The 68,848-nt window shown below is 48.3% G+C and overlaps 8 protein-coding genes across 9 annotated transcripts; 6 read left to right on the top strand and 2 right to left on the bottom strand.

The window, feature by feature from the left end:
- The first annotated feature begins 3,806 nt into the window (after nt 1–3,806).
- LOC128268129 (ETS homologous factor) lies at nt 3,807–4,709 on the top strand. Its single transcript, XM_053005150.1, has one exon. The coding sequence runs from the start codon at nt 3,807–3,809 to the stop codon at nt 4,206–4,208; it is 402 nt and encodes a 133-aa protein (XP_052861110.1). The 3' UTR covers nt 4,209–4,709.
- Nucleotides 4,710–5,065: 356 nt separating this feature from the next.
- LOC128268074 (uncharacterized) lies at nt 5,066–6,036 on the top strand. The gene is made up of 3 exons (XM_053005084.1): nt 5,066–5,204; nt 5,282–5,606; nt 5,669–6,036. The coding sequence occupies exons 1-3, from the start codon at nt 5,183–5,185 to the stop codon at nt 5,940–5,942; spliced, it is 621 nt and encodes a 206-aa protein (XP_052861044.1). The 5' UTR covers nt 5,066–5,182; the 3' UTR covers nt 5,943–6,036.
- Nucleotides 6,037–6,152: 116 nt separating this feature from the next.
- LOC128268281 (augmin complex subunit dgt5) lies at nt 6,153–8,235 on the bottom strand. Its single transcript, XM_053005333.1, has 4 exons — nt 8,150–8,235; nt 7,946–8,081; nt 7,735–7,879; nt 6,153–7,675 (listed from the first exon to the last, which is right to left on the bottom strand). Exons 1-4 carry the CDS (start codon nt 8,233–8,235, stop codon nt 6,153–6,155), a joined length of 1,890 nt encoding a protein of 629 aa, XP_052861293.1.
- A 1,162-nt stretch (nt 8,236–9,397) lies between these two features.
- On the top strand, nt 9,398–14,349 carry LOC128278350 (one cut domain family member 3). Of its 2 annotated transcripts, none has more exons than XM_053017063.1 (7): nt 9,398–9,605; nt 12,444–12,618; nt 13,061–13,248; nt 13,307–13,483; nt 13,583–13,795; nt 13,966–14,073; nt 14,134–14,349. In XM_053017063.1, the coding sequence occupies exons 1-7, from the start codon at nt 9,531–9,533 to the stop codon at nt 14,227–14,229; spliced, it is 1,032 nt and encodes a 343-aa protein (XP_052873023.1). In that variant the 5' UTR covers nt 9,398–9,530; the 3' UTR covers nt 14,230–14,349. The 2 variants fall into 2 exon arrangements, with proteins under 2 accessions (XP_052873023.1, XP_052873022.1); XM_053017062.1 differs by having other exon boundaries at nt 12,444–12,624.
- Nucleotides 14,350–15,022: 673 nt separating this feature from the next.
- LOC128277701 (zinc finger CCCH domain-containing protein 3) lies at nt 15,023–17,487 on the top strand. Its single transcript, XM_053016202.1, has 3 exons — nt 15,023–15,893; nt 15,966–16,734; nt 16,807–17,487. The coding sequence occupies exons 1-3, from the start codon at nt 15,205–15,207 to the stop codon at nt 17,332–17,334; spliced, it is 1,986 nt and encodes a 661-aa protein (XP_052872162.1). The 5' UTR covers nt 15,023–15,204; the 3' UTR covers nt 17,335–17,487.
- A 304-nt stretch (nt 17,488–17,791) lies between these two features.
- On the top strand, nt 17,792–19,574 carry LOC128278113 (LETM1 domain-containing protein 1). The gene is given in 5 exon segments (XM_053016776.1): nt 17,792–18,056; nt 18,134–18,508; nt 18,576–18,741; nt 18,743–18,871; nt 18,939–19,574. Coding segments are annotated over 5 exon segments (1,146 nt in total). The 5' UTR covers nt 17,792–17,904; the 3' UTR covers nt 19,263–19,574.
- A 5,489-nt stretch (nt 19,575–25,063) lies between these two features.
- On the top strand, nt 25,064–59,730 carry LOC128268167 (uncharacterized). Its single transcript, XM_053005193.1, has 5 exons — nt 25,064–25,255; nt 41,242–41,403; nt 46,315–46,522; nt 58,177–58,372; nt 59,520–59,730. The coding sequence occupies exons 1-5, from the start codon at nt 25,064–25,066 to the stop codon at nt 59,728–59,730; spliced, it is 969 nt and encodes a 322-aa protein (XP_052861153.1).
- Nucleotides 59,731–63,625: 3,895 nt separating this feature from the next.
- On the bottom strand, nt 63,626–65,500 carry LOC128267438 (TBC1 domain family member 13). The gene is made up of 6 exons (XM_053004270.1): nt 65,353–65,500; nt 65,195–65,268; nt 64,993–65,118; nt 64,634–64,920; nt 63,921–64,444; nt 63,626–63,849 (listed from the first exon to the last, which is right to left on the bottom strand). Exons 1-6 carry the CDS (start codon nt 65,370–65,372, stop codon nt 63,735–63,737), a joined length of 1,146 nt encoding a protein of 381 aa, XP_052860230.1. The 5' UTR covers nt 65,373–65,500; the 3' UTR covers nt 63,626–63,734.
- Nucleotides 65,501–68,848: the final 3,348 nt, after the last annotated feature.

Genomic DNA, 68,848 nt, shown 5'->3' with positions numbered 1-68,848 from the left:
ACATAACTATCGAGGGAAGCACATCGGAGCACGCCAAGGGGGACTTCCAGCTCGCATTCTCTCCTTCACCGCGGAAGCGGATCAGATTGTCCGGTGATTGTCGTCGCTGTTCGGGTTTTCAACAAGAACGTTATTTATTACTTCGGTTGCCTCCTGGTGATTCTTCAAGAGTTTTTGATCCGAATCCCAAAATTTGCTTGATCGTGAGGTGCGTATGCGGTGCAAATTATGGCACGGCGCGTGAGAAAGCACGACACAGCCGCTTGCACTCACTTCCGCCCGGAGCCACGATCCCATCCGCGATCGAAGGCGGAGCGACAAAAAATGCGACACGAAACAAGTGGGCTCGTATAAAACGGGAAGAAACAGAAGGAAAAAAATGAAGGGCCGAAGACGAAAAGGACAGCACGAGACCGGCGAAAGAGGAAGTCCGGTGTGCCTGGCGTAACGAAAGGAACAATGGGCACAGGAAGCATCCGAAGGGAAAGAAACGCGTGGATGAAACGCAAGGCCACACGGCTCTAGAACCAGAAGAACCAACCCGAAGGAGCCGCGTAAAGTGCGAGACTAAAGACAAAGCAGAACACGAAGACGCAGAATGAAGAGAGCAAAGAAGACCCGCCAGAGTCCGTCGCCAAGGTACGCAACGAAGGAGACGACGCGCGTTAATAAGGAAATCCCGCGTTTTTAATGGTCCGTCGGTCGGGACGTTGCGTGTGGCGGACGCATTGTTTCTTTATCTTTTCTTTTCCCCGGTTCCACCAACGGTTCCACCACCGGTAGGACTTCCTTTCCGGCCTGAAACGGCTTGAGCTTGTCTGTCGGCCACGCACACGGGTTGCGGTCGTCTAATGTTTATGTTAAACGATCCTCGCTTATCAGTCGCGCGGGCTCTCCCTGAAGGGCTGATCGATGGGCGACCCTTTTTCGGGCCCCCTTTTTTCGGCCCACACTTAATGGTGACAAGCAAGCAAGCGCACTGAACCGGCCCACTGGACCGGGTCTTCGTCCGCATTGCAGCCCACGTAAAAATCGAAACCGATCGAGAGCCGACCGGCGGTTGATCTCCCATTTATGATCGTCCGTGGCCGGCGGCATCGGATTTGTTTACATTGTCACACCCCATATCGTGCGCTTATCGCCCCGCGCGGTTCGGTGGTGTATTTGAATTAGATTTCCTGGCCCCCGGGGTCGGCTCGACTCTCTAATTGCTTTATTTTATTAACTCTCCGACGGGCAACATACGTACGCATGCCGCCGGTGTCTGTTAGAACGGGACCCACGGGCCTGTCTGGACTCTCTCTCGCTCGGCCGGCGTCCTCTGTCTCGGTCTGTCTGGCTCATCCGTCTAGCCGTCTGATCACACCGCGCCCGCGATCGTGTCTCGTCGCATATTTCCGGCTGCTGCTGCTGCTGCCGGCGACGACCTGCGGGGCTTTGCGTGCATCGCGCAGCGCTCCGGTTTTGCGTAGGTGATGACCGCGCTGTCACCGTCACCGCACCAAATTCAATTACCACGCAACTAACACGCGTCTGGTGTCGTCGGCAGACGACAAGAGATTTATGGAATATGTGCTAGAGAAAGTTAACCTAAGAATGGCAATGAAAAAGACCAAATCGCTGTGATCCTGTTCCTTCATCTATTCTCCGACAGACGGCTGGAGATGCTCTCTATTATGCGCACTGATCTGTTCGGAATACGAACATAATTGGACCCCTGTCCATTAACAATGCGTTTCCCTCATCAGACCCTCAGAACGAATTACAAATAATAGTTAAAAAATCAGATTGTACATCTGAGGTTATTCAGTAAGTTTTTATCTGTGGCTTTCGTTGTGTTAAAATTTCAAATAGTTTCTCAAATGACAACCTGAACACTGTTTGCCGGTTTTAGTTGAACCATTTTTAGAATGGACCATAGTACAGTGGGGTGAACGCTCACCTAAACGCCCATCGAAAGTTATTGGCTGGTTATTGTTTTTCTTTAGTCTAATCTTTATTTTGGAGCAAAAAGTTATGCTGCAAACGCTCCTCGCGATGCCGTGGTCGAAAAAGGTCCCTCACATTCTTAGCTCGTCCGCGCGGAACGGCGACGACAAACGACTTTTCACACCCTTTACCCTTTTTGCACCCGTCAATGTGTTCCGAGCGATGAAAAACATTCCCGTGCCCTTTGGAAAACATTCGAACCCTCAGAGGGAGAGGGAGAGCAGGGCACGCCAGACCACGAAATCGACGACGACGACGATAGATTAGCTGCCGAGCGCGGCCGAGACTTCCGCTCGCTCGGCCCCGAGAGTCTGTTTACTTTTTTGGCTCACACGACGGCGAACGGGCCACTTAGAACGGGAATCCACTCCAGGGCTGCTGGTGCTCTCTTCGGGGGGTGTGATGAAATGTGGTCGTCATGGCGACGACGATGACGTCTGCGATAAACATCACTTTCGTCAGCCGCCGAGGCTCGAAGATGATCGATTGGATGGGAAAAGGCGTTGAACGACCGTTGTGTATCCGTTCCGGATGATGGCAAACAAGACCAACACCCTCGCGACTCCCTCATATCGGGTTAATTTCCGCCGAAACGAAATTCTAAACAGTCCTGTCTTGGCGGCAAGACATGTTCATAACGACTTCTGATAAAACAATTGCTCTTCCAAAGATCCTCTAGCAGACGGAGATCTTTAGGTTAAGAAATGGTTTACGCCATCTAGAAACTATACCGGAAAAAGCGGCAGAACGTTTTGGCCACACAGCGAAGCGCACCGAAGGAAGTGTACCGCATCCGTTGGAACCGGAGGAAGTGGCAGCCGCGCCATTCCCAGCGGTTCGTGACATCCGCCACTCAGCACACCTCGGCCCGGTTCTCGGCTGACGTTGCCAGCGAGGGAAGTGCGCCGCTTCCCGGCGCTTCCCTGGACGGAGAAACACATGTGAAAATACATCACATCCGCCGGGCCACCCTCCCGAACGGCGTGCCGACAGCGGACGCCGGATCCTCCTGAATTTGTATCACCGTTTTGGCATCGCTTCTGTTGGCCTCGTGGCAGAAGGTTGATGAAAGGTTTCCTTTCACGCGGGAAAGCGTTGACGGAATGTGGCCACCCGTGGCCGTCGATCGGTGTGTGTGTGTGTGAGAGGGAGAAGTGTCTTGTGGTCCCGGGCATTTACCGCGGATCAACGGACTAAACCAAATCCAAAGCGAGACCCAAAAAGAAGAGCCAACCTCAGCCGCGCAGTCCGATGCCGAATCGATCAGAGTGCGCGCAGTGGCGGAAATGCATTCATCTTTGCAGCTTCCGTCCACCATCCGGCGCTCCCGGAAGGTCATCCCCGAGGGCCGGGGGGAAGCCATGTAAAGGGCCTCTTCGTTTTGTTTTACTTCCGTCCCAGGCCGGCCCGGCCGGTGACGAAATGGAGTTTGTGTTGCCGCGGAGCACAAAAGGTCGCCGGTCGACGGCGGCGGGCCCGCTCTATTCGGCCACTTCCGCCCCCACACAACATGCGTGCGTTTCGAATGGCCCCGAGAGCGCATTGTTGGGCCGGGGGCAATTGTTATGCGATGTTTCTGCGATGCTGCCGGTACTGCTGGTGACGCTTGGCAAGGTATTGTGGTTGCGCGCCACTCGTACCAACCCGTGGCACTTACTTCCGGTTTTTCCTCACGCGTTACCCACTCACTCGATCCACTCCGGACGATGGCTGTCCAATGTTTGTTTCAGTGTACGATTGTCTGATAAAAAAAACGTATTTCTAATCAGTTCACTGTTTGGCGTTTACTTTCAGAGACTCGCAAGCGACTCGTAGCGATGCAGGTTGAAGCGGTGACAACGAAGTGGCGCGTCCCACCGCTGGACCTGTCGGCGGTCAGTGTCCTTACGAACGAGGCCGAGCGTCGCTGGGCTCACGGTGGAGAGCCGACACGACGCGGTGACACGGTGGTGTCATCCACGAAGAAGATCTCGTACGGGGCCGACGGATTGCCGGTCGATCCGCGTGACTGGACGCGGGCCAACGTGTGGACGTGGCTGATCAATCTGGCTCAATCGGAGGGCCTGGACATCAGCCCCGAGCTGGCGCAGAAGTTCCCGATGAACGGCAAGGCGCTCTGCCTGATGAGCCTGGATATGTACCTGAGCCGGGTACCGGTCGGTGGCAAGATGCTGTACCGTGACTTCCGTGTCCGGCTGGCCAGGGCCATGAGCTTATGAGCGAATCGGGACCTGTCAGGGGAACATAGACTAAAGCCTTATAAGTGGGGGAACTCTAACGGCACTCGACGCTAGGATCGCATGTTGAAATCCGCGCTCCTATCGTCCATCGTCTGTCGCACCAATTGTAAGCTAAGGTATTTAATGAATGGATTAGGTGTTAGCATTTAGTTACCATAAGCTAGCTTTCCAAAGTTTTTTTTTTTTTGTACATCTCCTATCCATTTTCCATTGGAAACGGAACAACACTCGAAGGTACACACCAGTAACAACAGTAATCTGGGCAGTAATTTCAGCGCTGCAGCGGAGAAGAAACCAAAACTAAGTATATGAAAGCGCTTGCGATACAAAAAACGGGGAAAACAGATGTGCAGCTAACGCGGGAGGAAATGATGTTAAAATATATTCAAATTATCAATCCTCTGTTTCACACTTCTTGGTCAAACACTGGTAAACTCCAGAGCGAGCGAAGGAGCTAGATCTGTCCATTATTTTTAAGCCAGACGGTAACTGAACATAGTGAGCCTTCTCTCGTCGCCAGCACGATCGTTACTAGCGACAGCGACTTTGTATTGTATATTTTAGCGTTAAGTTACTCTAGTCAGTAAAGGCACCAACAATATGCTCTACGCGTTCGCTTACTTTATTACGCACAGCGTAACACAGAAAGAAACTACTAATGATTCGTTTGCATTCATCATTCGAATTCGCTGTTCGAAAAAGTGCAATATTTCAACGTCGATAACCCGTTAATATCGGTTAACGAAGCTGATCGATAGATACTGATCCTTCGTTGGCAGAGGTTGGTAGTGTTTCCGGGTTCACTTTACGGTCGGCAACAGCATCGAGCGGCACGACGCGAAGAAGCTTCTGTATCCCTCCTCTGTGTAACCTTTATGTTTGTGTTTTAATTTGTGTTCTTTTGTAAATTTTACTTCCCGCTATCACTCTTTCTCACTATCTCTCTGTGTGTAATGTCTGCTGCAAAATCTAAAGGTTCGTATCGGTCAGTGGGTGAGTTTTAACGTGGTCTGAGGACAAACAAAAACACCTCCCTTCGGCTCTCCGACCAGCATTCTCGATGGCGGCGATCAACTCGGTTGCCATTGACACGGTGCGGCCGTCACCGAGAATTAAAAAAATCTCCCCCAATGGCATAACCAGCGATGACGTGTCGTTCGAAGCGTACAAACAGCCGAAGCACAAGTCCAAGCGCCGCAGCTTCTCGCCGATGGTGCACCAGAACCAGATACCGTCACCGGACCTGTCGCCGATCGAGTTACTGCAAACGTTTTGCATCTCGCCACGCCAGAACACACCGAAGGCGGCAGTGCATGCGGCCAAATCCGGCGACGTGCCGCTCAAAACGTTCCTGTTGGCCAAACCACCAAAGACAAGGTACGTAATCGATCGTACGATCGGCTTTTCGGTGAATGATTTTGGTTTTCATCCTCCGCCAGACCACATAAGAAACGATCGCCGCAGAGCGACGACTCGGGCGCCGTAACGCCCGTGATCAAGCACGAACTGGAGCACCGCATATGTGTGTCGAACATCCTGCGGGACATGGGACTATCAAAGTACATCCGTATCTTCACCAACGAAGAGATTAACTTCGAGGTGTTCCTTACGCTGTGCGAAAAGGATCTCCACGACATTGGCATCCACTGCAAGGAGGACATCGAGAAGATCCTGGCCAAAATTGCCGACTACAGCATGAACGTGGACGGCTGAGGCCCCGGGGGGTTGAATGGACTCAATTTGTTTTATCATTAACATCATGTTAAGAATCTCTCTGGCGCTTTGAATAATTTTAATAAAGTGATACTCGATACTTGCGATTTATTTTAATTTCATTTCTTATATACGATAACGTTTGAAGATGTCAGCGAATGTGTCCGGAGCTGTGCGTTGTGCTACAATAATGCTTGTATTCCCGGGGGATCAATTAGTCCCAACACCGTTGATCATTCGATAGTACATCAGATACTCATTTTCATACTCCCGGTAGCTGCGTCCGTTGAACAGTCTCATGGCCGGCACATACTTTCGGAGACTGTTTGCGACGTTAAAGTTGTATTGTACGCGCGTTTTATCCAACACCTGACGGGTGCCGTTAGTGATCAGTTCCATTTCGTCCAACAGTTTACAGATACGGCCATGGTTGCCCTGCCAGCGCTGTTCGAATTGCGCGTGATCGATGTTGATCGCGCTGACCACGCACGGTTCAGTAGCGGACGCACGGACCTGTTTTTGCAACTCCACCATGGCTCCAAACTGTTTGAGGGATGCATCCGCACTCGTTGCAATGCTCGGTAGCAGAGCAAGGACGCTGAAGGACGATGGTTCACAGAACACGGCCGGATTGGGGGCCAGGTAGAAGTGAGCAAATTTCGAGCGGCCTGTGAACTTCGCAAAGGCAAGCGTTCCGAATATGTTCAGCTCGCGTACCAGCGGTGGCAACACTGCGGGACTGTACGCTGGTACTCCATGGGAAGTGGCCACCGTACTGTCCAGTCGGCTGACCGATTGATCGCTGCTATTAAGTGTGGTCTTGTTGGGGTTGTGCTTTTGGCGCATGCCGCGCACCGTAACATGGCTCAAATATTTCGAATAGGCCACCTTTTGCTTGATCTGTCGTACGAGACTGAGCTCGTTCTCCATGTGCTTCGAGATGTCTTCGATTTTTGCGTATATCCCGCGCAATTGTGCCAGCACCTGATCGTGGTTTTGTATCTTCTGATCGACCGATGCAATTTCTTGCTTTTTACGATCGATTTCCGTCGTCAGGAATTGAATCTGGCCCTGGTTGTACTCCCGCGAGTTCCAGTGCACCAGATAGTCCTCGAGCGCTTCCTCGGCCTCGTCGTCCATCGAGTTGAGCAGGGCCAGTTTCGCTTCCAGCTCGCTCGCACACGGTGTGTACTTGTCCAGATAGTCCTCCCTGGTGTCGTGCACCAGCCGGCGATGGGCCACGGCGTCCAGGTAAACGGTGATGTGATTCGTGCACAGCTTCCCTATGCCGACCTGCAGCAAATCGTGATCGGAAAGCGTATCACTCTGCTTCAGGTTCGTCTGGCGGTTATCTTCCTCCGAAATTTCTCGCAAATGATCATCCTTTCGCTTCAGTAACACACCCCACAGCAGATGGTTTGGAATGCCACGCAGCACTCCGCGCAGGTTCGACCACAGTTTATCCTGCAACGCGCGGTCACCGTGCTGGTTCGAATCCTGAAACTGCTCGTAGAAACGTTCCAGCAGTTCGATGCACCGTTCGATGACTCTCTCCGGCGACTCTGCATGCGCCGGAAGTTCGGTTCCCTTCGCAGGAATAATGCGTTCGATGCGACGCGCCTGTTGGGTCTCTTTTTCTATGCCGCCTTTTAGTGCCGTTTCGTAAACGGCGTACAGCGAGGTTTTGCTCTGCAACTCCTCGAGATTGCGTTGCAATTGAAGCTTCTGGGCGTCTGTTGGTGGAGAAGGAAGTGATGAATGCATTCGGGTTCTTTGGGACGAATGTGCTTACTTTTTGCTTTGGTTTGAAGTCCGATCGTTTCAAAGCTGCTTTGCGAGTGGCTTACACGGGACCGTGTCTCAGCGATCTTTCTCTTCAACTTTTCAATCTTCTCGAAACGCTGCAGTTCCGGTGGCAGCGTGTGAAGCATAGAATTCTAAAACAGTATTACGGTCTCATTAGATACTTTTAGTTCGGGATAGTTTGGTTCCACAGCCTTTACCATCACAATCTTATCTTTCTGCTGGTGCATTTGCAGCTTTTTGACGAGCACATTCTTACGCATCAGCGCTATTTCCTGCCTCGAGCGTACTTTTTCTATGATATGGCTAAGCACGGAACTTTGGTCACGGAACGATCTGAAATGGGCCGCATTACGTCGGTAGCAAAAGTATCGTTTCTTTATGTTTCAGAAAACAAAACTCACCTTTTCAATGTCTCATCCGACGGAATGCTCTCGGGCGGGCAGCCCAGCTTCGTGGCCCATTGTTTAAATTGCACAATATCGTCCATTTTGAGGAAAATAACACAATTCGACACGAATAACAAACAACCAGCCGTTTTTTCGCGTTCTTTGTTTGTTATGTTTTGTTTCTGTTTCGAATCTGACACTACTGTCAAAAAAGCCTGTTGCGTTAAAAAAGCCTCTTACGTGAGATGTGAGTAGTAAGCGCCATCTGGCGACAGATTCCAATGAAATCTTTTTTTAATTTTCCACATTTTAACATTTTCTCAATAGATGGCTCTATTCGCAATAAAAAAAATCAGATTAGATTGTCACAAAAGTTTGTCTGATTATAAACAATGATTTCGAGGATCAATAATATTAAAACAATCCAATAGAAAGAACCCAAGATTAGATTCTTCCCTTTCTTCTTCCATGCCCGCCTGCTTCTTATTTGGCAACAATCGCTGAGCGGTCGTAACCCTTACCAGAGACAATGTTAATCTCTGCTGCTCTCTGCAACGGTTCGCTTTTACGGGCGGGGTTGTTGGCCCCGCGCCAACTCCCCTGTCACGCCGGTATCGGGAATCAAAACCTGTGTGACTAGTGACATCCGGTCCAGGGATTCGAATAAAGGGCTGAATAAAGATAAAGGGCGATCGTCTTCCTGTCGCTCCGGCCTTACCACAGAACCCAGTGCCGTTGATACACTAGAAAGTAAGGAGGGGGCAATATTAAAAAAAAACGGCTCCCGTGACGTCAGTAAGCGAATCATTTTGATCGGGAACTGGCCAAATTGCGTATACTTACTGCACAAAGAGCTGCACAGAATATTGAAACTCATGATCGGTCGCAATGTTTACGTACACACTACTTGAAAGCATGGTTCTTCAATGCTGCTTCGACCCAACCTCTTAGTTTACCGAACCGGCTACGCTTGTCTGGACTTCGATTGGACCAGTTTTTTGTGCCAAACTTGAACAAAAAACAACTTCCTTTTTACGCACACCAGACCATCGGCTGTGGAGATGGGTGGAGCGAAGAATTGATTCTACTAATGATAGTATGGTATGATTTTCCCCCTCCTTGTGCGTCATCCTCCTTTCCGCAACATCATCATTCCTCGCCGCATTATCCTCGCCGCGATCGCCAGCGGCAAAACGGAGGAAGCCGGTCCACGTAGCTCTTAAGAGTCCATGGCGACGATCATCTCGCACCAGTGCGAGTCGATCATTCGAGCGCGCAACATCTAATCACATGTACCAGTCCCACCGAAGCGGTTGTGAGAATCTGCACTAGTGGAAGTGTTAATTGGAGGACAAAGAACTCAAATCAATCTCGGAGACAGCATAAAATTAGAACGATGAAAGCGTTCATCTCGCTTGGGCTGTTGATATTCGTGCTCGCACAGTGCGCCCTGTCCGTGCCACTCCCGCAAGTAAGTTCGGCGCCTTCTTAGCCACACAAGAAACCAGAACAGGCAGGTTTCATCGGCGTGCCATCATGCGAAAGCGATGTTGAATTTATTAAAATCCACGAGCAATTTAAATCCTCGCTGGCACACCTGTAACCTGTAGGAGCTCCGTTGGTGACGTGAGAAGAATCAAAATGTGAATATATTTACAAACGCGTCGCACCTTTTATTACCATATAAAAGCTGTCGTGGCTCTAGAAGGTAGTTTCTCCCGGATTTTATTAAATTTTTCTCGGAACCTTAACTGTCGCTTGTGTCCTACATATGGCATTTGAAATGGTATAAATTTTTGCAAAAGGTGCTGGCGCGAGTGATAGAAAATAGTGTTTGTTTCTAAAACTAAGGCGTTGACTCACTTTGGAAAATACAGCCAACAATCAGTGTGACGCACTGTAAAGACTGAATTACGGTTACAACATTCGCACGATCAGGAATCATTACCTACAGCACGTATTTGATGGAAATTACATTCCCGATCGTGACATAGAAAAAAGAGGATCCCGATGATCGATCAAAAGACGCGAATCGATTACATTGCGACGTAAAAGCGCGAGTGACGAGTTTAAAAGAACAGCTCTTGGCTAGGGAGAAAAAGTGCGTCTTTGGATCAATTCCCATTACCTCATTAGCCTTAAAAGTGCTTAGTCACAGGCGTTCTAGTGACTTGCGGCAATGATCTTCTTTTCTGTGTTTTTTTTAAGTCTCCGAATCATTTTAACATCCGCGAACCGCGAGTGCCAGATCAAGTGTATTAATTTCGCGTCTTCCGTGCTTCGGTTACCTCTTGTTGGCTATCATTTCGGACGTCAGCAAAATTTTTTCGCCCCGCTGATTAATGTGTTGAGTAGAGAGCGAGAGGGAGAAATAAGGTCGAATTAGCTTCAACACAATTCAGTTTACCTTCAATCAGTGCAGAGGACAGTTATTGAGCTTTTCCTACGTTTTGCGTTGTTCTTCACGGTTCGCTGATTCACTTTTAATGAGAAGTGAGATAAAAAACATCAAAATAGGAAGTATCGTGTGCCACCCAAAAAGACATTGAAGATTTACTGCCGAGTTTCTCTTCGCTTATGTTTCTCTGGGCACTAGTATCTAATGGTGCAAAAGCACCATTGTGTGCTATGAAGAGAACCATCGTTTTACTCTAGCTTAGGGCAGATGACCGTATGAAAGCAATCTTGATCACACACCCCCAAACTGGTTTGTCCGCAACAAATATGCCGAATATTTCGGTGCCTGCAAAAAAACCATGTGTGTGCCAAAACTCTCTTCTCCATTTTCGGACACCAACCCATAAAGCACGCCTTTGTGCGGCGATGAATATTCATGACTGTTCTTCTGGAAAAGCGGATGTATAGTTTCATCTCGAGTTCGGTAGCCACTAGGCAAGGTGACCAATTGAACGAAAGAACTGCACGCCACCAGAAGCGACGAACCTCCGGTCGGGGTTTTGGTCAGTGTGGTGATTGCAATCACGGCGCGTCGCACGATACAAAACAAAAGTAAAAGTTGCCCGGCAGGAAATAGATCAATTCGAACCGGCATCGTTGTCGGTTACACTTGACATTGACAATGAGTAGTGGTAGGCAGGGTTCGCTCCGAATGGCCCCGCCACGCGCTTTACGGTGCGGCGATTTTGCTTGGAACATCACTCACGCATCGTTACAGCCCGATGCAGTCAGTGTACGAGTAGTATAAAAAAGTCGTTTTCTAGTATTACGAGACTTCCTGCGAAGAACTTTGCACTGAGTTACCGGAGCAACATTGAACGGTGAAGGTTTCCGCGACGAGCTAATTCCTCTTCGATACTCTGATCGCAAAAAGGAAGGTGATGAGTTTAGTTACGCAGTTGGGGTTTCAAAGATAAAAAAAAGTTATTATTGGAAGGTCATTAGAGGAGCGAAGCGAGACTTCATCTGGCTCGCTGCCTGATGCTGATGATCGACTTATCGTGATTAACTTCTGTATGAGATCCGAGAACTAGCTAGAACCTTCAAAGGGAAAGGATGTGTCAGGAATTTTAATAATTTATAATGTACGAGTATATAAATGTTCATCTGGCATTTTCCTTTCGACTTCCGGGCGATGCATTTTACATCGCAATGGATGCATTTATTCCACTGTAAGCCAGCCAGCAGAAAGACACACGCGGAATTCTATATGTACATGCACTGCCTACGTCACTACTGCCGTTAGTAGCGAGTTTAAAAGGAGTTCTGGCGAAACAGGTTTACTATCAAATGTTGGATTTCCTCGAAGAGCGAATATCGTTAATGTTCCGCGCAAAACCTGTTACAAAATGAGATGGTTGCTGGTGAAGAGCAACGCCCGGCACCTATTTTTCAAAACGTCTACGCAATGGCGGCTCGTTTCAACACAAGAGAATATGCTTGCCATGCTATTAATTAAGTAGTGTTAAAATAAGTAGAAGTTTTCAATCAATACTGGTTGGTGACTTCAATAAATTCTCGCATCGCCGAACACCTTCCAGACCGTTTGTTTCAAGCCTGTAAGAAGATTCTCACACTATCGTCAGCCACGTCTTGTTGCTGCAACAATAAATTATCACGATCGAGATCTGTCTGTCTGCTGTGACGATCGATTGAACAGAGTTAGCACTGTTGAAGCATGACAATGATCGTGACGAGGACAATGCTAGAATCCCATGTTTATTAATGAACGTTGTGCAATGCGAAGCACTGCAACAGTTTTACTACGATTCTCGTAGAACATTCTGTCATATAGAACATTCTAAACGTGGTTGAGATCATCTTCTATGAACACACTTCATTTCGCTTTCAGTTTCTTACGTTCCGCGATGGGAAGTTCGGAGTGAACTTTGGTGGATACCACGCGGAGGCGGGTCTGGGAGGTTTGCTGACGGGCAACTCAGCCCACGGTGGCCTTTCCGCGTCAGCCGGAACTCCCCATGGACAGCAGGCCGGAGCCGGACTCGGTGGAATCGTCGGAGGCAACGGTAACGGTTTGTTGGGTGGCTTTCTTGGATCTTACGCTAGATCGCCTGGCTACTATTGATCTACAGAAGGGCTTATTTGTCGTTTCCTAACACACTCTGTTCAAGAACCCAAAAGTGCTACGAAATTTCCTAACACATCGAATTCTGTAAAATCTGTATGTCGCAACACGAGGTGAAACATCCGAAGCCTTTGAAAGTGTGTTAATAAAGCAAACGCTTATAACTGCTCTTTACACTAACTGCATGAGTAAGCTTCGTGTTGATCCTAATGCTTGTAAATAAATGTGAATAATCCTTTGAGGCACGCAAGTGCAATAGGTTGGTTGGGTTTCGGGAATGCATGCTGAGAATGCAACTGCACTTCAAACGCTACGCACACCGCAAGTAATGCGCAGTGAGGTGGCTCTTAGGCGCAAACACTTATCGCAAGAACCCTTCTTAGCACGGACCGCAGGAGGAGCATATGCTGGAGCCACGGCCGGACATGGCGTTGGTGCCAGTGCTGCGATTGGAGGAGGACTCGATGAAGCCGGTGGAGCTGGCGGCGTTGGCGCTGAATCTCATGCCGGAGGTCTGAGCACGAAGGTAGTTAAGCTGGGACAAACCAACGCAGGAGCACCACCGACCGAGGTATGACATTGTCAGCACGCCGGTCAGAAGCGATATACTAACGCGATTGTTTCTACAGGTTGTCATTTCCAAGCAGCATGGACATGAGGCAACCTTCACACGGATCGATAACCACGATTACTCGAAGGAACTGCACACCGAACTGACGGCTCCGGCCGCACATCCGGCACCAGAGCAAAGCTTCACAAAGACTAAAACCTTTTACAAGAAGAAAGTTATCAGCCATCCGCACAAGGTAAAACTAAGGTGAACATGGTTCTTTACTCCACAAGACACTTGACTTCACGAATTCCACACACACACACACATGAGCTAACACCCCCAAAAATGTTAGGTTGCGGTAGTGCAGACTTCTTCGTTTGATGGCGGACCATCGCCGGGCTTGGACATAAGTCGTTTCTTCGACTTCCAAGCGTTCTCCAACTTGGGTGCCCAATACGCTCACCCACCATTGCCTCCACCGCCACCGCCGCTACCGGCACCGATCGTACACCACCATAAGACCATTGTGAAAGAGTCGTCCTTTCAACCCACCTTCCAAAAAGAGGTACAGCTCATTCGGCTCGAATTTGAAATTGCTTACAAACGCATCACGCTACACCACACACCCGCTATCATTGTACTATATACTCATTAAGCTTGTCGATGCTTTAAGTCGCGTTCGAAGCGGAGGACACTCTGTACGGTGCGATAATGTTACCTTTTCGTCGCCAACAGATCCACACTCGGGTAGATTCCTCTAATGGGCACAGCGCCGGTGGAAGCAGCACTCGCGTGGTCGCCAGCTCCACTCATAACTCCAACTTCTGGAACGATATATTCAATGTAAGTGCTAAGATGTGAACCAGTGTGGTGACCTAGTGTAATCCAATGCCGTGTTTACAGATTCCGATCTCCACGCTGTCGGCCGTTAACCAGTTTCTGAACAACAAATCCGGAAGCGGAACCGTTCATGTCGAGAAGCGCGTTGAAGTCCACTAATGCATACATCATAAGAACATTCTTTAGATAACACCACGTGAGGGTCACATAATGGATTAATACGATCGTTTTTAATGGACACCTCCATTTTTAAAACGCGCAATAAAAAGTACATAGCGGAAGCGGATTTATTTTTATCTTGTGAAGCGTTGACCTCGCGTGAAGTGGTAAGAATGACCTTTGAGCATGTTTCGTTTTGGGCCATTTGATTTGACCAGAAGGGTACCAAGATGCTGCGAAACGTGTCTGAAATGTAAAAAAACAGGTACCTTTTAGGTAGGTATGAGTATGGGTGGGAAGGTAGAAGGGCACAGTAGTGATGACCGGTCGAGCAGAGATTATTCCGTTGTTTTTGTTTGTGGACGCGTTGTTTTTTCGCCCTAAATCTAAAAGTACAAGTCAAGTTGGACGTTATTAGTTGCAAAGCATCTTTCTGAAGCCGAGGGACATTTTGGGGGCTTCAACTTTTGTAGATCGTCCGCAGATCATTTGTCTCGCTGCACACATTAATCGGTTTCTATGCGAAAGTCGTTAATTGAACGACGTGCGTGTTGGGGGACCAACAAAACTTTAAACTACTGTTTAATACAGTTCTGCCCGTTCCAATAATTATTACAATGGATTCATAAGTAATAATTCATAAATAACGTACATAATTATTATTACGAATGTTCGGTCGAATCAGCTGTCAAACAATTTTCTTGCACGGGAGCGCGTTTTGACAGCTGTCAAAATATGCTAGGGAAGGTGTTTTATTTTTCAGCCCATTGAAACGTAGAAAATGAGAAGGGTTTGTTGGCCTTGTGCGGAAATCCATTACGTATTTGTGTATAGAAATTCTGATTTCCCACTCCGTAAAGAACCAGAAATCTTTAACCACCTGTGATAGTCGAAGTAGTGCAAATTGCAACAGCAAACTCTCTCGCAATCGCAGCAAGAGCACCAGGTACAAGTTCACAAGCAAACAGCACAAGGATGAAGCAACAGCAAGCTGCGACGGAGCAACCTTCGAAAATATTCATCAATCCCAAATTCGCGAAAGCTCACATCAACCCGAAGTTCCTGGCAACGCAAGAATCACTGAGACCGCCGGTGGAGAATGCACCAGAAACGATCGTGGCCACTATGCCTGTCCAGGGTAGCATCCACCTGAATCCAGCTTTCCTCGAAAGGTTACGAATGCAACAGGTACCAGCAGCAAGCAGTGCAACAGCGCCACCTGTAACGAAGATTGCATCAGCCTTGGCCTCGAGCTCGTTCGTCCCACAATGTAGCATTTCCAAGCCACCGTCACTTGTTGCGAACAAAATCTCCTATAGTGGCCCCGTAAATCCTATAATTAAAAACACCCGAAGAAAGCTGATTCGTGCCATACCCGTCACCAGCGCTTCGTTGAAAGCACCCTCGAACGCTCCTACTCTAGCGCCACTGGTTAAAATAGGAAAAAACAAACTAATCCGGAGCACCGTGCCACGAAACGTCGTATTGGAGAATGTTAAAGCGGCGGGTGTGATTCCGCAGAGAAAGTACCTCAAAATTGATCGGAGAGTTCCGAAACGATTGTCCCCAGGAAAGCCTTCGTTCGTGAAACGTTACGCCCTGTCGAGGGTCAACAGTATCACCGCTAAGCGAGTGGTGATCACCGATCCGAAGCTGCTGAAACTGTAAGTTCCCGTGAGCGACACTGTCCGGTAGATGTTCTGTTTTCTTTTCTTTTCGATTTCTTCCGCTTTTAGCACTCGGAAAGGAGTCACAAAACCTGGGGCGACCACAAGAGGTCCCCTCCCGTACGCTTCCTCAAATAAGCGCTTGGTGCTGGTGAACATCAACGGAGTATTGTACCGTTCAACGCCCAACACGCTCCAGAAATCTGTTCCGGGTAACGGATCATCTCAACGGACTCAAGGCCAGCACGTCGTACCGGAGATGGCTAGGAAAGGGAAAGAACACTTCCTCGTCATCCGTGGAACTCGGTTTGCGCTCGATCGTACCGGTATGCGCCTCCGAATGGTCGGTTCGGCGGGTCCCGTTCCGGAGAAGCGTCCACCGGAAACGCGAATGCATCGCATCGATATCGGCGGTCTAACGTACAAAGCGCGCCAGGACGGGACGTTCGTGCGGACGGATGTCCACCGGACGCGTAACCATTTGAGCGTTGCCAAACAGCGAAGTATCCAGGTGCTGGCGACTCGGTTGAAAAAGTGCAACGAACCGTGCCACATCTACCGGCGGTTGGGCAAATGTTTGGCCCACAGCCGGGGCAAGTGTCCTAAGCTGCACGATCCGAAGCACATCAGCATCTGTCGGAAGTTCTTGCGCGGTGAGTGCACCGTCGAGGGGTGCTTAATGTCGCACAACGTTTCGCTCGAAAAGATGCCCGTCTGTCGGTACTTCCTCGAGGGACGGTGCGTGCGCGACGTGTGCCCGTATCTGCACAAGAAGGTCAGCGAGAAGGAGCGCATTTGTCATGCGTTTTTAAACGGATTCTGTGCGCTGGCCGGGAAGGTAATTGCTGAAGATCGGTCACCTACCGGTAGGATTGCCATTGTATACTATGTTTTGTTTTCTCGGTGGTAGTGCCCCAATCGTCACGTATTCCAGTGTCCCGAGTACGAGCGGGACGGCAAGTGCGACCGAAACAAGTGTCCATATCCTCACGGACGGAAGGAAGCCAAAAGTAAGCCAACCATCCAATCGGCGCCGTCTGAGAAGTCCAAGAGGGGAACGGTTCCATCGAAACGGCCGGAGACAATCGGACCGCCACCGGTGTTGCCATTGCGCTATTATCGTGAAGAGGCTGCGGATCGGGAAACAACCGCACAAACGGGTGAGTTAAGTGTAAGTGAGCGTAATCAGTTGAAACGCATGCTCGGTGAAGTGGATAAAATGAAACTGAGGCACGCCGAGGCACGTGATGGCACTCCGGACGACGACGGAAGCGTAAGTATAGCAAGCGATGATCGCGCCGAAGCTGTCGATATTCCACCAGTGGGAGAATCAGCAGCACCTGGTGGCCAGGGAGAGGAGGGAAGTGAAGAAGACATCCGGCCGCTAGTGTTACGCCGCAAGAAGCTTGGAACGTTACCGTCATTTATTCCTATCTGATCGTCACCACCGAGCACGCGTGTTGTTGTGTTTTATTGCAGTTGTAAGTAGTGAATACGTGGACTGAAAAACGGTCCTGCAAACATAGAGTATACTAAAATAAGGATGTGTATAGTGGTTTTATTTGCATAGTATATGAATAAATTAAAGAAAAATACAGCCTGTGTGGTTGTCTTAAATAACAAGAGACTCTGAAGGTTTTCTTACTTTTGTGTTTCAATAATCCGAAAGTGTCTCCGAAATCTTTCGACCACGAGCGGTGGAAAAGCTCCTTAAAGCTTCTCGGTCTTCTTTCGGTCCCTTATTGTTGGTCCTTTGCCAGGGCTGAACTGAACTGAACTGAATCAAATTGAATAGCGTTGAAAAGCAAGCTAGCTGATGGGAAGTGTTCGCTGACACGCGCACGATACTGTTGACAGCTGATGTTTTGAGGAAGTAAACAAAGCAACTCGTTCGGTTCGTTTTGCTTGCGACGGTGTGTTGTGTTTTCTAATTTCTAGTGATGTAATCTAGACACCATTCAGAAACCGCTTTAATCAGCTTACACTTGACCACCGTTAGTGTCCGTTGATGCCAACCATGTCGCTGACAATGCTGCGGACCGTTTGTCGCTTGCAGCAGCAGCGCCGGCATCCCGTGTCCTTCGCGCACTGCAGCGCCGGTTGCTTAGCGATTCGATATCAAAGTACGGCTGGCGGTGGAAATGGGTCGAAAGGCGAAAGGTAACTTTTCATGTCTTCTCAGGCAACTATTATCGCTAACCTTTATCGTTTCTCATTCCTTTCCCGGCTTCGTGCAGCGACGAGAAGCAGTCTGCCAAGGAACGACTGACGGTGAAGTATAGCCGAGAGAATGTGAAACGCAACGTTCAGGGATACGTCTTTTCGCGGTTCTTCGACTACGTGAAGAACTATGACAAGGTACTGGAGAAGAAGTTCCCCTCGGCGATGCACGTGTACCGCGTGTTTCTGGTCGGAGTGCGGGACTTTTTCAACGACATGAAAAAGCTAGTCAAAGTGACGAAGATCGTCTACACGCACGACAACGATCTGCGATGTTTAACACGGAAAGAGATCGAACTCTACTACCAGATGCCACGGGACATGAAGAAGGTCGCCCCAGTGCTACTGATATCGGCGCTGCCCTTTGCAAACTATGTGATATTCCCTCTAGCGTGAGTACCATTGGCTCGACCAGAACGACAGACAGGCAATCCGTAATGCATTCTTCCTTCCCATCAGCTATATGTATCCTCGAACGCTGCTAACGTCGCACTTTTGGTCGATCCAGCAGAAGGCAGAATTTGCGCAAATCGACCTCCGCAATCGGCTGGTTTACAATCGTCGTGTCTTCCGCTGCATGCAATCGAAGCTGGAGGTGCTGAAAAAGAATCAAGATCCTATGCACGAAAAAAATTAGCAACATTCTCGGTTTGTTGGGCAGCGGTCTACACCCGACGTCCGACGAAATTCTGGCCGCGAAAGAAGCCTTCCAGCGGCCACCGTTTCATCTCAACAGTTTGAATTCGTCACACTTGGTAAGCGTGCCGTGCCATCAAAAGGATATCGAAATTAGATTAACGGCAGTTTCTTTTTTGTGCGCAGAAATATCTTTGCCGGCTGCACGGAATTCACGCAGGGCTGCTGCGGCGGTTTCGATTGAGCGAGCGGACCTACATCGTGCACCACATGGATATGGCCATCAAGCGGGAAGGCGGAGTCCACAACATGCCGGTCGAATCACTGAAACATGCGTGCTTTCTCCGGGGATTGAACGCGACCAACCTTAGCACGGAGTCCATGGTCGAGTGGCTGCAGGAATGGGTGCAAGTGTCGCTCGTCGTTAATGAAGATTCCATTAGCTTGCTGCTTCACCTGCCTATTCTGCTGACCTATAATCATACGAACAACTGGATTCTGATACACTGACCGACCGACCGACCGACCGAATACTTAAAGTGGAGGGTTTCTGGGAATGAAGAACAATCCTCACGGACGTATCAAACAGAAATCAGGGCCTTTTCGTCGAGTACATAAAATAAACACAAGCCAAGTGATAGGGTAAGACGATGCGAGATTTCAGAGGCCGAATGTTATCCGTCACATGATTTGTTATCGTTACTATTTATCTTGATCTACGTTAAACGCGCTACCATGACAGAGAACAATGGGCGCGCCGCTCACCAGTGTTCTCTGTACGTTTTTCTTGTCTCAGTTTTAATAAATCAGTGAGGTGGGCGAAAAAAGTATTTCAGCTACAACTCGTCGTCCTTATTCTTTCAAAACACGTCCTGAAGGAACCGTTTGTCTTGTGCAGTGTGTCTCGAGTAGTTCCACGAATCCGAAATTCGTTACAGACACCTGTCCTTGCGCTCCGATGAATACGAGTTGTACGATATTTTTCCCACGCTCCGAATTTTTTTTTTTTCTGTTGGCCGCAACGCAGCAGCATCACGTTATAAACAGAGAGGAAAATGATGGAAAAACGCGCAAAACGGCTCGCTCACCGCATGCTCAAGAACGACATCCGCATCCGCTTGCTCCGGAGAACGATCCGGACGCAGGGCGAGAATTTCGGCCGAGCAGAGTGCCAACTGTCGTACGATTATCGTGCCGCTTTATCGTGAAATAATTATTTATAGATTCCTAGAGACGCGGAGTTGATTTTATCTACGCTTCTACGCTTGGACGAATAGAAATTGAGATATGTTTGCTAGCCCATTCCGCTGCGTTACTACTTATTTTATGTATTAGATCGAGTACTCTCCTTATTCTTTTTACAACTTTCGCATCATTGCGAGTCTTTAAGGAACACTGGCAAGCTCCTGGCACTGTCCCCTACTTCGTAGAACTTCGTCAGGATTTCACGTCGATATCACCACTTGTCTCATTTTGCTCCAACCAAAACGGTAAGCTGCTGATTGCGGCGAGCTCTCCCACTCTCCGATGTCCCTCGTGTCCTCGTGCCTTGTGTCTGTATCGTGGCCTTACTACCTCGAAAAAAGACCCGAAAGGATGCGCTTAATCTCTACCAACCTTTGGTTGCGTCTTTCTCTCTCGCGCTCTCTGCCTCTCTAGTATCCGGAGAGGACACCGAGCACACTACTAGCCGGACTGTGGAGCCTCTCGGTCGGTTCAGTCTCAACCGAGTGCTCGAATCGTACGGAGTGGCCGACGTGTGGATCGTGCTCGGTGGCCAAAGTGTGGAGGTCTCGGTACGGATCCATCCGCTTGGGAAGAGCCAAGCAAGCCTTTGTTACCTCCCCTGCAAAGAGTGCACGTTGTTTAGCCAGCGTTTACTATCGTTGTGGTTCCCGCAGTGGTCCTTTCTGGTGTGTGAATTTCATCGTTTAAAATTTAGTGGACACCCAAGTGGAGCAGTAGCGTCGAGGGCTGACTCGTTCATCATTCTTTTAGCACTGGTGCTGCTGCTCGAAAAAGACGCGCGCGCCCCTCATCGCTCTCGGTTTTCTCTCGCTCGCTCTTTGGGGCACGCGTCCGACGGCCTTGTCTCGCTTCTTCCACGATGCTGTGTGGAATCCAGTCCTATGTCACGGTCATCGTCTGATCCGGTGAATCACTCGGCAATCGATGTGCCATTCAGAAGCGCTCGGATTCGAATGCGAAGCAACGGTCCTAAGGCCCCAATGGGTCCCCGTGGGTGTCCTGGGAATGGTAAGGACCCCCGTCGTGGTCGGTCAGTGCATTCAGTGCTGGAGATGCTGAGAGCCCTTTTAATAGCACACTAGAACCACCCGGCCGCAGGGCCCGGTAACCGGAAACTAACCTCCATCATTATCCCGTCGGTTAACCTTCGTCGTGCGTTTCGTCGCTCGGGTTTCTATTTCCATCAGCCAGCAGCCCCGACCTCGCCGCCGGTGTCGTGGACCTACTCACTCTAGTCACGCTTCCACTCTGCCGTCACGCGAAGTACTTATTTCTGGCGGAATAAGATTTCCGGACCGCACCGGAGCAACCAGTGTGTGTGTGTGTGCGTGTGCGAAGGGCGGCTAGTCGCGCGCGTACGTGACGTCCGGATGTTGTTCGAAGTGTAAGCGAGTCGCCCATCGCCACGCCGAATACCATTTTCCGCTTCGTTCCGTAAGGTCCCGCTGTGGCTGCTGAATAATAGAATTAGCTACCGGAAACTAATTTAGAACCGCTTGGCGCCGAAAATAGTTGTGCATCGCCGGAAAAAAAGCCGACACACACCCCCGTGGGGACGGCCAATTTTCCGGATGAAAACTACACCCGAGACGCTTGATGGGAAATTAATTCAATTAATCCGTGTCCGGCAGCCGCTCGACAGTCAGTCAGGCCCCCCGCGGTGAATGCAGATTAAGGGGCTCGGAAAAAAGGAAAATCAATCGATGCAGCTCTGCGCCCACGATGCCCTGGCCTCCCCACGGGGTGTCGATCCATTACGGGCACGAGCGGTAGAGGTAGTCCGGGATTCCGTGAAGACAGGATGTTTCGAAATAGCGAACAAATAACCCCCGATTCGAAGTAACGTTCCGGGCGGTCGATCGAGCTTAACCGACCGACGTAGGTCGAGTGCAACTTTCGCATCCGGATCGACGGACGCTTCGAAAGCTGACCTCGGACCTCGGGTCCAATTTAGAGCCGTAATTGAAGTTCATCGATCGGGTCCACAGCAGGGGGGCACAGGTGTTTCGCATCGACCCATCGCAAAGCACCTGGGAACCGAGCCGAGCCGTGGCCGAAGGCCACCCATCGGAGCCGGAAGCTGAAAGTCAAATTATGGACCAGCGGGAGCACCAATTCGGAACGCATCAGACCGGACGTAATTGGGAACGTATTTTGTGGGTACTTAAAAGCGTGGTCCCTCTACGCCAGAGTGCCCGTTCCACGAATTGGCCCCCGGTACGGTACATAAGCCGAGCGCAACAGCTTATATTTGATTTCCTGTCAGCCACCCAGAGGTTCGCCCAGAGTGCCTGGGCCTATGTAAACATGCACCCCACTGGACCGGAACAGGAACAGCGGCCGAGCGAGAGAGCGAGAGAAAGGAGAATAGGAAAGCGAGTCAAGGCCACGGCTCGGCTCGGTATTTATTTATTTTGACGTTTTACACTCCGAACCGGAGGTGCGCCTTCGGTGGTTGGCTTCGAACGGTGGCACCGTTCTAGACCTTCTTTCTGCACCGCCAATCTTTGGCCACCACACACACACATTATGCCAACGGGTGCACTTTCATCTCGCCGCACGCCGCCGTCGTCGGCGTTGCTCCGTCAGGTGCTTTCCGGGGCTTCCGATCCAACGAGTGGCACACGGCATTTTATCAGAAGCGAGCGAATCTTTTTTCTGGTCACGTTCTTCTGCGTTCCGGTCGGCTGGACACACGTTGACACACCTCCTTGCTCCCGAGTGCCAAGGAGGGTGGCAATTATTTTAATGCACTCTGGCTCTCCACGACGAGCGCTCTGCAGCCTGTTTGACTTCCGTTCGCACTGTGATTGCCAGCATCGGTTAGGTTCCGTGGTTAGGTTCGAACTAACCGCCTTCAAAGCTTCTTAAACATCCAAAGGACCGAATGGTTGGTTAGAAAACATCCCGATGGTGCTTAGGGGCAACGGAAAAGAAAATCGTAATTTAGTTTTGTGACAATGGCGCGGCACTCTGATGACTAATGACGATGTTTCGTCTGCGTCATCATCGCGTTCTCGCGCGCAAAAATGATAAATCGTTCCGGCGACGGATCGGACGCGGAACAGCAGCCCGGGGATTGCGTCCGGCTCAGCGGTGTGGTGCCTTTGATTTCGTGCTTTCGTTTTTTGGACCGGCAAAGGGGTGTCCGTCATCCGGCCATACGCCGCCCGTCATACATTAATTAGAGTGACGTTTGCTTTTCCGGATCCGTGATGCAGCAGCCAGCTGACGACCTTAGGCGGCCCGAGCCACGGCTTTCGAACCGGGCCTGAATAGGGCGGCCAGTGAGCCCGTAGGGAGCCATTTGCGCCGCTTGCTTGGGCGTGCAGAAATGTTATGAAAAATTCCCCGAAGCCTCGAGTACCGAAATTAAATCCCTCCCGATGGAGGCGCCTGGTGGCTGGTGGCTTATTGGTATGGAAATTTCATTGCCCCAATCACATCTCGTACGACGGGCCGTCTTCGGTCGAGTGTGACCCAATTTCCCACCCACCTACCACTGTGTGTGTGTGTGCCACCGTGAACAATGCGCATGGCGGGAGCCTCCCATTCGCTGTTCATTTCGGTGTTTCTGGTGCAAAGCATACATAAAAATATGCGCCACCCGAAAAGGAGAAGCCCCGGTGGCAAGCGACCGCCCGGGCCGGAATCCCCGTGCGAACGATGAACGCAGAAAGGAAATGATAATGTTTCGAGATGGCACATTGACGCTCGTGATGGTCGAACGCCCCGCCACGAGAGATGAGTTATGCCTCCTGCCGGGCACCGGAGACACAACGTTTGCTTGAAGCCTGGTTTGGATTATTCTTCTGCCTGCGAGCGGCAGCAGAGAAACGGAAATTAAAGTTCTAAGCCCACCGGGGGCCATAAACCTGTCCCGGCGGGTGATATAACGAAAGAGACAGCGTGGTTTCGGTAGATGAGAAGAAAGAACGGAAAAGAACGTTAAAGCCAACTTGTTTATTCTGTTTTCGGCCCGATGTGGCCTACCGGGCCTATGGTCTCGGACCGCACTCATAAGTTGTTTATCTTTATGGGGGCCGAAAACATAAACTGTGAGGTAGAAAGTGCATAAGCTGAGTGTGTTCGATGGAAAACGGATTCATATTTGCATCGCTAGGCCGGCGACCGTGACCTTCGGACCCATTTTCCGATATTCGCTCGATTCTCAATCACTGGCCGTCGGCGAAGGTACCGTCGGATGAAGGCCTCTCATCTCAGGCGGACTGCCACCGGACGACGGTGGTTCTGAACGGTGGGTCTGAAAGTTTTCTTTCAAATTCGCAGGCATCGGCAATATTGAAAAACCCCATAGAAAAAAAGGAACACCACAAACCCGGAGCTCATGAAACCCCGGAACCGAGTGGATTTGTGGTGGCTTGGCGCAAGTGGTCGGTTCTGGGTGGCGGATCTCATCGATGGGCGACCAACGACGGTAGGGTGAATGTGATAGAATGAATCGAATCGAATGTAAATTTGCTCCACCTCCACCTGGACCGATTCGAGAGGCGGTGTCGTCATCGTTGTGTTCCAGCTACTTCCCGCAGCCACTAGACGACGAGAAAGATGGTGAAACTCAAATAAAGCAAACCCAACCGACAACCTACGATGGTAGCCGGTGGCGGTAGTCGCGGTACCAGTAGTAGTAGTAACGCCAGTAGTGTCACTGAACACTGAACCAAGTGTCCGCGTGTGTGTGTGTGTGTGAGTGTTTGTGGATGTGCATAGGCTGCCGTGCCCAAGGGAGATTATGTGAGAAAAAGGCGCTATGTTCGCAGTCGGCCGACCGGAAGGTGAAAGTGTCGTTCGCAAACGAAACACTGGGAAGGCAACACTGCCGGACACTCGGCACTGCGGGTGACACCAGCATCGGGTGTAGCAGCATACAATCGGACGGACGGCCCGAACAGAAGGAGAAAGAAAAACAACCCACCCAACCAAATTGCTCCCCCGACAAAAAAGTAGAATTTAAAGTAAAAAAAAAAAGAAAGCCAAGTGTCGAGTGGTGAGCGTGATAAGCGGGAAAAGCGCGACTAAAGAAAAGGATACGCCGTTTGAAAATGGCCGTGAATGTGCTGGACGTGGATCATTTCGCGATCAGTGCGATCGTGACGGTTGTGATGCAGATCATCTTCTTCCTGATCGCCGCCATCTTTCAGCTCGACAAGCTGACGGACTTTGCCGGTGGCGTCAACTTTATCATAATTGCCTTACTGACGTTCTTTCTCGGCCAGATCGACCGTGCACTAAAGGTAAGGGTCCCAAGGATGATGGCGATGATGAAACGGCTGATTTAGGAGTACGAATGTTCATTTATTTGACTGTTGTTAACTGTTGGCAGAACGTAATGTCAAGAGAAGCAGGACTTCAAGACGGTCTGCATTCGTAATAGATTGTCTCATCATGATCTCATATTTAATTGTTCAACGCTCCACATTTAAGTAATTTAGACATTGTTTATTCCCGGTTCAGAAGAAATCTTAACTCCGATGCTTTTTTCGTCACACATTGAATAGCGAAAAGAAGTTTAACTACTAAACATATGAACAATATGTGAAAATATGAGAATATCTTCGTTTGGAATCGCTCTTTTGAGACTTTGATGGTTCTTTTGAGGTTCTAAGAGCAAAATTATCAGTCTTAAATGACATTTTGATTTAATCTCTTAAACTGGTACGTGGACTAGAGGCCAAAGGTTAATTTGACCACCGCGAAAACGAGTTTAGTTGAAGTTGGAAGCTTAAAGTTTTCAGTTTTTCACACCGATTCCCTTTTTAGCTTGGTATTTAAGCAACTATACTTCTTCTTCTTTTTGGCGCTACAACCGCTGGGCGGTCTTGGCTTGCACCAGAGAGATAATGTTAATCTCTGGTTCTCTTTCTAAATATTTAATTTTTTACGGGCGGGATTGTTAGCCCCGCCCCAACCCCCTGTCACGTCGGTATCGGGAATCGAAACCATGGCCGGTTGAGTGACAACCGATCCCCGGATTCGAACCCAGGCCAGCTGCGCTGACAGCGAAGAGCATTACCGACTGCTCTATCAGCGGGGTAATTTGCAACTATAACTAAGTAACTATAATAGATTTAATTATTTCTGACTAATAATAACATGATATTTGTTTACATGTTTCATATTTAAAATGCAAAATTAAGGATGAGAAATGCATGGAGAACAATTCACCAGACATTACACTCTTTCTCAGTTTAGCAAAAACATTTAAAAATTAATAACTAACTGATAAAGAACGTCGAATTGTCATATGATTTTTAATGGTGAAACAATGCCTATGCCAATTTTTCGATCGGCATGCTTTAAAACGTCTCTTATTTGGAGAAAAGCTGCTCTGAAGTGATGATTTTTTTCTAAATATGGGTTAAATTTGTTTCTTTAGTATCAATGGTCCATAAATACAGCAAAACTATCGTGAACTATCATTACATAATGTTTTTAATCGTTTTTTGAATGGTAATACCTTTTGTGTTCTTTAACTAAACTTCTTTTTGTTTTCCATTGTTGTTAGTGGATCAGAACTGAAATAAGTATGTTCTAAAAATTGATAAAAGGCTCCCATGGTTTAAGGGTAGCCTTTGTGATGGCTTCAAACCTAAGTCTATATTATTAATAACAATAATTGAAGTATTTAAAGCTTATCAAGCTGCCCACCAAGAATTTAAAATATTTCATAAAACGCCATCACTGGCCGCATGTCGCAAAAGAATTTTTGATGTTCACCCAGGAAAAGGAATGTCCAGATCCCTGGCCCCGCCCAGCATCCGTTTAAATTTCCACCCGGCATCGGGTGAACTAACCCGATCGGAACCTTGTTCCGTCCCTCGGCTGTCCATTGATTTGCCCCAGGTGTGTTTGTGTGTGAATATTTTTACCATACTAAAACTTTTCCACTCTATCAAACGACGGTGGTGCGGTTTTGCTGCCCCGATGCACCACCCGATGTACGAGCGCGGGAAGTTCCAAAGCTACTGGCGCCGTCGAACTTTTATCCTGCAACATTCGTGTGCGCTATGAGCTGCAAAAAATAAACCCCCCTTTCTCGATGGCCCGTGGCCTACCACCCGTGTGCATGCACATATAACCCGAAAGGGCCAACGAGAGAGCGTACATTTCAGAACATTTTTTATGCACCATCACCGCAAGCGCAGATCGAAAGTGTAAATCGGTGCCGTGCACCGATCGTAAATGACATAAAAATCGATGCGCCACTCTAGTCAATCGAATGCGCTGTTGGTCGTCGAGCGTTCACCGAGTTGGCAAAATCTGTCGGGATGGCTCTTTCAGTGAACTGCGAAGCACCCATTCACGGTCGTGAAGGTGTCGTAATGGTGCAGTTTATGATTAGTTTAACGCCACACATGCAACAGGCGAAGCTCGTCGTCATGATTTTTGTGGCGCTGGAAACGTAGCCGGAAAAGGTTGAAGTGTTGAGATCAAGAATGCAATCGGATAATGAAGTGAAATTCTCGAGAACCAGATTTATGGCGTCGTTCCACTCGTACGATTTATTTTGCTTTAAAAGGAATCTACAAAACTGCAGCCACACAAACTAATTATTCCAGAACTCGAACGACAAAACACCATGGCGGTTAAATTATTCAAGTCCGTTCCAAAACAAACCGGAAACCGGGTATCTAGTGTCCAGGTGTCGTCTTTTAATTTGTGCATAAATTAGCGCAGGAGAGAGGCGAACGGACCCGGAATGCCCGATTGCCCGGCGCTTACGAACTACTTTTCACGCCCGACTGCGATCCCTTTTTGATACTGTTGGTCTGTAGCTTTGTTTGCGGTTTTCCCGACCTGCCCGAGCTCGGGGGTCGCAACGGGCGATAGTTTCACACCAAAGAACAAAGAGAAAAATCTTCGGTCATTTGTTGGCTCCACAAAAAAAGTGGGGAAAACAAACCCGTTGTTGGAAAAGCTAAAACACAGTGCACACGATATACTCGCCGGGTTCGCCCGGGTAATGAATTTGCCCACCAAAGGGAAGCACATAAATAAATGATGCGAAAAGAGAAAAAAAAAACCGAAACGAAAAGCTGTGGCTTTTCCAACCCGCGAGGCCTTCACTTTTGCGCTGGAAAGCGGGCCACCCGCCGGCCAGCCAGCATTCGGTGGGAAAAACCTTCGTTCGAAACCCGCGCTAAACTTGCCGGACCATGGCGAGCCAGACGATTGCCCTCCTTTTTCGTTAGTTCGGCTGGTAGGGTGGTGTTTTGGGTTGGGTTGGGTTTGTTTTAACGAATAAATTTTCCGGGTCCACCGGGTTCCGGTGGACGGAAAGTACCTCATTTCACGTGGGCTAACGATGTGGGACGGGTGGACGGGCGCAGATTACTTACAGCTCACGAACCGGAAGCCGTGTGGGTCGGCCGAGGTGTCTTTTTTGGGCACGGCCAAGCCGAACCGAGCCGGAGGCCAGTGTTGTTTCGTTTATCTCGACGACGGCCTTCCGTTGATATGTTACGCAGTGGCAGCAGGACCACAAAACCTACACGCCAAATGTCCTTTAAATAGATAGCGTACCGTCTGCCCGCTTCGCCTTGTTTCGACCTTGCCCGCCTAAGCGCTGCGGATGCTGCTGCGTTGTTAGCTTCTCGAGGGCCAGCACCGAAATCTTATTTGAATCGTCACGACAGTACACGCCACTGTGCCACTCCTTCTGGGTCGTTCTTTTCGTGCCAATCGCGCGCACCAAATAAAAAGAGGGTCTGCATAATTCATGAGATTAGACGAGATGTGGTTAAGGAGCCAGATTGTTTGAAAGAGAGACAGAGCGAGCGAATGAGAGCGAAATTAAAAGTGGCAAAAGAAAGTCAGACAGTTGTGAAAAACGAAACACTCCAAAAGTCAACAAAAAGCACCCTTAACCGGTTTGGCTAAAACACTAAAAACCCCCGCCCGGCCCACGGTAGCGGGAACTTCCGGAAAGAAGTGAGCTTAGCCTTTTGTTCGGTTCGGTTTGACACACTCCGAAGCGAATCCCCAAACACGCCACTCGGAATGTCGACCAAATTAGGTCGTCGTAGGTCCGCTGCTACGCTCCATTGTTCGGTTCGGTTCCGGTTCGCCGGTTCGCCGAAGGCGGTTAAATGGTATAGCCGCCCGGTCCGTGAGCGTCTTGCCGACGCCATTCGGGGACGACTTCCCGGTTTGCCCGGTGCGTGGGAAACCGATTGAAGGTCGTCCGTTTTTCGCCGTAAACGATTGATATAATCTGCCAGAATCGGGTGTCGGTTGCGAGAATCGAGTGTCGGTCGACGGTTGGCGAATGGGATCGAGTCAATGAAACCTTATTTTTAGATTTTCTCCAGCTTCGGAGTCACTTGTCATACGGAATTAGTCGACGTATTATGGCACCTTAGGGAACTGAAGTTTGTGAGTCTACTTTACTGAGTTACTTTGAGAGCTATTTTTAGCTGGAAAATCACCTAAAGTTGTTGTTCGTATGAACGTCTGTCCTGACATTTAGATACCTGACATTTAGTGTAGCGTTGATCCGTTGATCCTGACCTTAGCAGGGACCAAAAATGTATGGTTAGGTAAGTGATACTACGGCTGAAGCTTGAATTAAATGTCCAAGGAACTGATAATGTTTGACCGAAGTATTTGGCGGACAAGGAAAACTGAAGTTAAGTGTTACGTCATTCTTATCTGACGTCTGCAAGCTGTCTTGGAATTCGGCAGGAGCCCGTGGACCCGGCCTAAGGAACCAGGGGCCACACTCTGCTTTACGAGTTGTTTTCCGATTTCGTAGATGTCAATCCGATTGATTTTACTACAATGACAAGATGATAAAGTTAGCCCAAATATTTGACAGCATGGACGTACCAGGACGTACTTTGAGAACCGGACTTTTTTCAAAGAAATCAAATGTTACATTGAATTACATTGAAGGGACCAAGTGTGGTGTGATTTGATTGTATTCGGAACCTGTTTTGCTTTGTTGGTCATATGGAGGCAGCCCCACCCAGGTTAAGCCCCACCTGGCGCCTCCATGGGAGCCCAAAAGACACGGCTAACTGGTCGTTTTTCGATCGATCGATTGTTTCAAATTGATTATTTGTTGTCAGTAGCGATCCGACTTAACGGTTTCACTAGGTTTTAGGAGCATGTGATACACCACACCTTTCTGGTCAGACCAGAAAGTCTTTTTTTGGAGTCCTCCGACGCTCTTTACTTATTGAGTCAAAATCGCCATTTTGAAATGTTTCAAACCACTCAAAGCACTGCAATTTTTCAAAAACAAGCTTCGACAATCATTCGATGCGATTCTGTAGCAGTTTTCTTCAACAGATAGTAGAATCTTTTTCCTGATGTCAAGGCAAGGTAATGTTGGCAAAAATCCAAAACTAGGAGGTCCAAATTGACAGCTAGAGCCTTTTTTTCAACAGTCCGATTCTCAAGGTTTAGACCGATAAAACGTGACAAACTATCGCAAGTTCACATTTGCTGGTCATTTTAACGGTCGTAGTCTAGACAATCGGTTTTTACATGGAACCAAAGTAAATTTCGCCCCCTTCTTGAACAGCTTTCATTGCTTTTTGTAATTTGAAACATTAAAGTATTATTACAATCATAAACTTATAACTTCTTTTGCAAGTGGCAGATGCCCTGCTTAACCCTGTAATGCCATGCAAAGTTAGCAATCTAACTGCCGCTCGTTGGCAGCAGAAATACAGATATAGATATCACTGTCGCCTCCCTCACACACGCTCACCTCAATCGACCAGTAATCCCCAATTCCCGGGGTAGTTTGGAGCAGTACTCGACGCGAGCGGGTGTTAAATGAAACTGGTGTTCTTACACCGAGACCGCCCACGGGGCAGACGGCCGCAAAGAGTCGCAAAAGTTATGCTGCCCCAGCATATTACAATGGCAGTGCCAGCCTGCAGATGCCAGCCCGGCCCCGTGTGGCCCCGGTGAAGCTGTTGCTCGCTAGCCGAGCAGCCGAGCCGTAATCGGCAGTCCTTGGAGTCATCTGCAATGCAGTCAAACGGGGCAGTCACAACGGCACAAAGTGCGGCAGGCAGATGTGTGGGCAACTCGTCTCTCCTCTCTCGCTCTCTCTCTCTCTCTGGCCGGAATTCGGTGCAAAATCGATTAATTTTAAAACAACGGGCCCGGCACCGGCTTTTTTGGGCTTTGCCAAATTCAAACCAATTGGACCGGTGAATTAGTGGAACGCCAAACTAATCCGGCCTCGGGCTGTAGGTAAGCCCCGAGGCCATCGACGACCGATATTAATCAAAGGCTGCTGCTGCCCTTCCTTGCGCTTCCGTCGAGAGCCTCACTCAACTATTGCCCTACAATCGGATTCAGTTATCGGGATGAGCATCCCGGAGTGTTCAAGTTTTCCGCAACACTTTACCGGCACAACTATGTCCGGAATGTCAGTTGCGCCGGGCCGGGGTTTGTTCGAATTCGCTCGAAACCCTATCAATCGTTATTTAGGTGGCGATCGGAAGCGGAAGCGGAAGGATGTCCCCCCGCCGGGGGGGTTGAGGTCCTGCCATCCCCTTTGATTGCTGGCTGGCCATAAAACTATGGAGCCCACGCCCCGGCACCGGAGCGAATCGGAAAATGTGAACAATTTCGTACCTCGTCCGCACGGGATCGTAAAGGCTCGCTGAAGAAGCCCGGCTCCCTAAGTGTGATGTGGAATGTGACTTCGGGTGCCATTAAAGTGAACCCTTCTGTCCCCTTCCGGTTTTTTGGTCTCGGACCGCCGGTTAGAGGTTCCTTCCTTTGCGCCCGGCCCTTGCGGTGGAATTTATTTACTATCTCAACGATTGTACGCGCAATTATTTGGAATTTTTCTTCGTTCGCCATACATGCAAATAACGCGGCTATTTGCGTGTAAATATTATTATTATAGCGGCCCATTGCCGGTTTCGATGATAAGCCACAGCTTGGGTCGCCCATGCGCACCAAATATATATTCATGGTACCGAGAACGAGGGAACGAGAGTCGAACGAGTCGAAACTTCAAAGCGTAACAACCGGCAAAGCACCCGGGGGAACGACAAGGAACGAGGAAGCGAAGCGACCGCCACCAGTCGGAAGCGGAGCGAAATGCGAAAATAAATGCGAGCCAAAGCAGGCAATGGCCGCCTTTTTATGGGTGAAGCGGCCACTCCACCTCCACGCAGCAATGAAGATATTGCGGCGCTTGGCGCTTGCTGTCGAAAAGGTCCTTAAAAGACGGTGTAGTGGATGAAATATGTTCTACCATAGCACTCGCGTAGGGCGATTCCGAAGCAAGATGTGTGATTGCTTCCGTATCGATATGTCAGTCACGTTTCTATTCGACTCGCCCCGTCCGCCGGCGACAACAATCTCGGGGTTCGCCAACTCGCACATAAAAGTGGAAGAAAAACTCTCGTTTCGGAACGAGATAGAAAACGAAGAAGCGATTCCACAAGTCCCGTTGTGCTTCGATCATTCTGTTTTCCGCTTTCTTACACTTTCTGGAAGGCGCCCCTCTCGAGAGGCGTTAGTTGTGTCCGTGGGAATCCATGGCGGCACATAAATGTTACACCACACTTTAGATTGATTATATTCCCGGCTGCTTCCAACATCGCGGACGCGGATCAATCGCGGCAGGGAGCTTTTCCAGCGGAAGAAAAGACTGTTCTCGAAGCGCACCATATTGAGTTCTTTGGGCACCAATGGCAACGTGTAGATTGCGCGCTATTTTTATCACTCGTCGGCAGTTGGGTCGGATCATGGCCGGACCAAACAGTACGGGCCGAGGCGGCCATCGGCTCGATACGACCCAATTTAGGAATCCCGGGAAGCGGGATGTTGATTCTCTTGACAAACAAAACCGAATGCCCAATGTCAATAGACAGTCAGCAAATCGAAGATGGGCATTTTTCTCAAAACCCTGGCCGTCGTTGTTGAGCTCTGGAAGACGTAATTCCATTAGCTAGAAACGAAAACGGAACGAAAAGAATGGCGCTACGTTAGGTGCTTGAGCCGGGCTGGGCTCATTTTTAATGTTTCTTCAGGCATCCAAATCCGGAACCGGACATCAGTCAAGACCGGAATGGCTTGAGCTTTGTAAAATAGTACTCGCTCCCTAGAGTTGGAACCAGTGGCCAATAAAACCATAGGGATGACCTCGGTGTCGCAGGCTTCCGACTCCATTTGATCCTCGGGTCAAGCCAATTGTCTTCCCAAACATGTCGGTGGTACATCCTGCATCATAAACCTTTGGCGAGCCGGAACCCGGACACCGCTCAACCGCTCCCGGCGAACGTCTTGAAAGCCTGCCGCTGTTCGCACATACATCGCCCGACACACGGTTATGAAAGTTGTTTCGCTTACGGTTCTGGTGGCCCCACTCTGACCCCAATCCGGAACATAAAACCTGTCCGGAACTTGGCCGCTTTCTTGTGGTGCTTCCCTCGAGCTTTAGCGCTCCCTGTAGTTGGGTTCGATTGAAGCAAAAAAGGGACCCTTGCCCACTCACCGTGCCCAGATCCCGCACTGTCTAGCGCTTCTTGTGAGTCGCTTCAAGAGGTCTCGCTCGCTGACGCTGAAGATGACACAAAATGGTGGACAAATCGGGAGAAGCATAAAAAACGAATGTAAAATGCCAGCGAAACTGAGCATACTACACCGCCCCGCACAAGGAATGCGCCGACACTAACACATACACGTACATTCAGCCGACGAGAGGAGGTCCTTAAGCCGGAAATTCATCCACTCATCCATTGCGAGGCGGCCCACCCTCTCTTGAGTTGTCCTTTTCGGTGGTCCCATCCCACCGGCGACCTCCGTTAACAATGGCATGGCTTGTGTACGGTCGGCTTCCTAGCACCACCGGCACCGGTGGCCTCCCTCTTGAAGAGCGGGCACGATGTGCACGATTTTGGACCCTTCGAAAGGTTGGTCCTTAGTGCCTGTTCGTGCCACGAGCCGGCTGGGTGACACGCGGCCGGTCGGCATGGCTTGGCGTTTACCGTTCCCATTCGCGCCGCTCATCAATCATATCGTCCGACGAGCAAGGAGTTGGCCTCCTTTTCGGTCTTTCGAAAAGGAGAACAAAACAATCAAAACGAGCCTTCCATTTCCATTCGCCCGCGGGCCACCGGACGAAACTTTTTCACCCGGGGGTGATTATTGGGCGACAGAAAAGCGGAGGGGGGGGGGTGGCACAAAAAAAGATGTTCCACCCCAAGGACACCACGGCGGATTTTGTGGACGGTTTTTGTTTGTGTGGATAAAACGAGGGACCCCCGAACTTTGTAGTTTCTCGCCGCGACGCACGAACGGACCGCCAGCGCAGACGACGACGACGACGACGATGCTCATTTACGTATGAACAAACACACGAACAGTACGCCTTGGCCACCCACCACCCGATGCCGAGTGGCTGTTGTAGCAGCATGAAGAATTGGGATTTTATTGGATTACGAAGGCTCTCTCTTTCTCTGTGCTCCGTGTGGAAAGCTCCAGAGTGTTTGCTTTGCCCGCTGAACACCCGTCTTGTGTTCTAATATCACTCGGTCCTTTCAAGGGGCCAGGATGTTATTTTATATCCCCCCTCCGCCGTGTTCCCGGGGCCGGGTTGATCATGGAGTGCGCTCGTGGCAAAGGCGTTCGTGGTCCGGAGGTACCGATGCTACTTTTAGTGTGGGCCAAACTAGTCGACCCGAGGAACGCGCCCGAGTGTTCTGTGGAAGATCCGACCCGACATCCTTTTGCCGGGGTAGTCCGCCGGAGTGGCACACACGATTGGCACCGGCACCGGGTACGCTGCTTCACCACTGCTTAATGGCATTGAAAACAAGCGTTCGCCTGTCTGCCTCTTGTTCTCTTGTTACATTTTAATTTGCGCCGTCCATTCACACGGGCTGGGAGCCTGAACCTGAAAAGAAGATTTACTTTTAACCCCTGCTTCTTCGCTACTTCGGGATGGGACCGAGACTCCGGGCTAAGATGCGTCTGGCGGTCTGAGATGTCGGTCACCCAGGATGAATGTTCCGAAACTGAGTCAATATTGCCACAAAAACTTACCTACTTCCGGTCCGGTCCGGGCTAGCGACCCGTTGCTGGCGACCGTCCGATTCTAGATAAGAAAATCGTTTTCGAACTACACCTCAAAGCTGCAATTATGCTGATTTTGTTCGGTTGGATTAATCAGGGTCCGATCCCCGACACTCCTGTGTGAAGATAGTGATGCAAATCAAATGACCTTTGTTTGCTGATTCATTTCGTTCTTCGCCACACGATACTTCCGCTTCCTTTTGGCAGCAAACATTGCTCTAAACTTCTTTTGTCTGTTTTACCATGAGTTAATCCAAAGATTTGGTCAAAATGTACTCATAGAATTGAAATTTCAATAAATTGAAAGTTACAAAACCCTCCTGGAATGAACATTTAAATATGTTGGGTGCCCGGAAAGCTTAAAGCTTTCCGATTGAATAAGAAGCCAAGTGTAAGAGAGTCTTAGTTTTAATTTGGTTGAACTGTCTCAAAAGATTGTGTAAAGTGATCCGATCAATTATTCGGATTATAGACAACTATTTACTGTTTTGATAGGTGTTGAAGAAGGTGTTGATGCAAAATTTCCAGACCTTTATTAACACAAACACTTCGACTAACAAAGCGTAACGTAAACTATTCATGTTGCTTATATTGACACTTCTTTTCGTTAGAATAAGCTGCGCTCCGAACTGTCTAGGTTCGGAATATTATTCATCTGTTGAGTTGAAGCAATTTTAAAATAGTTTTAAATAGTTAGGTAGCTCTTCCTTCAAACTGGTTGTGCAAGAGATAAAATGGTCGAATAATACACTTAAGCAATGTAAAAAATGTGGTTTTTAAGCCTCAACAGTATTTAGCATTGGTCAATTTATTAAACCAAAACTTAGTCCGGTACTCACGTCACCAAATAAATGTTACCATCCGCGAAGCCATTTCGCTTTTTATAACCTATCGTTCAAAGAGTTTTGTTGGCCACCTATAATCAACAAATGTTTGTTTGTCCATCAACCCTATAATCAACCCCCTCAGACATCCGGTCCGGACTCCAGTGCGCCTCGCGCTACTACTTTTTGGAACTGACACCAACCCTTATGATTCGGTTCGTGATTTGGCTCGCACTCCTAGCGGAACGTGCAACAGATGCGATGAAGCGCGTGTCACGAATGCAGTCGAGGGTTGCCGTTGCCGGGCCACTGTTGAGAAACTTTTGACCGGAGTGAGAGTGCCTACGAAACTTCTAAACCACGTCTGATGGTTCGCTCGAAACGCGAAACCTCGCGCAAGGAGTGATATTTGTGTGCAGCCTTTCGTGTGGCAACCCTTCCGTCAGTTGTCTTGGCTGTTTGGCATCCCGGACACGGCACGGCAGTGATGAGGCCGCACGCAAGCATCGAGCCTGATGTTCTTTGGTAGTAATTTGAGCTGCCCGATGAGTCGGTTACTGATTGACGTGACGGCTAAACGGACGCCAAAGTGTCCTGACTAATCAGTATCCAGGCACGGCACGGCACGGAGCTGGTTCCCCCTAATGTACGGAGAAAACCCAACGAAGTCAGTCGGGAAGTCTGTCGGCGACAAAACATCCAACGGCTAAGTTGCCGCCGAGCATTGCGCTTCGGAAGTTGACTCCCGGAGTCCATTATCCTTAAAGCCTGCTTCCACTCCACCCCGCCGACGGAGACACTTTTCAGGCACGTTGCCATTTTCTTGCGTTTTCCGCTTCCTCTTGTTTTCCGGTGTGCCCCGGTGCGCTCGTAAACATTCAATTTGCCTCCATAATTCTGGGCTTTTTTGATTCCGTTTTTTTCCCGGATTTGGTGGGCCACCGTTTTTGTCCTCCAATGAGTCAAGATTAGTGTGCTCCACTTTATGGCTGGCCCGCCATACGTACACCGGCGAGCTTCCGGGGAGCCCGGTGGACTTCCGGTGGATTTGATTTACAGAAATTATTTCAATTTCTGTTCCGGTGTGCCCGACGTTTTATGGGCTATGGGCTGGAATTGGAGGCTAAGGTGAGCTTATGTTCCCAACGAAAAGAGCTTGGTTTATGGTGTCTTAAAATCACCGACGAGAGGAAGGAGATAAAAAACAATGTCATGTCGGCGTTCAAAAGACACTCGACACGAGTGTCTCTCCATAAGAAGCCAAACATGGATGGCTGGTGGCAAACAAGAAGCCAAACATGGAATTCACATCGAAATGTATGCTCAATACTCAACGACCCCTTACGCAACTGAGCACTGAGTTTCCATTTAATTAAAACCGAAACTCCGGGACGGGGGGCGCCACAAACACAAACCACAGAGCAACCAACGAAACGAGTCGGCCCGGGCCGGCCTCTTCCGGAACAACAAACTTCGTCCAAAGCACCGACTGGCGTTGTATTAATTTTTAACTCAATATTTGCGAACCAATCCACAAATTGGGCGCGGCCCTTGAACGACTCCCCGTTCTGCGGGTTCATCGAAAGGAAGTCGGTAATAAATCATAGCGCCAGTGATGGAAGCCGTCGACCGATTTGTTGATTAATTTGCACCGCACAAGCGTGGAACTTACCGTGTTGCTAAGTCACCGTTTGACGGCGATTGCAATGTTTGGCCAAAGTTTGGCATACTTGAGAATGGCCACAGGCAGAGGCACAGACTCTTCTTTTGCCGAGCTTGCCGAATACATTCTCCACACAAGAAGAGAGTTGACCGCCACGGTCACGGTTCGAGCGTGTCTGGCGCATCCGTCAGGTGTAAGGATAACACTGGAACCGTATTTTAACGATGGCTGGCTGGCTGGCTGGGTGGTTGGCGGGTGTGAAGTGTTTCTTTTCTTTGGCGCACAATACACACAAACAGTCGGTCGCTTCTCCGAGGACCTGAAAGTTCACTCCGTTCCGCAGTGTTCGGAAGTTGTGTTCGGGTTGCCGTCCCCGCACATAAAAGTTGGCCAACATTCGAAACGAGTTGAGTCCGGTTGAAGCAGAAACGCACTTTCGCGTTCGCGTTTCTTTCGCGAGCGCAACATAACGCGAAAACAAATGAAAGCGACGGTTGATTGTTTGTTGAGTGTTTGGGATCCGGAGGCCCACGGACAAGTTTGACAACAGCGCAAGGAGCGGCTCTCCGAAGGGATAATTGCAATTTGTGGAGCCAAACTTTCCGGACCGATGTTAATCATTTCAGTCTGGTTGTCGTTTGCTGCGTCTACTCTCCGCTTCGGTTGCTTATGCAGTGGGATAATTAAGTTTCGTGTCTGCGTCATGTCATGTGTCTTATGGTTTCTTTTCGTTTTGTTGTTGTTGAAGAACTTTTAGTACGAAGTCCGTAGTTGAACTTCGTCTACGGCCGTGTGCCTCTCTATCAAAAATATAGACTCTGAAACAGTTGAACTGTGTGGCGAACTTAGGGACCATGTAAAGCAAAAGTGGCCAATAATATCACAGGTGTTTGTTTGATTTGTTTAGCAGGTGTTGTCCTCGATGAAAAAAGGCCAGTTTCTCGGAAAGACTCACATCCAATATGGAAAAACGATAAAAAGAGACCTTATGCGGGGCCAACCATAATGTTGCCCTTTTCCCTTTTTGAAACCATTGATTGACATACTTTTTCGGGGTTTCATTCAGAACACGAAGGTTCTGCTCAGGAAGTGCGTGACCCACCGAAGCAAGAAGAAGTCGAAAGAAGCCAACTGATCCGTTTTCCTTTTTTATATTTTGTTTCTCCAACCATTGGAAGATGTATGGCGCTCAAGTTTGTTATTGTTAGCGTCTACATCAGACACACATTTTGGCGCTACTGTAAAAGTTGGGTTTTCTTATAAAATGCAAAAATTCCTAAACTTATTCACTGGAATGCCACTCATACTAATAGTCCACTGAGTTGAAAGGTTATAGTAATATCGTAAAGATTTTCTGTTATTTATTTTCATTCCTATATGTCACCTCGAACACCATTGAATATAGTTAATTTTTTTTTAAGTTATGATAGATTGAGAAGGTTCAGACATGTGACACTAGTATACAAGGTATTTACTATACTTTGAATTTCGCAGATTTTGTCTTCATGTAAGAGATCGGTTGTCGTATCAGAGAAAAACGTCTACTTTTCTACTAATAATAGCTCAAAATAAACTATGCTTCTTTCTGTTCCCACCAAGTTGCTGGCCAGAGTTTTCCCATCGATGAAAATGAATGATATTCGGAAAGAGCCAAGACTGGTGAACAAACCCAGGGGGATGGCAGCTCTCAACCAAGTTGTTTGATAGTATCCTGAACCTGTTTTGCTTTGTAGCTCATGGAGACGCCAGGTGTAGCCGACATTGTGCCCTACCAGGCGTCTCCATTTCGAACAACGAAAAACGGCATTTTAGTGTTTTTCGATCAATCCATGGTGCAAATTGATCATTTGTTGTCAGTAACGATCTGAATTAACGTTTTCATCAGATTTTAGGAGCTTGTGATACATCACCACTTTCTGGTGCCATCAGAAAGTCCGTTTTTGGTGTCCTCCGACGCTCTTTACTTGTTAAGTCAAAATCGCCATTTTGAATTTTTTTAAACCACTCAAAGCACTGTTCCGTTTTCTTCAAGAGGTAGCAGAAACATTATAATCTCCGCAGAACGTCAGTTTGAGGTACCAAAGTTAACATGGTCTAACCTTTTCAATGGTCGGTTTCAAACTAAATTATGTTTTTTCGACCAGAAATCATTTACCTGATTTTAAAACAAGGCAATGATGAATGAACAGCAAAACTGGGAAGTCCAAATCGACAGGTAGAGTCATCTTTTTAACAGTCGGAATTTAAACTTTTAGCCCGGTAGTTTAGCTCATTTGGCGGTCAAAAGCGCAGTCTAAAAACATCACTTTTCTCGTGATCTGGTTGAATACTTCCAGAACCCTCGCTTCATAGCAGTGCTCTTGGCTCGTCTTTAACGACGATCATTTACGTACAAAATTAAACTTAAAAAAGACGGCCACTTAATTTAAATTGCAGTTGAGAGATAAACTATACCTTAAAGCAAGGATTCAGCACCATTAACAGCTATTGAACATGTCGCTATTCAATCGAACAATTAGAACCTCTATTGTATGATCGGATCATAAACTGAAGCGACGTCAACATGATGATGAACACAGCAGAAGCATTGCGACGCTACAGAAGCATTATCGGCTCCGAGCACTTTACGCCACTTCACCTAACCAAAGGCCGTAAATAACACGAGACGGGCCGTGCGTGGCGTGGCGAGACGTGAGCATAATAATCACACATTCGCACGAAGCGTTCATAAATATTCGATTCGCGTGAGGTTCGCCTCGCCTCCCCGCGCAAAGAAGTGTTAGAAAACTCATTCCCATTCGTCTGCGGTCCTTTGCTGACTCACTCATCGCTCGAAGTGGAATTTATTGACACTTTCACTCCGCTAGAGATGTGCCGAATGTTTCGGCGTGTAGCGCGTGCGTGTGTATTTGTTTTCTATGTTTGTGGTTGCGTTGAGAGCACTGAACTAACATTTGGCGACATAACAGAGCATAATGGCACGGCATCCGGATCCGTGGCGAACGGAGCTGGAGCCGATCCTTTTGCCTTGGTGTTTGCCGACGAAGACGCCACCGCCGAACGCACCCAAACCGAAAGGAGGCCGAAAGAGTGGTACGCCCACTGCGCCCCATGGAGCCATGCTGTCTGTCGTCAGGGTGGCTGCTTCCCGTGCTCCTCCGGGAAGCCTTGCAGGGGAAGTTGACTTCCGCCCCATAATCTCCCCGAAGGCCGAACGCAGACCATAAAAAGTTGCATCGATCGTCAGTTTCAGTTTTGGGCCAACATAGCAAGAGAGGGACAGAGCGAGAGGCAGCACGGGGTCAGCAGGGCGTTATCAAACATTCGCACATTTCCCGGTTATCCCGGTTTTTATTACCCCATTTTCCGTGACATTCCGGTCGGGGTCGGGATAAGGACGGCTTTATTAAATTCATCCTGCGTAAGCTGCGGATCAAATGTGCTGAGTGCCCGAATTGCTAATGGAACATTAAGCATCTCGAGACGATGCTGCCGGAACCTCAAGGAGCAGGAGCAAGGAGCAGCCTCCTTCGCACGAGTCACTATTAACCCGCCCTTTGGGCGCCCTCGACAGGTCATTTAATTCGTGCACCATACGTAATCCTTTTACGGCACCGAACCGGAACCGGAATCTGATCTGAGACTCCGTGTTTTCTTCTCTCTCTCTCTTTCTTCGCAGCCCTACGACAGCCGCCAGCTGATGGTGACGGTGTTCGTGTGCCTGTGGGGCGCCCGGCTCTCGGGCTATCTGCTCTATCGGATCGTGAAAATCGGACGCGACAAGCAGTTCGAGGACAATCGGCGCAACGTGATCCGGTTCGCCGTGTTCTGGACGTTCCAGGTGAGTCCCGGGGAGGAAAGTCGTCGACGTCGGTGCAATGGAGCGTTTTATGTGACAGTTATGTTGGCGGCGTAAGGTGAGATATGTGGACGATCCGCTACCCTTCCGCAGGTCCGTAATTTGTAAATGCGCGGTTCTTTATTTCCTGTTACGGAGACGAACAGTGGTAAAGGCGAATGTTTTACGAATGTAGCACCATGTTGGAATGGCCGAAGTTCGTTCGTGTACGTAGTACAATGTTAGATGAGGTTTACACTTACATTAGCTATGCGCACCTTCCTTGAAGGAACCTGAGAAATAGCTGAACTGCTCCAGGAGCGTCCGAATAGCTACACATTGGAAAAAAAAACAACAGAAACTAATCGATATTCAGCAAGTTCAAAATGTTCAATTCAATCCCACAACAAGACGAAACAAACGTTTAGTTTGTACATCGTTTCACCATCATCCCACCGTACCGAGACGTACCTATCCTGTTTGTCGGTTCCTGAAGTGTCGTTTCTGTGATGCAATGCATCCGGCTTTGACTCACCGAAAAGGTCAGCTGGGCGAGGAGTCCACCTCGGATGGAACCTTCCTTATCGGTCGAATTCGATCAATACGCAAGGATGGGCAAACCGGCCACGAACGGCGACGATACATTGTAAGCGACACATTTGCATTTCGCCCTTCCGGTGCATGGTGGGAAAATGTGTAATATCTGAAGTCTGAATATTCAGCGCTGTTTGTTGCCAGGTCAGCTCTTGAAGCATATTTTTTGCGATAGAGGGCGAACAAATGTTTGGCCTTGGACCGAATTACTTTTAGTGTTCGACACGCTTTGACGTAGTTTATGGAGTTTATATGGAACACAGGCTTGAGATCTGTGAAAGTGAACGAAAGAGGCAATTTAATGGCTCACAATTTAAGAGTTATGATGGTGATTTCTGTAAATGAGACAATACTCCATAAGCGCATGAGTCAAAAATTGTCCGAATCTAATATTTTCGTGAACTTAACCGAGTCCTTAAGTTGGTCGTGAACTATTAAAGGTTTTATCACTGAACTAGACCAGGACCAACCAGATTTAATTATTAGGGTTACTAACCGAGTGTCCAAACTCCTGTCCAATTACATTGTTTCGTTCAAAACTTGAACTTTATTGTCCGTTCCGATTAACTTTGTAAATTTAGTTTAAAATTATGTTCCATTCACGGCAAATCCAATTATTCCGATATCTTTGTTCAGGTTCTACAAAGTAAATTGAGAAATAAAAATCCGTATCATACTCCTTTACAAATTAAAAATAACCCTGACTCCCCTTACGACTACGGGAAGCACCGGCTGGCATCCGGCTTACGGTTGGGCATCGAAACATTGTTTCCGTCCTTCCGAACTTTGACGCCCCCTCCCTGTTGCTTTCCGATCGTTCCGATAGCTTCACTGGGCAGCGGGTACTGGGGAATCTGGTCCAATTAACTGCGAGCGGCTCAAACCCGGGGCCAGGAAATGCCAAGGAAAAAACCGGGAAAACACCTCACCAAACGGAGCCTCAACATTGTGGCGCCCCCTGGTCGGAACGCAAAACATCGCTGACCATTTGCCGGGTCATAAATTATTGCGCTGGCCCGTTTGTTACGATTCCTTAATTTTACTGATTTGTAGCGTCCGGTGGCCGGGATCGACTCTGGGCAGGATCGTCACCAACAAGTGGCGATATTCGTCGACCGGGGGCCGTCCCGTCCGGGAGAATGTGAAGCGCCACTCGGGAACACGCGGGAAGGTATTTCGGTTTATGCAAATGAAGTACCGGGAACTACATAGCGATAGTGTGCTTCCGCCGTACTTTACGCCGTCCGCCGCCGTGATGGTGTGCTCGATTGTGCTACACCGGTTCGGTCACGCCATGGCCACGTGGCCAGGACGAGAGCATAAATAATGTTTCACCGACCGGTCCGCTTTCGGCCGTTGGATCGTTGGTAATTACTCGCTGGAAACACCGGGCCTCGCCGTGCGTGCGTGCTAATCGTGAACTGTGTGTACTCTCCTATCTTCGTCCGCGTATTCCACATATCTTTGGCGCTGTGAGAAAGCCCGTGGTATCGAGAAGGCACACACCCGGGTGCAAAGGGGGCCAGTTTATGATGGTATCGAGCCACCGATGCACCGATCCTTCGGAGCGGAATGTTGATTTTAATGCAAACTGCGCCAGTGGCCCGTGGTTCGCTTCTTCCATTAGGCGCAGCCGAGCCGAGGCCGTGGTGGTTGGCGTGGTGAAATAAATGGTCCACCAACGGCCACCGGCCCGGGTACGGTTAATGGCGGTTTGCAGTTTTCTGTTGGTGATGCACCAATGCACCGGCAGGAACTAAAATTGCTGGCCCCCGGGTCACGGCACCCGCTGATGTACGGCTTAATGGGCTACGTGCAGCGCGAACGTTACGCGCTGGTGTGTAATTAGATTACTCGCAACGAACGATACCACTGCCCTCCGGTCCGATCCGGTCCGGTCCCGTTTTCTTTTAATGTACCCCACATTTGACCTCCTTTTTTGCATCTAGATTAGCAGCATAAACGGCTGGCTGGTGGATAGTATTATGGCACTATCGCTTAGCTTGTGTTTACTTTTCGCGGAAAGTGTTACATTCTGCCACGGTTTGTCATGGTTCCCCTTTTCGACAATGCACCAACGAATCACTTTATTTGTTTTTGCAAAGCATAAATAAATTATTTTAAAGTTTTTCATTACAGATCTTTGTATGAGGAACGTCAGGGGACATATTTTATAACTCAAACATTTTTCTGCATATCAATACAGATCATGTTAAGCTACTGTTTGGAACTTATTCAAGAAATTATATTTCTTTGAGGCATGTTAGGGGGTTCACCCAAAAATACAGTTGATTGCTTAAAGACTTTAAAATATATCCACACATCAACCGTTTAAGAAAACGATTGGCTGTTCGGTTCGGTCGCTCAAATAGCACAAATGTAGCAGTTGCAAAACAAATTTGCTCAATCCATTTAACGAAACCGTGATCAATCTCAATTGATGATTAATTTTCTTAAGCATCTTTAAACATATTTCAGACAGAGGCAGTGTCTACAGTGGAAAGAGAACAGAACTTTAGTTCAAGAAAACAACATATTTCAAGAGGATGAAAAATTTGCTTTAGGCAATCGAAAATCAATAATAAACAATACATAAGATGTGTAAATGATAGTTTTGCTGTATTTGGAGATCATTTATACAAAACACAAATTTTAACCTAACATATTTGGAACAAGCTGAAACATGTTTCGTATTCGCAATGCATACCATTCTGCCCAGATAATATTGCCAAATATCGTGGATTTCCCATGCGGTCCTGACAGCCCACAGGTATCGTTTTGCTTCAGATTGTTTTGATTAATTTAGCTAATTTCGGTAAATTGGGTGGGGTCTTTTCGCATACTCATGTTCTGAAAGGTTGGCAGGTCTGGACAACAATGTTAATAGCTTCAAACCTTGACATCATCATCCACGAGGAACTGCATGGCTACTTCTTGCTTGTGGATTGTTGCACTACCCTGTTGTAGGGTGAAATCTTCATCAATAAGCATGCCGATAGTAAAATATCATTCGTTTTCTAAATTGGCCTTTCTTAGGTGCTTAGCTTTTTAGAAAACAAGGTCAGATTTGTCTACATTCTGTAGACTACGTCGGATAACATGCACGGATGGGAACTTTTTACCTTCTGATTTGGGTTTACGTGTATGCCGAATATTTTAGGCGGATTGAAAAGGGTTTGTTGAGAAGATATTCAGTATACATTTAACAACTCGTTTTGATGTTTACTTCTTGCGCCTACGAGCTTCAATATGATGAATACAACCTTCGTTTTCATAACCCTTGATTATTTAACCGGTTTCTGCCTCACTTGGCTTGAATATTTTTGCAATATTATTGTTAGTTTCACCACTTAAACTCATATTAATAATCTTTCGACATTCTTTATCAGTTAGTTGTTAATATTTGGAAGTTTTTGCTAAGCTGAAAACAGCAAAATGTCATGTGAATTCTTCACCCTGTGTTGTTCAGCCTTAATTTTGCATTTCAAATGTGAAAACATATGGAAAAACAAGTTATTTTATTACACATAAATAACCAAGTCTGTTCTATTAGCTCTATTACCGAACTATTTAACTGTGAGGTTGTGTTTGTGACAAATTTTGCTCTCGTTTGGTTTGGCTTTTAACTAATTCGTAGCAGTTTATATTCTTTTATACACATTGCAAATGATTGTACCATATTTTAACCTTCCGATCGCACCATTCCAGTGAAAACGTTCGAAACTTCAATAAACCCGCAATTTATCTAGCCAATAACGGGGCCAAAAAGTTTCTGCTTCTTCCATTAAAGAAAGAGGAATCGAAACACCTGAGCGTTATGTTACGATTCCGGCGCTGCACCTAATGATGGTTGTCAATTATGATGCGAAACAGACCCGCACCCCATTTGCCGAATCCGAAACACTTCGCGCCCAGCTTGTGGAAAGTTTCCATGGGCCAATTTTAAGAACTTTCTCCGCAGCTTTTGGAATCGAGCGACGAGCGAACGAACAATTTGATCATGTTCCGGGTCTTGGCAGCAATCAATCGTTTATCCGGGGATTTCCGGTCCGCGAAAGAGAGTGTCTGAGGTTTGCAACACATTTGTCGGTTGACTTACGGCCGTTCGGTTTGTGTGAAATTCATTTTCTTTTTCAACGCACGACGTAAATCATAACGCTTTCCATCGAACGGCTCCCGCGAAGTGGCGAATTTCAAACTAATTAACGCTAATGACGCCTGCGTCGCCACGAATACTCCATGGAACAGCTTCCGTTCTGCCCATCATCCCCGTTAATGCTCTCTCTCTCTCTCTCTCTCTTTCTCTGTGTCTCCCGGCAGGCCGTGTGGGTGTTTGTCGTGTCGCTGCCCGTCATCATCATCAACTCGCCCCGTCACTCGTTCCCGAAAGCACCGAAAACGATGACGACCCTCGACTCGGCCGGGACCGGCATGTTCATCACGGGCCTGCTGGCGGAAACGTACGCCGATCTGCAGAAGTTCTCCTTCCGCCAGGACCCGATCAATCAGGGCAAGTTCTGCAACGACGGTAAGTGCGCGCGATCGCAAATCCCTTCTTTTCCAGTTTTCCCTTCGACCCTTCTAGGGAAGTTTCGAAAGAAATTAAATGAAACCTTGCGGTTGGACGGGCGCGGGTCGCCTAATCTCGGGCCACGCTTTTTATGCTCCAGCGCTGCGCTGGCAGATGATGATGATGGTGATGGCGATGTCGGTCGACGTCTGGTGACTCCGTCAACTTATCGCACCCGCTACGCCAAGGACATTCTGGGGGGGAGGGATCGACGCTTGAGTACACCCTTAATAGCGTCCATTACTCTGCACGGACATGGTTGAGGTTCTTCCGTGTGACCTTCGGTTTAATGTTGCACGCCGTGTCCTGCGTGGCAAGCGCTTTCAGTTACCGTCTCCGGCTCCAATGTCCTTCGAGCTGTCACTGGTTGCCTTTCTGTCTCTTCCCATTTTTTTCGATCTCTCTCTCTCTCTCTCCTTTGTCTTTCGCCCGCTCTCTATTTCTCCTGGTGGGGACATTAATCTTCTTGGCCATAACCATAAGCTTCCATGGTGGCGCATAGCACCGAAGGACGATAGCACTTGTCGAGGAAAAACACCAAATGAGTGCAGCCGTCGATCGGAGTTAGTGCCGGGCTCTGATGGGGATATTAAAAGCTCACTTTCTTCCACACAGTCTGCTCCTTCTGCTACATGGGCCGACGGTGTTCTCGCAGAGGCTCGTCCTATTAACAGCGGGACTATGCACAGCACGTTGCTCGCCAAACGACTCTTAGCGGTTCAGGTCACGCTCATCAAACGCGAGGCGATTTTTGACAAATTTTAACATATTACCCTCACGATTCGGCGCCTCAATGGGTTGGTCGCGTCACGCAGGACATAGTTCCACACGAAACCATCCACAGCATTAGCATGCCAATGGCGGCCTGCGGTCGATGGATCTGGCCCAGTCGGGACCTAAAGGCGGCTCTAGTCCTTCTAGCCTCCCGGCGGGGAGCTTAAGAAGTACTTCTTTGCCCGCGAACACGACCTCCGTGCATCATAACGTCGTCGGGTCGTCGAGTCGTCCGTCACTACGTCGTTGCCCGACCGTACGGACGGAGGCGTTCCGGCGAGGACGATTAATGTTTTAAAGTTTCGTCACATTTCACCCGGCCCATCGTTCATCCGGGCTTCGGATCCGGGCCGAAGTGACTGGTGTGTTGAAGGGTGCTTTATTTTATTACGGCATTACTGTCGTTCGGTCGGGTTGTGCTCGCGCCGCTCGGCGTGACACGAAATGTGCGTGAATTTTAATAACATTCAACACCGTTCAATGCTCCGGCAAATGGTTATTTGAGTAACGGAAAGAGGGAACACCGGGGGGGGGGGGGGCCCCCCCCCGTGCCCCAGCGGCCCCCGGCCCGGGGGGCCGCTTTGCCGGGGGGCACACGCACATAGCGCAGCGCGTACGCCAATTTTCGCGCGCCCGGAAATGGGCAAATGTGACCAATTTGCAAAATGAACTACCAGTGAGGGGCCCAACGGGACACGTCGCACGTCGTGTGTCGCTCACAGTTGACTGATGAGTGTGTATTTTGGGCATTTCATTTCGGCCACACGCAATCGATCAATTTAATTCGAGCCATCGAGCCATCATTGCTCCATCGAGCATCGTGGGCACGTGCTGAACGCAGCCGTCGTTGTAAGGTCGTTTTTGATTGATTTTTTTGTTAATAATTTGAATATAATAATTTAATTTGAACAATTTGAAGAATTTGGAGTTTCTAAAACAAAAATATTATAAGGTTGGGCAAAAATTAATCCATTGTTTTCTCGGTAGATGCCTTTAGCGAACGATATCTCGTACAGATTCGAGTTTATGCTCGTTTTAAAGCTGATACTTTACACTTAAAAAAATGCTTCCACTGTTTTTTTTGTTTGTTCCATTCGTTTGTGAGTCGTTTTATTTATTTATTAGTATAAATTTGATAATGGGCAACGAAGTCTAGTTGACAAAAAAAAGTATTACAGAGTGTTAAAGTGAGTTACAGGGTGGCTGTAGGCTGCAGGAATTATGCATGGTGTTTATGGTGCCGATACCCTGACACCTAGTTACGTGCAATTTTGGTTTCTTCGACCTGTTTCAGTTATTTTTGATGTTAAAGATGCACCTTGTACAGGTACACCCGTCGTCGAAAATGTCGATGAAACCACAGAAATAATCAAAGTTGATCGGCATGTTAGTAGTCAGAGTATCGACCAAGAGCTAAAGAATAACCATCAAACAGTTTTAAGCCATTTGCGCAAAGCTGGATTCACAAAGAAGCTCGATGTTTGGGAGCCAATTAACACAAAAACGTAATGTATCAAATTTCCATCTATAAAGTTGTTGCCAAACGGAACGAAATCGACCCATTTCTTAAACGGATCGATACCAGAGATGGCAGGTTAGATACATACGACAATATAGAAATACTTGAAAGGAATCGTTTATTAAGAGTTGCTTCCGTGTGGCCAATCACTAAATTTAGATCTCCACTGCCCACTTCTGCACCGTTTGAAGCTAGTGACTGACCAGAACCGGCCACAATTGACCAACAGAAGCGGTGTTGTGTTCCATTAGAATAACGAAATGTCACGCACGTCTATAGTAGTGACGCGGCAGAAAGTCCGGAAGCTTGATTGAGATGTTTTAATGCATCTACCATATAGTGCGGACCTTGCACCAATCGATTGTCACCTTTTTCACTATGAAAATAGATTGCTCGAGTTTTTCGCCAATAACGACCAAAACTTCTACAAGACACGCGTTATTAAGCTACTTTCAAAAAGGCAACAACATTTCCAACAAAACGATGCATATTTGACGTAAATCGGACCATCAAAAATATTTTAAATAATGTTTTGTATTTCACCCAAAAATTATGGATTACTTTTTCCCCAATCTCATGTTTTGCTGAAAATCAATTTTAATCGATTACTTATTGTCCGTTACTATCTGCGACCTTTTGCTATTTTACGAGTAGCTACATTACATTCAATCGTTGCAGAACTTCTATTATTTATCGATAATTGGCAAAGTGATTTCAAAGGCCAAATTTTTAATTACTAACAGGGTTCATGTGGCACCTCAAAAATCGATCATTTTCCATGGATCAATTTCCGGAAGCAAATCAAGCCAACGTGGCTTTGGCGTTCACCTTGAATTGCACACATTTTTCGGCAGCTTCGGCAACAGTTTTGACATTTACAGTGAAAACGTATTACATCGCATATTTCTTCTGATATTTTACTTATTTTCAAATTACTGATGTAGTACAGTTTTATCGTTTTCTGTTTATTCATTTTGATATACGGTTACCTCCGTCGGTAGTTCACCGAAATGAAAGGAGTCGGCATGTCGGCCATTAAACGGTAGGAAAAAACGAAAACTTAAAACTTCGTTACAAAGTTCCCAATGACAGCTCCATCTCGCTACACGCCCAGGGACTGGCACGAACTCCATCTTGAGTTTTAACAAACCGCAATCAGCCTTCGTAGAAACGAGATCTGCTAGCCGTGTTTTGATCAGTGAAGCACGGAAGACATGACGTGAACCGATGTTCAGCATCCCAGCGACACTTGCCATGGTCGGCGATAATACGACATCACTGTTTCGAACGAGTCCTACGTGCAGGTGCCCCCAATACTGCCACATAATTGGAGGCGCCTCACTATCAAACCTTCTGAGCGCCCGAATCCCGGGCGGGATGATCTTAACGACACACCTAAGCTCACCGACCAGCAGCGGAAGAAGAAGCGGCAACCCGAAAAGGATGCCTTCGGTCTCGTCAACGGATGGTGCATAAATCCTGGGCTTTAACCGAGCGAACCGAGCCCACCTACCGAAGTCGAAATATCCCATCACGCTGTGCCGTACCGTGCACGGAAGCCTTCCGTTCCGGCGACAAGCGAAACAAACATCGGGCGGTGCGGGCACAAATATCAGCGGTCCGTAATGCTGGTCCCCGATGCTTACTTTATGGCCCACAGCCCAAGGGTTGGCACCGTCAACCCCCACCGGGGAGGCGGCTGGCTGATGCGGACGCTTCGGTTGGTCGTATTTAGATGATATTTTATTAGATCTTTTTGCCGGCTGTTTCTGGTGGATCAATATTTACCATTCCGGTGCCATTTCGCATACTAATCGGATTACCGGTGACGGCCGTGATACGAATGTGTCGCCCGCGGTCCCGACAAACGGATCCTGGGCTTTTGCGAGTGACTTTGCGTGCCTGCGGAAGATTGGGCGACAGACAAAGCAGGCGAAAAAAAGAGCAGGAAAACCGTTTCGTATGCACGAAACCAAATGTGTTTACCCAAGCTAGAGGGAATTAAATTGATAAATTATTTGCTAGCACCAGCAAACGAACGAAGGAGTCAATCAAATGTGTATCAATCAATATCGCAACCGCGATTACTTTGCCAGCGCGGAGGCGCACGTAAAAAACAACACGTGGCAAGTGTTTTGTAAGTCTATTCGCTAAGGGGGCTAAGCGGTGAACCAAAATAAAAGAAGACTCCTGCTCGGTTGATCGATGCAAAAAAGGAAAACTTCTGGCCACCGGTAGTTCCGTGGCGCAACAACGAATCAATCGATCGCCGGGCGTGCCACGGGCGTGATGTCACCAGAGAGCCACGCGCTGTCCTCTTCTTCGCATGTCGATAGATCAACAAATCAATTTAAAAGCCAACATGTGAAGCACGTCAAGTGATGGGAAGCCGCGGTCGGGGCTTACGTGCAACCAATACTCGACCTTTGGCGCTTTGGCAAAGTGGCCGAGTGGAGTCTCGGGAGGAGGACGTACGGCGTACGTGCGATAGTTTACGTTCGATGGCCCATAGCTCCCGGCTCCTTGCAGCAGCAGCGGCAGCAGCTTAAGAAGCTTATCGACCCGAAGTTGACACTAACGAGCAAGTTTAGAGATTTAACGAAGAGGATAATGTCGATCGGGACGAGACAGCGAGCCGACCGAACTAGCCGGTGGACTTCGTGGAGACCACAGCACCGGGCCAGTATTTGACTAGTGCTCCGGTGAGGTATCTAACAACAAATAGTTGACTCATCGTACCACAATCCGTTGGAATCGGAATCAGGCTCTAGAATCCGTCGGGATATGCATGTATTTAAATGGTTTTGTTTTGATCTGGGATCTAACTTCTATTTAAAACTGGAGGAGGACAAAAGGTGACAGCTTAGGGTGTGTTAAGAAGCTTTATTTGCCGGATTCGTTTGATGTTTCAATTGACAATTAATAATCCGAAAGCTGCACATAATTTGGATTTTCGCGTTCCTCTAATAGAGCTCCCAACTAATGCAACCCTCCAGGAGCCAGCTCCTTGGAAGTAACTCGAAGTCCTTTAGAAAGTGCTGTACAATAGGCCAAACCTCCTCTACAATGGGAAAATGTGTTTCGTTCTGCTAGAGCGTATTTAATGTTGGCAAACAATTTAAGCGCCCCAGCTCCCGGCCACGTTACTATGTAATGTGTTTCAGTTCTCACATCCCTAGCCTGCCGAACTCAAAGGACGGCTCAAAGCGTACGGCAGAACAGTGAACGGGGCACAACAAAAGCCATCGCAAAACAACAAACACATCGGTGCATTAAAAGCGAAGGACACGAAGGAGTAACCGCGAGACAGGGGAGCTGTACGCGATCGCGACCAACATCATTACGGTAATGGGAATTTTAAGTGATGGTTGATAGCGACGCAGGCTGCCGACTATTATAAAGTGCTCCGTTTCCCATTTCCTCCCGTGCACGCAATGGCCGCTGGAAATTGCATTAAAAGCTGCCAACGAAGCCGGCCCGTAGCCCGGGAGATTGGGTTCGATGGAACACCAACCAACTCGGATTCCAATCGAAGGTGCGCAATGCAATTACTGCTTCGTTTTTCGATTTTCGTTAAGAACCAAGCACCGAGCCAAGTCCAGCCCCCTCCCGGAAGCCATTAGAGCCCGCTTGAGGTCTTAATTGAAATAAAAGGGTTCGGCAAACGGCGGTTGGCCGCCAGCAACGTTCTTAAGCTGACGCGCCACAGTTAGGCAACCAATTAGAAACCCCTCGCACACATACCCGCTCTGAGGCCATTACATAAATTTGAAGCCATTCGGACGATGGATTCTATGATTTATGGGCCCCCGTCCATATGCTCGGTGCATTCGACTCGTGTCCGATACCGACCGACGACGATTTGTTTCGGTGTAAATAGAAACCGTTTACGGTGCAATCCATCAACCGGAAAGCACTCGATAAATGGCCAGAGCCTGCCGTCCCAAAACCCCAGCCCGGTTATGATGCAATATGAGCTGCCCCGTGAACAACACGTGTCCTGCCGGCGGCCGGCCGAATTTCCTACACTAATCGGATCACGTCGCGTCGTGTGTGTCCATTGCGAATCGACCCCGCTGCACTCCGCAACCCAGCAACCCCCGGGCCGGAATGCATCCAATTCCGAAATGCATTTCACGAACGGGCAAGCGGAAAACACTGTCCGTCGGCCGCACGGTGGGCATGATGCCAACGTGGCGTACAAGGTGGCCGTCTCGGGACGATTCGGAACATCTGGTTTCGGTTCCGTGCCGCTCGCGATTGGAATCAAAACGTTTTTCTTGTTCGTTTCCATTTTTTTTCTTTTTCTCCCGTGGGGAATTTGTACGCCAGCTGCTTTGAGGGGCCATGTTTTTGACCACCGAACACGATGGCGGTCTGTCCTGATGCCCCACACCCCCGGGCCAGTGCGGACCATCGTTCGTGTCGTATATCATCCGCTGCGAACCGGGACCGTTGGGATTCCGATCCCGAAACCTGGTGATAAATGGATCAGAACGCCGGTGTTTACTTTCGCTCGTTTGTTCCGATGGGGATTCGATTGAAACGGGAAACGATCGAAAATAACGTTCATTTAATGTTGGTGGCGGGCGGGCTACTGGCTAGCCAAAAGTGTCGTCCGCCGGTTTACGGCGTGCGGCGTGAATCTCGCTTCCGCCGGGTGCGACCGAAGCTGGGGAACAAAAAAAAAAATCCTAATTAGCCAGTGATGTGCCATAATATTTACCTTGGTCGTGTGATGGAAATCCGGGCAGTTGTTTGGTTTAAGGCCGCAAAACGAGGGGCCAAACTGCTACAGAAAAATCTGGATCACCAAACACTGAATAATCATACGCTGCGGTGGTTAACGATAAAATTTACGCGTTATTTTTATGTCTTGTTTATTTGAACTAACGAGGGGTTCGTTGAGCTTCTTTAATAATATTTTTCGAGATTAGAAGCGAGTGATCATGAAAATTGTTTGGATGAAAATAATTAATCTAATAAGATAAGAGTAATTTGGATCATTATTCCTGTAGACGCCATCAGGCTCAGACCCTCTAGCATTCCGTAGTCAAATACTTCGTTCTTCGACATGTCTCTTACTATACACATGTCTCTTATACAAGGTTTTCCATCATGATCCAAAGATTAAAATGTTAAATAACTCCGCCATTTTGTAGTCGATTTTGATCAATTAGTCAAATTCTTAAACGTCAATGTATGCCATTTTAGTAATGGATCAATCTACGGTAAAACAGCGGACAGAAATTGTAGCGCTCTACATTGAAAATAATCTTTCAATTAGAACAAGTTTGAAAACTGTGCGCGCTAATTGTTGCGCAATTTCTTCTGACTTCTTTTTGTGGGGCTTTTTGAAGACTTAGGTGCCAGACAACCGACGACCATTGAAGAACTGAAAGCTAACATCACAGCGGAAATTGGTGCTATTACGCCCGAAATGTTGTAAAAACCAACGAAAAGGCCCTAAAAAGGGCGGCTTTTTGTGTGTCTAATGGAGGCGGTCATTTGATCGATGTTGTATTTCGAGTAAATTATCAATAAACGGCATTCTATAACCTAAAAAAATTGTACACTTGTCAAAATCGACTGACAAATAGCGGAGTTATTCAACATTTAAATAATTGGATAGTGATGGAACACTCTATATGTAAATGTTTTATAGTTCTTTGTGAGTTCTTTTCATCTTATTAACGTAAATCATTCAAAAGTGTAGTGAAAGGTAAAGTATTCTTGGCATTTAGGTTGCAGCTGTCCATCCTTTCCTTTCAAACCATATTACTTGCCATTTTCGGTCTTTGTGCAGTTTTTATAAAAAAAGAGAATATGAAATTGCTCATTTAAAGAAATGCAAGCTGTAGTTTGATTATTATTAGTTCAATCATCGTACAGTAAAATAGTAAGATTTACTAATATTCATAGTTCATAATTTATTTTGTTTTCTATGAATTCACACAAAGTAAATAAAACCTACTAGAATTAACAAAAGGGTAGTTTTTTTGGGCTACAGTGATTCACTCTCACAGGCTTTCTATGGCTCTATCCTGGGTAATATTTCGAAATTCCATTATTGAGCCACAACAACACCTCGAGAGAATGGCAAATTTGCGAAACAAATCATTTTCAGTCCGTATAGCTTACTGATTGGCCATTAATTATTCGCATCATAGTAAACAAACGCTGCCGGACGCCGGACCCCTGCGGCACCGGTCACCACTCAAGTAGCCATCCATCCATCTCGCGGCGACTGACACCGTAATTGAGTTTCGATGTTTTCACGATCACGTACCACGTGTGCCGCGTGTCACGGTTTTGTGGTGCCGCGCGTCATTTTGCGTGCTCGAAACATTTTATTATTAAATTGCCGCGCGTCAAGGGCTGGGTGCTGGTGTGTGCAGTCAATCACACGCTCGTGCACCACACCCACCCCGGGGCCGGTGGTGGAAACTAATTATTGCATTAATAATGCCCTGAAATTGGTCCCACCCGGCTGCCGCAACGTAAACTTCCGAGGCCGGCAGACTCTCGAAGGTTCGAAGATGTATCGTATCGTTTTACGCGAACGACGATAATCCATACAAATTGGCCCTTTCCTCCACCGCAGTGTACGGGCGATGACACGATACATAAGAGTGTTAATGTGCACTCCACGCTGACTTCCGGCTTCCGGAATGTGACGCAACCTAAGCCCAGTGAATAATTGTTAGCTGTCGTCGTCGTCGTCGTGAGTAACCAGGCGTCTCCACGGCCGACCAGGCGTCTCCATTTCGTCCTGACGTCTCGCGTGGAACGCACAACACTGCGTTGCGGTTGCACAATCGTGTAACACGCCCGCCGCCGTTTCGGTTCCAGCACGGATCGGTGTTAGGTTGGGCTGTAAATTCGCAATTGCGGTGAAGGGCAAATGTCACCACCACCACCACCGCCGCCGCCGAGAGAGGCTGTCCCGTGCATTCGGTTACCCAATTCGCTCGGATGTCAAGTGTCAGAAAGCAATCCCTTGGCTCCTTCTGCTGGCTGGCCACCACCGGTTGCCGTCACCCCAGCAGCGAAGCTAGGCCAGCGAGGACGTTCCTAGCCTGAAATAAATCATTCACTTCCCGTGACGTCAGTGGGGATTACTGTGGCGTGGCGTTGAGGTCAGCTTCAGCTCCTTTTCCGACAACAATTGCTGCGTGTGTGTGTACAGCCTTTTTTTGTCTTCTGCCCTGTTGTTGATGGGTGAAACTGATCAATGACGTGCGGGCGGCCAAGGTGGAACCATCCGATCCATTCCCTGTTCACTTCCGGCAACGGTAGCAAAAAGGTCAAGGGTAACAAGGGCAGAAAGAGCACGAAAACAGGTCCTGTGAATGGGTGCAAAAAAAAAGTATAGGACCATTCTTATTCCGGATCCTTTCTGCGAATCGCTTGCGACCACACAAACCATCCTCAGTGCGACCGTCGGTGACAGTGATCGGTCGATTCTTTCATGAAAACCCTTGCGGTACCGAGAATTCGTCCTGACAGTGGGGAAGGGGCATAAATCAAAACTGGAACATGTTTGCCGGCGGCACTCCGGCTCAGCTACTTCGACGGGTAGCTTCGAGTCGAATGAATTGTTTTGAACGTTTAACGCAACACCAAAAAGCAAAAACACTTAACGCTTCTTTTCCTCCTTCTGGGTACAATGGAGTAAACTCGTCCAGCACTTCGTGGTACTGAGTTCTATGTCGAAGAAAATTGCCGCCTTTCATTGCCTTTTCATATGTTCGGATTGAAAAGTGCATCTTCTCAGACCTCCAGCAACAGGCGAAGCAGAGCAGCCGTCTAGCGGCTGAGTCGTCGCAAAGAGCCCTTCACTAAGTAAGGATCCCTCTGTCCCACCCGGCCTTCCCGGTCGCTCGGGGCCCGTTTATTTATTTATTTTTCAACTATCTAATTTTCCACTCGAGCGTGTGAAACGACCGCGCTAATGGGACAGCGCCCGGACCCTCCGGGTAAAAAGGATAATTAAATGACGGGCCGGCGGCTGCGGCGACGGCGGCGGCAGCTCGTTCTTTTGAAGTGTGGGCGCGTATGAGCATACACACAGCCAGAGCTAGGGCCCGAGGATCATGGCGCAAAACTCGTTTTGTTAAATTACATTCACTGAAGCGACGCGCGAAGCGACCCCACCGAGATCCTTTTTGCTTTCTTTTTGACGTCTCATCTTTCACTGCCACTCTCGCGATTGTATGTGTGTGTGTGTGTGAAGCACTGCAGGCACGTGCAACGCCTCGGTGGAACGCATTAGAGAACGCGCAAACCGGATGCCAACAACAGTTACGTTATGCCCAAGTGGCACATAATAACTATTTCATTCACCAAACGTAAAAATGAAGCACTCCTTCGTCGGGACAATGGAAAGCGGAAAACTGGCCACCCCAGTGGCCACTACCCGTACCACGGTCGCCTTCTGTTACGGGACTGTGAGCGGCTATAGTGAAACTTTAAAGACTTTAAGTTTGCCACAAAAAACTTGAAGAAAACCACATGAAACAAACTTTGTTTGATTCGGGCTGTCACTTTAAATACGATTATTGCTTAATTGCCACGCGCCAAAAGCAGGATATAGACGTGCTTCGAAAATGAAGAAAAAGCAATGTGGCCGAACCGAGTTTATAAAAAAGGAAGCGGAAAGACGAAGTCGACGCCCCGCGGCCCGGAAAGTTTTCGAGCAAAATACGACACTGAGATAACATTATTGGACCGCCATTTTTTTGTCATCCCCAAACAGAGCGAGCCCCATCCTCGAAAATGGCACCGTTTGGAGCCTTGCGTTTCTTTGCACCTTGCGCTGGCGCTGGCAAACGGCCAATTCGAGCACGTCGATGGCACGTGGGCCGTGTGACGTTTATTGAATTTTATGGCACATTGCCTTCGCGCTCCACGGTATTTCATTACACAAATTTATACACTCCTTCTCCCTCCGTGTCCGGGCTATCTCTTTCGCTGCGTGTCAGGCCCGAACGAAGCCTGCCACCTATTTCGGTATCACGGATCACACGCGGCACAAAACTTTCGGCGATAGTCAAGATAGGTCTGCTTTAAAAAGACTCCCAGAAGAGATCCGCCTTTTGACAAACTCTCATGGATCCCCGGTACGGGTCGGGTGGGGCCAAAGTGTCAGTTAACTCCGTGTGCTCTCGATTATTGGACGCTCGTTGGGTTCGAATTTCTTCGCCCTTGATCGAATGAAGTATCCTTTTGCCTTCGCTTTTGACCCATCACATTTAGGCATCACATTAATCAGTGCCTCTCTATCTCTCTCTTTCTGCGAACACGTGTTCCATTTCAGGGCTCTGGAGGATGTCCCGGCATCCGAACTACTTCGGGGAGATCGTTATCTGGTGGGGCATATTCGTCATCTCGTTGAACGTCATCGAGGGCATCGAGTGGGTCGCTATCATGTCGCCGATCTTCACGACCCTCATTATCCTCTTTCTGTCCGGCATCCCGGTGCGGGAGCGTTCGGCCGACGAAAAGTACCGAGAGTAAGTATGTCTTCCTTTTTTCCCCGCTCCTCCGAGTGACCCACCAAACAACATTCAAGGCCACGCTTTTGGTGATCATAGCGAAAAGAACGGCGCCCCAAATGGACATCACAAAATGAAACCGCCTCGATGCTGAATATTCAAGGCGTTGGCGAAGCGTTTTGTGACGTAGGCGAGGGAGGTTCCTTCGGAATGCTTATCCGTTTTGGGGGCCGTCCCGCCGCGTCAACAGATAATTTCGAACTCAACACAAATTAATTCGCCTCCCCAAAAAAGGGATAATGAAGGCGCCAAACCGTCTGCGACCCGTTCTCGCCGGCCTCACCGCCGTCACTGTTGCCCCCGACAGCCCCCGACTGTGACAAGCGATTTATGTGGTCATTTTTTCGCCAAACGCGTTCTCCCTTCCAAAGAATCGAACGACAATCGGTGGCCGTTGAAATGTTAAATTAATTCAATTTGTCATCCACGAGCCAAGCCGCGGCATAATAATGAACTAAACTAGGCGAACATCCAATCCATCCGGCCGCTCGCTCGGAGCAACTGGGCCAATAATTGAAACCCCATTTTGATGGCGCCAACAACAATGGCCGCGGGAAAGAATTTAAATTAATTGCCGTCGAGAACCGGCACTTCCGGCATCAGGACACATTTTCGTTCTGCGCCGTTCTGGCCGACACACAATCGGTTGGAATCGTTTGGAACTAAACCGAATCAAGGTACATCACGATTGACGGCGACGACGAAGGACCGAAAAGGAATTCCGCACCGAAAAAAACGCGCAAAGCAATAGACATTAAACGGACATTTTGTTTGGACGTGCGGTTGCGTGTCGGACGCCAATCGAACGCCGTAAATGTCGTTTTTATGCCGCGCAGTAACGGCACGCGGTCTCGGTCACGCTAATCGTTGGCCGGTCGCCGGAAGTGGAGCCGCGATAAAGGGCGATAAACGGTGAGCCGACAGCTAGCGAGCACTCATGGAACCGCTTGGAATGGCAATGACCCGGAAGCGAATGTTCGAATGGCCACCGAAGTGACCGTGTTAGTGTTGCTAATGTTGAAGTGTTTTCTTGTAATCGGTTGAAAAAAAAAAACGAGGTCTTGTAATGCCTGTTTCTTAATGCCGCTTGCTGCCTCTCTTCCAGTGACCTCGAGTACCGGAAGTACAAGGCGTGCACGTCGCCACTCATCCCGATCCCGCCCGCCATCTACTCCGAAGTGCCGCGGGCCCTCAAGTTTATCCTGTGCTGTGAGTTCCCGCTGTACGACTCGCTCGACAAGCGCCGCAAGGAGGAGGGACCGTTCGCGATGACCACCTCCATCTCGGTGGCCCACTCGCACTCCACTCACACCTAGCAATCGGGAGGTATGGCCGGGGCCGGTCACCATCACCACGGCACCGTCGCCGGTGGCACGGCCACGTCGAAAGACCGCAGCTCGATAGGCCGGGTGGCCAGCTATTCCTCGAGCCAACGCAGCGCGGGCAGTGGTGGCGTCGCGGGTGGCGCAGCTGGTGATCGGCGGACGGAGCGCATCTCCACCTCGTACCACTACCATCGCACCATCAGCAACAGTAACAGCGACTTCGAGGACATCACTCCCGAGCGCATCACGTGCATTTCCGGCGCGACGCATCAGCAGCCGCACGTGCACTCCCAGCACCACCACCATCAGCACATACACCAGCAGCAACACTATCAGCAGTACCACCATTTGCCGCAGCAGCACCTGCAGAACTTGATCGGCGATGGCGGCAGCTACGTATCTGGCTCGTCTCAGATAACGACCATTTTGTGATGGCGAAGTCGAGAGCTGAGGTATACGGTGTGGCCTCCTAAAACTGCTGAATGCTGGCCCACGGCCCCGGTAAAAAGTGTTCGTTTCGTTTTGATATTGCTTTCCGGTTGGTGCAGTCGGAGCTTAGTTTGTAAATTATTTATTAATTTTACTGTAAGACAAGCCGATGCAATGGCGAATGCGCTTTCCCTCGGTTGACACACACGGCCGTAACGATTTCGTTCGAAGTGTGTTGAGATAAATTTGGTGAGCCCCCCCGGCTCGAAAAGGCCCGACCCGAATATTACTGCCACACGCGTGTGCTTTATTCTACAAAATGTCCGTGTCAGTGGTGGCTCTATTTTGCAAAGTGGCTGGCGGGTGGAACCTACATTTGCATTGATCCGTTGTGCTCGAATGGTGTTCCAAAGGTGCGAAGGCTCCCGAAGGTAGGCTCAGGATTTGTATCTCACTTCCGAGCCTTTCGCCACCTTATTGTTAAGGGCGCATCGTTTCCTTTGATGGATTGGAACGGCTTGTGGTCGTCCGACAACAGAGGAGAACGGAACGGAGATAGCCACATAAACGAAGACCTTCTGGAGAATCTTCTGTATGTTTCGGCGCTACAGGCCGATGGCGGATCTATCGAGCACCGGTACCGGTTGACAGAGGAACTATCGTCAACAAAATCAAAACTAGCGAAATTCACGCATCACACGAGCATGTATTGCTTCCGCGCGCACGATGGCACTAGAAAGGACTAGGTATTTAGAAAGTAATCAAACCTTAAACTTAGCCACTGCTGCTTGTGGGGCAGAAGAAGTGAGATTTCTATCGGTAACCATTAAAAACCACAACGCGTGGCGTTCAGACGTGGCCGGCACCGGCAGCGGAAGGAAAATTATAAACAAAAAACTGTTCAGCATAATTAGTAAAAATGGAATTTATACATCCACCTGCGGTGTGAGCAGATCGAAACGCCAACATCTATGAAAAAACTTGAGCTCGTAGCGCGTAAGCCTAAGCAACTTTATTGATAGAATAGAAAGTAGAGCAGAAGCAACAAAGGAAAAATCAAATCAACAACAGGAACCGTAACAACTTTCAACTTTCGAATATAACCCCACTTTCCACATTCTCTATATATTCAGGCGTTAGTAAACGAGGTAATCGAAGAAAGAAAAGAATAAAAGGGCACCGTTTATCACCAATTACCGGGACTGCTATATTTTTGGTCCAATCTCTTTTTAGAATCATGTTTGAAACCGTAGACAGAACTAAACGGGGCCGCCCCATTATATTGTAGTTGAAGCGCATGTTATTAATCCCCCATTGCTACCATTTTACTACCAAACCTCCTTTTATCGATCCCCTGTCGGCGGGAGAACTACACAGTTTACGAAACGGCCACACGAATCTCCAACGTCTTTGAATGTGCTAGAACTGATATCAAACATGGGCCGGATAAAGGTATATACTGTCCCACAGTCCCACAAGCCGGACACGTCTAATCGAAATCGTCTGTAGTGACGGCGCCGACGCATGACCGACACCTGATCGAATCGAATTTGGTGGTGTTCAAAAGAGTCTCTCTACCAGAATGGAAAGTTCTTATCGCCGGGCGGAGGGCGACATTTTAGAAACGTAACCGTTTATACCAACCACCACCATCAACGTTTGACCTTACCGTTTTTGCTCAAACTAAGTCTAGTGACTTTAGATTCCTGTTCAGCGTTTCGATAAAGAAAAACAAAAACCTTTCCTCTTTTTAGAACGCACTACCGTAGGCCACAACCGAGATCCGTAAACACGATAGCGACCACACCAAAGTCGAGCAATTTAATCAAACAAGAAACCCTAACCTCTCGGCTCCGAACGTCTCTCTAGTGAAAGTGTCAATTCCACTGTGTCCCAGTTGTTGAAACCGAATTATGTAGAAAACAGGAGAAAACTACCGTACCGAACCGAAACTTTCCCTCTAAAACCCCAACACGAAGCACAAACACATCCCACCCATTAGTCTCTACGCTCACTTTAGAAACCGATCACTTTAGGCCGTGGGGCAGGGTGCAGAACCACGCACAACTCGCAGAGGAGCATTAAAAATTCACACCAACCATCTATTAGGTTTCGAACGGGAAGACAAAAAAACACTTCGAAAACACCTTCGTACATGCAATCAGTTCAAAGCGGATCAAACAATGTGGAATGAAATGAAGTTAACCAAGTTTACCCTTACATTACGCAGCAAGTAGGATAGGTTACAAGGTACGTTCGTGGCATAAGAATAAATCTCTATATTCCAGTGTTGGTCGGCGGGAGACACGTTAACCCTGTAAGTAATATTTTGAAGAATTGCACGGAAAGACAAACGCCAAGTGATTAGTTAGCAAAATTGAGTGGAACGAACGAGAGATGAACCTACGGAACGATTGGACCTAAAACGGAGTGAACGGCCAACCGGGAAGATAAAGCGAAGACGAAGACAAACAAACCATGAAACGATTGTTGATACTTTTACGAAGATTGTTATCAGGCACGGTACAGTAGAGAACGAGTGATGGAGACAGCAGTAGCAGCAGCAGCAGCAGCAGCAGAAAGCTAAACTCAATCCTATCTAATACATCAATGCTAAATCCTGTAGGGAATATAAACAGCAACATGGAACATATTGGTAGCGAACAATCTTATCGTGAATTACTAAACTATGAACTACACGACGCTATGTCAGCCCGGTCGTTCAAGAAGCCAACATTCATTGCCACACACGTGGCACAAAAGGGCACGGTCGGGCGACGATGCTGGGCTAACGGCTAACCGTTGCAGCAAGGAACAGATTTTTAGAACCGTAAGCAAGAGCGATATATACAAAACTAGGAGATACAGATATATTTTTAGTGTTACAGATTGCGCAACAAAGCACACCGACAGCCGGTAGTTATATTGTCGTAACAACACAAAATGAGCCCACAGAAAGAAAACCAAACTACAACCTACGCATGATTGTGGGCAAAATAGAAACCAAACCGGAACGGAATAGCCTGCGGGGCAAAGCAAAAACCAAGTCACACACACAACCGCAGCAAAGTGCGCCATCGAGAACATTGCAAGAAATAAGATTTAAAAAAAATTAAAAGACTTACTAATTACTAGTATAGTGTTGCAATACTATTGAAATAATATGAACTCTAATATTGATTCTTTCAAAAAGGAGATATGGAAGCTAAAATTAGTAAGCAAACACAGAATTATGTACCTACTTGTGTGCGGTAAGCGCAAGGGCTAACTAACTAAATAATAAAAACGTATATATATACCGTATATACATACTAGCAAGTGCCGTATGTGCTAAATGGCGCAGCGCCGGCAGAAACAATTGTTGCGAATCGACCAGAAGCACCGAGAATTGTCTCATTCCATCAAAACGCATCCAGAAAAGAATGGTACAATACGGTTCGGTTCACGTGTCCCAGGTACACGCATCTTCGTTGTGTACGGTGTGCTTTCCGTTTATTGCTATTTGCGTATGAAAAAAAATAATTTATCAAAAAATTGTGTCCATTGTACGAAGTTGAAACCACGCGTTAGTCGAGGCTGGTCGCTTTTCGCAGCACGAGATTGATGTCCATGAGTGGAAAGTTTTGCAGCAGCTTAACGTTATTGGCGAAATCGTTCTCCAGGATTTGTTCCCGCAGTAGGCTAAAAGTGAGAGAGAGACAACAGCGGTAACTATGGTGCCAGCAGGGTGCGAACGAAGCTGTACCACTCACAGTATCATCGAGCAGCAGATTTTGATGAGAAAATCGTACCGCCTGTCGTCGGCAAACACCGAGTCCCAGATGCGCAGCACGTCCGGCAGTGGGAACTCCTGCGACAGCAGCAGCGTGAGCCAGCGAAAGCTGTAGTACTGCGGGTAGAGCTCTTGCTCGCGCAACCGCTGCCAAATGGCGGCGTCCTGCTCGTGCAACAAATTCGACAGCTTCGCCATCATTCCCTTGATGCCGCCCTCGGACTCGTCGAGCGTTTTGATGAAAAAATCGCGTATTTCGCCCATCAGCGCTGTGAAGCAGAAGAAACAGTCCGCCTCGGCGTACCGGCGGTACTCGGGGGTCGGATCGGACGCGAACACGTAGTAGATGGGACCGATGATTTCGTTCATTCCCTGCACGTAACCCTGGCCGGGGTTAAGCTTGGCGTAGAGGAACAGTATCCGCTCGACCACCTCCCAGTGCGCTTCCTGGCCATCATCCATCGCTTCGTAGCTCTCCGTCGCACGCTTGGTGATGAGATTAATCTATCAAACGGGACAATCGGTGAAACGAATAAGACCTCGCGGAAGAGCCAGAGGACGCAAACGAAACCTACTTGCTGTGGCAACGTCACGAGGGTCAGTACATGTGTTAGTGGCACCGTAGGTAATAGAATTGTTAATCGATTAGCGTTAAACCGATTGCAGGTAGGGTTCCTTGCACCCGTCTCTCACCTTGGTCATACCAACGCCTTTCCGTTCCACGTTGGCCGAACTGAGTGTGGTCGGTGCAACGCGAACGTGCAGCTTACGCTCCCGCTCTTGCACCAAGTCGCAGGGGAATTCAGTCGCCTGCTGAAAGAAAGAAATGTCCGGGCAGAGCCGCCGCACGTCCTTGTCGATCTGTAGCAGCACTTCGTTGTCTTTGAAAAACGTGCTCCAGTTACTTTCCGGCCCATCGCTCAGCGGATGATCGATACACTCCGGGCCATCCTGCTCGCCCGGCGATATTACCATTTCCTCTGGGAGCACAGAATGAGGGAAAAGGAGAATCAATCCACACGATCTTGTCGGTCGGGTGGGCCGTTGCTCACTTAAAAATTGTCTGTACAATTCACGCTGCTTCGCTAGCTTCGTTGGCCACGATGCCTTCCGCGGACCGATGTAGCCCAGCAGCAACTTCCAGCAGAGCGCCCGGTAGCCATTGCAGTCCGGAATACCTGGAGTGTAGTTGACGAGCAATCGTTATCAGTACCATGAGTCACTTAGTGGGCGTAGATTGTCGCGTGGCCGTACCATTAAAGCAAAAGTTCCGCAGTGCACTCAGATCAATTTCGTCGTGGTCCAAGATGTTGTCCAAGTCGGCGACACTGTAACGAGCCGAACACCGTTAAAGGGGGCCACTAATTGAAGCTAATAAAAAGGCGCCGGAACAAAGCGCAGGATCATTGTACCGTATTTTGTATAGGGACATTGTGTCACTAAGATGGACGGCACCCGGACCCTACGTTGGACGCTGCAGCAGAACCGATTGGGGTCCAGCAAATGCAACGAAAGGTGTTGTTCACGGGTCCTTTATCACCCGCATATACATCGCCCTGAAACGCTGCGAAAGGTCAACGAAATTAGACTGATTGATGATTGTTTACAAAACTGTCGCTGACTTTGTTTTTTTTTGTCGCTTCACGAGAAAGTTTGATGTTTTGACGTTGCGAACCGGCTGCTGTCAAAAACGCGAGCAACACAGGGTGGCTCAGATTTAAATCGAAACAACGACGAATAATAAGGACAATTTTTACAGACAAAATACTTAAAAGAAACACTTATAGAACAATTTAGTGTTGAAACATATTTTCTAATATACTGTTTATACAAAAATGATGAGGAACGCGGTATACAAGTTCAACTAACAGGATGAAATATTTCATACACGTTTGGACTGAAACATTTCCACTCTACGATACAGAACCACCGTTACAAATTCTTAAAATGCTCAAAATACTCGAAAGTTTAGGAGCTCAAAACGGCAATTAGAAAGCCTAAGAATGGTAAGCTGCAAATAATGCAAATAGATGTTGACTACAGATCAATCAAGTAAGAGTAGTCTCGCTGTCTGTCGATGCGATAAGATCACACCGCCAGACCATAAACAAAAGCAAATCCTACCGCAGATTGGAGGCTGCAAGCGGACCAAAACGTTGCTCGAGAATCGTGAGCGGGACACGAGTCGTGTCCGTGCCGACGTTTTCCGAACGCCAACTAACGAAACAGCCTGCCGGATGCAAGAGAGTGTATGCGTACGCATACACAAAAAACCGATTCGTAACTATTTCTGCTCAGAACAATACTACACATGCCTCAAATTTGTTGGTGGAATGTATCGATTCTATGACCAAAATATATATACTTTGGAGAAATTCAGACAATTTCATCTAACCGTTTTATATAATTAAGCATTTTAGAACCAAATAATATGTGCGCGCATACAAAAAACCGATGAGGGATAATAGATAAACCTCTCACGGTATTCTTTTGGCTCTTGGAGATCCTCTTTATCGTTGGTTGTCCACACGTCTAGCCCAATTGGATTTTTGAAACGATGTTTCCCACTTCTGCGGTGTTTGGTTACGGGTTTCCCGTACACCACAAAAGGCTCACCCGTTTTAACTGAAATAAACTTTACCACTATGCCGCGGCTCACAGTATCGTCCTGGTCCGAGCCCGGTGCTAAAATTCTGCTATCTGGATCGTTATCTGGATTGGCAGAGGCTTTCAAAAGGAAATGTTTTCTGATTTTCACCATACGTCCTCCGGGATATATTACGGGATAATTATTCTCAGTCCGAGTCTTTACACGTGCACATTCCCGCTGCCACATGTTGCACCGGCGACCCGTCCTTAGTGAGGTCAACAATGTCTTTTAGGACACTAAGGAATCCGTGGACAGCAACGGCAGCGGCCCAAATCTCTCCACCCTCATGCAGGAGATGGTGTGTTTTGCAGGTGACCATTGGTGAAATGGTAGCCTTATGCTCTATTACGAAGTCTTGTAATAGCTGCTTGGCTGTTTTCCGGTAGTCTGCCCATCGGGCACGTTTGCATATCGCAATTGCCAAATGTAGACGGCAGTAATTTTCGAACAACTTTTGCTGGCCCAATTCAATTATTCAATTATTATCCCTATCACGTCCCTGATGTATGCATATGCGGGGGTCTTCCATATGCCTTTTAATGTTCGCCCGACAGCTGCCCTCCTTTCATGTAGGATTCTTACTTTCCCTATTGCCTCTTCAGCACAATTGTCGACAGCCGAGGATCTTTAATTCCCTTTTCGAAGGCCGTGTACATTTCCATCAGTCACGTCCTTAATCAAATCTAGGCGAGGTATGTTTACCAACGGAGTCATGGGCTCATCCTTACGTCGTATATTTTATCAACGCAATGCGTTGGTGGGTCCACGGTGGTGATGGTGTTCCGTTTTCGTTGAAGAAGAAAACGCATTTTCGACGGCGTTTTCCTGGAATGGTGCATTTTTGGCACCCGTATTCGCTTGATTGTTGTACTGTTGATCGGGCGGCAGCATCTCCCAGCACAGTCCGTGATTTCACCTTTAGTCTTCGACCATTGGCTTTAACCAATAGTGTAGCAATGAACTGAGCCACAGAATCGCACACAGAGACGTCCTGCTCCTCCACTTCCCACGATCCGTGGAACGCGGTTCGGGCATCCCTGGGCATGCCAGTATAATCTGGGCCCAGTATGCACATAATCTGGCCGTGACATGCGTCAAACGGCGTACCACCTCCGCCATCCTGCCTCGCTCCTGCTACGGGACAGAGTCGAAAACTCATCGGTCGTTATCGTTGATAGCCACCTCTGGTTCACTGTCGCTGGATGCAAATCAAGACTACTCTCGATCGATCGACACTTCGAGCTCGGAACGGCTTCCGGTCGCCGCTTGGATGGTCCCGGCTCCTGACTCGATCCTGGTTTGCGTAGGGAATACAGAGACATCTGCGACAATAAGATAAAACATTACTCTAACCATGTTAACCATTGCTAACCATTACTCGCTCACATGGGTCATTAATTTATGGCGTCGCATTTACAGTTTACAGATCGTCTACGTTGAGAGCAAGGATTTCGTTGGAACCAAAACACGAAAGAACATGAATTTCGGGCTCCACTGAGAACAATGCGAACGGAGCAGACGGTTTTTTCTTTTTCTTGCTGTTCGAAAACACGCCAGGCTCGATTCGAGCAAGGAAAGTAATAACACACACATGTAAGAAAGAGAAATACACCAATACAGTGGACCGGGGGGGCAGTGCGCGCGCGCGCCTCGCTCTCGTTGAATTCATTCACGCAATCACGCACGCACGGCGGTACCGTGACAGCGCAGCGCATATCAACCCCCCGTCAGTTGGGGTTGCGACTGCCAGCGGTTCCGATCCGGTTGCCGATGCTTGGCTCACCGGAAGCACAGTGGTCCTGCTCGGTGCCTATGGCACAGTTCTTCATCGACAAGAATTGTACTTGCAATCGTTAGTGACACCGAACCGGAAGTGCACTCCCGAGCACGCGAGCGGAGTGATCGGATACGAATCCCGTCGATTGTACAGTGGATGGTGACAGTTACTACTCCGATTATCGGCTTATTTTGTTAATTAAAAGTAATAGAAATTCGAAACACCGCAGAACGAAGCAAAACCCGAGAGGATGTGGTGTCGGTGAGCGAGTGGTACGCTATAAATAAGCACCTTGGGCGACATACGCGCAACACAGCCGATAAATAGAGCGGCACACCAATCGGAATCTGTAGGTTTTCCTGTTTTTTTTCCCCTACAAAGTGCCAGGACGAAATAGGACGCAGAACAACTCCGGTGACATCGGCGAGAGTGAGAAAGAGTGAGAGAGAGAGCGCCCGAGATCACGATCGTGAACGAGAAA

Source organism: Anopheles cruzii, chromosome 2 (genome assembly GCF_943734635.1).
Source record: "Anopheles cruzii chromosome 2, idAnoCruzAS_RS32_06, whole genome shotgun sequence".
NCBI lineage: Eukaryota > Metazoa > Arthropoda > Insecta > Diptera > Culicidae > Anopheles > Anopheles cruzii.
This window is presented reverse-complemented; position numbering and strand designations above follow the sequence as displayed.

What these genes read in the sequence shown, in the direction of transcription:
- LOC128268129 (XM_053005150.1), top strand. Translation starts at nt 3,807, where the DNA reads ATGCAGGTTGAAGCGGTGACAACGAAGTGGCGCGTCCCACCGCTGGAC.
- LOC128268074 (XM_053005084.1), top strand. Translation starts at nt 5,183, where the DNA reads ATGTCTGCTGCAAAATCTAAAG. An exon ending in GTCTGCTGCAAAATCTAAAG is followed by an intron (nt 5,205 to 5,281) that starts GTTCGTATCGGT and finishes CTCTCCGACCAG; the next exon opens with CATTCTCGATGGCGGCGATC. An exon ending in GCCAAACCACCAAAGACAAG is followed by an intron (nt 5,607 to 5,668) that starts GTACGTAATCGA and finishes ATCCTCCGCCAG; the next exon opens with ACCACATAAGAAACGATCGC.
- LOC128268281 (XM_053005333.1), bottom strand. Translation starts at nt 8,235, where the DNA reads ATGGACGATATTGTGCAATTTAAACAATGGGCCACGAAGCTGGGCTGC. An exon ending in TCGGATGAGACATTGAAAAG is followed by an intron (nt 8,082 to 8,149) that starts GTGAGTTTTGTT and finishes GGCCCATTTCAG; the next exon opens with ATCGTTCCGTGACCAAAGTT. An exon ending in ACTTCAAACCAAAGCAAAAA is followed by an intron (nt 7,676 to 7,734) that starts GTAAGCACATTC and finishes CTCCACCAACAG; the next exon opens with ACGCCCAGAAGCTTCAATTG.
- LOC128278350 (XM_053017062.1), top strand. Translation starts at nt 9,531, where the DNA reads ATGAAAGCGTTCATCTCGCTTGGGCTGTTGATATTCGTGCTCGCACAG. An exon ending in AACCCACCTTCCAAAAAGAG is followed by an intron (nt 13,796 to 13,965) that starts GTACAGCTCATT and finishes CGTCGCCAACAG; the next exon opens with ATCCACACTCGGGTAGATTC. An exon ending in TCTGGAACGATATATTCAAT is followed by an intron (nt 14,074 to 14,133) that starts GTAAGTGCTAAG and finishes CCGTGTTTACAG; the next exon opens with ATTCCGATCTCCACGCTGTC.
- LOC128277701 (XM_053016202.1), top strand. Translation starts at nt 15,205, where the DNA reads ATGAAGCAACAGCAAGCTGCGACGGAGCAACCTTCGAAAATATTCATC. An exon ending in GATCCGAAGCTGCTGAAACT is followed by an intron (nt 15,894 to 15,965) that starts GTAAGTTCCCGT and finishes TTCCGCTTTTAG; the next exon opens with CACTCGGAAAGGAGTCACAA. An exon ending in TCTGTGCGCTGGCCGGGAAG is followed by an intron (nt 16,735 to 16,806) that starts GTAATTGCTGAA and finishes TCTCGGTGGTAG; the next exon opens with TGCCCCAATCGTCACGTATT.
- LOC128268167 (XM_053005193.1), top strand. Translation starts at nt 25,064, where the DNA reads ATGGCCGTGAATGTGCTGGACGTGGATCATTTCGCGATCAGTGCGATC. An exon ending in AGATCGACCGTGCACTAAAG is followed by an intron (nt 25,256 to 41,241) that starts GTAAGGGTCCCA and finishes CTTTCTTCGCAG; the next exon opens with CCCTACGACAGCCGCCAGCT. An exon ending in GGGCAAGTTCTGCAACGACG is followed by an intron (nt 46,523 to 58,176) that starts GTAAGTGCGCGC and finishes GTTCCATTTCAG; the next exon opens with GGCTCTGGAGGATGTCCCGG.
- LOC128267438 (XM_053004270.1), bottom strand. Translation starts at nt 65,372, where the DNA reads ATGTCCCTATACAAAATACG. An exon ending in ATGTCCCTATACAAAATACG is followed by an intron (nt 65,269 to 65,352) that starts GTACAATGATCC and finishes GGCTCGTTACAG; the next exon opens with TGTCGCCGACTTGGACAACA. An exon ending in AAGGCGTTGGTATGACCAAG is followed by an intron (nt 64,445 to 64,633) that starts GTGAGAGACGGG and finishes CCCGTTTGATAG; the next exon opens with ATTAATCTCATCACCAAGCG.